Source organism: Suncus etruscus, chromosome 11 (assembly GCF_024139225.1).
Source record: "Suncus etruscus isolate mSunEtr1 chromosome 11, mSunEtr1.pri.cur, whole genome shotgun sequence".
Taxonomy (NCBI): Eukaryota; Metazoa; Chordata; class Mammalia; order Eulipotyphla; family Soricidae; genus Suncus; species Suncus etruscus.
The window spans coordinates 89,706,572-89,778,660 of record NC_064858.1 but is presented as its reverse complement, the minus strand read 5'-3'; the positions used below and the strand labels follow the sequence as shown (position 1 = coordinate 89,778,660).

The window sequence follows — 72,089 nt, the reverse complement described above, 5'->3', positions numbered from 1 at the left end:
ATTTAGAAATGTGGTTTTGATAATGTAGTAAACAAATAAAATTCCCAAGTTCTCTTTAACATACATTTTGACTATATATTACTTATTATATGTGAATCTCAACAAGGAATAATTATTTCAGAAGGAAGAAACACCCCATCTCTTCCTTATTCATTTTGTTTAATTTTACTTCATTGGAAAATGTTTGAGATAGGTACATTGTCATATAGCAGAACAATATCACTGACATGATACTTCAGGAGGAATGACACTTTTAGTGAAGCATGACAAAAAATGAGTGATTATAATTTTGTAAAAGAAAATATAATGATTTTATTTGTTGGTAATTTTAGTAAATACCAATTATTATGAGAAAATATATTTTTAAAGTTATATTACCTTTCAGTACCTTTTGCATAGTTATCTTCAATCATCTTGTTAAAATGTTTGGCATTTTATCTTTCAAGGGTTCACCACAAGGTTTTAAAATTTGAGACTATTTTAGTTATAATACAGAAGGTAAGGTGCTTGCTTTTCATAAGGCATACATGGTTTAATCTCCAATACTACATTTTGTCCTTTAAGTCCCAATAAATCCATAAATACAATATTTTAAAATCCATAATAATATTTGGTTTTATTTAATATGAGAGTTTCACAGATACAATTGAGTTCACCTAGATAAAAATTTTTACAGTAATTTTATTACAAAAATATTGGATTCCTTATTGAAAACATTTAAGATCAACAAATGTACTTTCAATGTAAAAATAAAACATTTATATTAATGTCTGTATTTTTGTTGAATGAATGTGACACATGACTATGTGTTGAATAAATATTTAATACATAAGATGATGAAAATTTAGGTGAGTCAACTATTTTTAAGTTTTTATAAGCATTCAATTGTTGTAATTATAATTCAAATATAAATGTGAAAGCATTAGTTTTAAATTGAGGAAATTTTGTTAGAAATGAATGCTGATGGTGCCATAATTATATTTCAGAATATAATAAATAAATTATAGTCGTTTCTTTTGTTTAATCTCAGAAATAATTAAATGGCATTAGATTAAATATAAAGAATTTGAATATAAGGGATGTAGATGATATGGAACCGAAACTATGGGTAAGATTCAAGTTTTAGTAAACTTTAGAAGCTGAGACTATCTGATAAAGGAATGATGTGTACTCAAAGACAGAATTTCAAAGTAAATTTGATGTACTTTTAATGAACTTTTAAAAATCAGATTATTCTGCTGTATTATTGTTGATTACAAGATTATTTGTTGAAAAAAGATCATATACACTAAAATAATAGCCAATTAGATTAAAATAGCTATAAATATTTTTAATTTGACTTTCATTTTTAATGGAGAGAGAGGTAGATTAATAAGGCAAAATAACATTGGAAAATTAACACACAACCAGAGTATCTAAACTCACTAAAAGTTATATATAATTTTCCTAATAAAGAATATTGCAGAAACAAATTGCCCTATTAATATCCTTGATATTTTGTAATTCTGGGAATTATATACCATGTCATATTTTAACTAATAATTTAGTTTCCTTGGTTGTCACAACAAAATAGTGCAAAATTGGTGTCTTAAATCAACATGAATTTATTTTCTGACAACTATAGCCTAAGTGTCTGTAATGATGAAGTCTGCTAGCAATGTTAGTTCCTTCCAGAGTCTCCGAAATAGAATTCTCAACTTTCCTGTTTCTGGTTGTTGTTGGTAACAATACTGGGTTGTTTGCTTCACAGAGTCCTTTTCTTCACAGAGTTTAGAGTCGCATCACACTAATTTCTGCACTATTATCTGGTTTCTTCCATTGGATGTATATTTGTATATTTGTTCTCTCTTCCTCTTTTAGGAACACTTAATTTGTTCCCATCTATAATTCAGCAAGGCTTCAACTTAAATAATCATAATAGTAATTATATATATTATGTATTTGCAAAGTTTTTGCACGGAAGGAAGTTTGATATTCCTTGTAGAAATAAATTAGCATGCTACTTAAGCTAATATCTATATGAGAACAGTTTTTATTTGCCAGTAATTAAAATTAATTGAATAATTTATATTAATATCTTTCATTTTTCTTAAAATCCATAGATAAGTGAGACAATTCTGCATCTTTCTTTCTCTCTCTGACTTATTTCACTCAGCATAATAGATTCCATGTACATCCATGTATAGGAAAATTTCATGACTTCATCTCTTCTGACGGCTGCATAATATTCCATTGTGTACATGTAGCACAGTTTCTTTAGCCATTCATCTGTTGAAGGGTATCTTGGCTGTTTCCAGAGTCTTGCTATGGTAAATAGTGCTGCAATGAATGTAGGTGTAAGGAAGGGATTTTTGTACTGTATTTTTGTGTTCCTAGGGTATATTCCTAGGAGTGGTATAGCTGGGTCGTATGGGAGCTCGATTTCCAGTTTTTGGAGGAATCTCCATACTGCTTTCCATAAAGGTTGAACTAGATGGCATTCCCACCAGCAGTGGATAAGAGTTCCTTTCTCTCCACATCCCCGCCAACACTGCTTGTTCTCATTCTTTGTGATGTGTGCCAATCTCTGGGGTGTGAGGTGGTACCTCATAGTTGTTTTGATTTGCATCTCCCTGATGATTAGTGATGTGGAGCATTTTTTCATGTGTCTTTTGGCCATTTGTATTTCTTCTTTGTCAAAGTGTCTGTCCATTTCTTCTCCCCATTTTTTGATGGGATTAGATGTTTTTTTCCTTGTAAATTTCTGTCAGTGCCTTGTATATTTTGGAGATTAGCCCCTTATCTGATGGGTATTGGGTGAATAGTTTCTCCCAGTCAGTGGGGGGCTCTTGTATCCTGGGTGCTATTTCTTTTGAGGTGCAGAAGCTTCTCAGTTAAATATATTCCCATCTGTTAATCTCTGCTTTCACTTGCTTGGAGAGTGCAGTTTTCTCCTTGAAGATGCCTGTAGTCTCAATGTCCTGGAATGTTTTACCTACGTGTTGTCTATATATCTTATGGTTTTGGTTCTGATATCGAGGTCTTTAATCCATTTGGATTTAACCTTCGTACATGATATTACCTGGGGGTCTAAGTTCAATTTTTTGCAAGTGGCTAGCCAGTTGTGACAATACCACTTGTTGAAGAGGCATTCTTTGCTCCATTTAGGATTTTTTGCTTCTTTATCAAAAATTAGATGATTGTATATCTGGGGAACATTCTCTGAATATTCAAGCCTATTCCACTGATCTGAGGGCCTGTATTTATTTCATTGCCATGCTGTTTTGATAACTATTGCTTTGTATTACAGCTTAAAGTTGCGACTCTAAACTCCTTATCTGAGAGACTGACTAGTTGGTTGGTCATGTTCAAGTCATCAGAGTTGCCATGTCATTCTCTATGTCTGGCGCTGGCCTGCGTTGTTTCCCCATTGTCACACTTGTATTGTGGGTTTTTTTCTACATGTTGTAGTTGTATTCTTTGGCTAAATGATGTGCACGACTGTGAAGTGAAGCGGAGAGGCTGCGCTCCTCTGGCTCCTCCCTTTCTGGGTGTGTAAACTCACTTCCAGGGAAGGCTCCAGGGAAGGCAAGCGATCCGCAGATGAGCCACACACAGGATGGAATCAGGCTGAAAATGGAGCACAGCACAGAAGACAGGCAGATAGGGGTGCTGGCATCTGAATTTCCAGAAATTCTTTAGAACTTTAATCCTAGTCTGAAATGGGTAATGCCCTCAAATGTTTGGGGCTTCCCATCCTCTTACTGACAAAGATGAAAGAGCTTGAAGCCTCCAAAACCTTCACTGTTGTCTCCAGGGTCACCCAGAATATTGACATCCACCTCTGAAGCAGGCAGGATCACCGGCAGGAACACTGATGAAATCCAGTCTCAGGTAGCTGAAAACAGCATGACCCAAGATGGCTTCTGCACCCTTCTGATTTCTGTCAGAAACCAGCAGGAATCAGTGTGTGTATGTCCTGACCCACCTCTGAAGCAGGCAGGATCGCTGGTAGGAATGCAGATGAAATCCAGTCTCAGGCAGCTCTGAAGCAGGCAGGATCACAGGCAGGAACGCTGATGAAATCGTCTTTTTCTTTAACTTTGTAATGTAATGGATATTTTAATTGGAAGAAGTGCAGTTTTGCTAATCAGATAATTAGATAACACAGACATATTCATATTTGCCTTACCTAATTAATTGAAAAACTATAGCAATTAGTAAGAGGTATTTTATAAGTTGAAAGCTACACAATTTAATACAGAATATTTAGGTAAAGAATATTCTAACCCAGTCAGCTTTATCATCCATTTAAAGAACAGAAATGTACTTCTCAGGATGCATTTATCATGTATGTATTATTTTAAGTGGTTTTGAATTATTCTGTACACTTAATAAACAAGAGCAGCAGTACCTTGCCTAGTCCTTCATCTTTTCTCACTCTGTCCCATGTGTCAATCTAAATAATGCTAATTTGAGTACCAGAGAATGTACAAAAATAAACTAATCTGCAGTTAATTTGGGTAGTTTTTGTCCATGGTGACTAAAATTTCTCTTCAGAAAACACATCAGTGCCTTCTAATTTGTGGTGTAATTCAAAATGCACACTGCAAAATATATTTATATCTCCAAACAATTTCCTTCTTTTAAGACCAGATAATTGTTCACAAATTCTGAGTTGATTACTGTGGGAAAAAAATCTGTCTCTAGTTACAATAGGAAAAGATATAGTAGATGTTTGCAGTTAAATAACATCTCATGCTCTTCCCTCCCAGTGTGAAGGAGTAGCATAATAAAGTAAGGCCTCCAGCTGTTTTAGTTCCTGGGGCCATCAATTAAGTCATGTATTTCTGAAATAAGTTTCTGTTCTTCAATTATATACATTTTAGAATATACATTTATCGCCCTTATATCACATCCCAATTATGGTGAGTATGGTGAGAGTATGAAATCTAAACCTGATCACCTTGATAACTAAAACCTAAAGTAATTTCACACCTTTCATACTGAAACTTTCATACTAAAACTTGTATAAATAATGTAACATTTTTCCAGGCCTTCAATTTTGGCAATAATATTCACCATGTTTTCATTTGAATGGCATTATTGTCACAATTCAGTAATGAATGGCAGGAGCAGAGGTGCAAGCAGTAAGGTGTCTGTCTTGCCCGTACTAGCCTAAGACAGACAGTGGTTTGATCCACCCAGTTCTCATATGGTTCTCCAAGCCAGGAGGGATTTCTGAGCACATAGGCAGGAGTAAGCCCTGAGCGCCATTGGGTGTGGCCGCAAAACTAAACAAAACAAAAATAAAAACAATTAATTTCAGTTATGCATTGGACATAGAAGGACCTCAATATCAGATCTATAATATAAAGTATGAAGGCAAAATCAAGTATTAAAATTGTACTTCATTCTATATTCAAAATATCATGAAATTATAATTTCATATTAATATATATAAAAACCCTGAACTTATGAAAGTATTGATTTTAATATAGAAATATTTCCAAAAATATTTTTGGACAGAAATAAAAATTCTAAGCATGATTTTGTATTGGCAGAGTTATATATAATAGAGATTTTATTTTTTTGGGGGGGGGAACACCTAACAGTGCTCAGGGATTACTTCTGGCTCTGCATTCAGAAATCTCTCCTGGCAGGCTCAGGGGACCATATGAGATGCCAGGAATCATTTTGAACTCTATAACAAAATATTTCTAAGTCTCTTTAGAGAGAGTGTGAGAGCGAGAGATAAGAACTTCTAGTTTTGTTTAATTTTGTTTCATAATTATTATTTGAGGGTTTTCCAGTAATACCAGGTAGAATTCAGAAATTATTCCTCAGATCATTGCTCAGGAATCAACTCCTACCAGTGTTCAGTAGACTATATGTAGTATTGTGACCTAACTAACATAAATTGCATGCAAAAAAAAAAGTGCATCAACCTTTACACCTCTCTTTGGCCCCTATTAAGGAATTCGTTGAAATAAATGAGATAGTAAAACTTAATTCAGTCTTGATCCAGACAAATAATGTTTTTAAATCAGGGAGTTAGTTTGATTGTGATTGTACTGTGTTAATACTATAGCCCTAAAATATAAATATTCAGATTCTTGGGCATGGTAAATTAATAATGATTGTCATTACAAATTAATAAATATAGTTAACAGTTTGAGGCTAGATCAATTGCATGATGTACTAATAATTATATTATCTAGTGGACATAATCATATATTATTCCCTTAATTCTTGTACAACTTTGCATTTTGAAATGCATCAATACATATAGAAAATAGAAACATAAGACCTTAAGAACCAGACGTTAAGTAAAGTTTCTATTTATATTAAAAACATGTTATCCTTTCAGGATGGAGAGTAGAATGATCTGTGCATTTGCCTCTTGTGCTGATGAGTTGGGTCTTGTAAATTACCTATTTCTCTCTCAGAACATCCCCTCTCGTCCCAAAAACCATACCCCTCACCACGGAAGCAGCAGACTTCAGGCTGAAAATAAAATATATTGTATATACCCCACTGAAATAAAGAAAGATGAAAAAAGAAAGAAAGAAAAAGAGAAAGAGAAAGAAAGAAAGAAGAGAGAAGAAAAGATAAAAAAAGAAAGAAGAGAAAGAAAAGAAAAGAAAAAAGAAGAAAGAAAGAAGAAAGAAAGAAAGAAAGAAAGAAAGAAAGAAGAAAGAAAGGAAGGATGGAGGAAGGAAGGAAGGAAGGAAGGAAGGAGAGAAGGAAGGTAGGAAGGAAGGAAGGAAGGAAGGAAGAAAGGAAGAAAGGAAGAAAGAAAGAAAGAAAGAAAGGAAGGAAGGAAGGAAGGAAGGAAGGAAGGAAGGAAGAAAGGAAGAAAGGAAGAAAGAAGAAGAAAGAAAGAAAGAAAGAAAGAAAGAAAGGAAAAAAGAAAGAAAGAAAGAAGAGAAAGAAAGAAAGAAAGAAAGAAAGAAAGAAAGAAAGAAAGAAAGAAAGAAGAAAGAAGAAAGAAAGAAAGAAAGAAAGAAAGAAAGAGAAAGAAAGAAAGAAAGAAAGAAAGAAAAGAAAAAGAAAGAAAGAAAGAAGAAGAAAGAAAGAAAAGAAAGAAAGAAAGAAAGAAAGAAAGAAAGAAAAAAGAAAGAAAGAAAAGAAAGAAAGAAGAAAGAAAGAAAGAAGAAAAAAGAAAGAAAGAAAGAAAGAAGAAAGAAAAAGAAAGATAAAGAACCACCAGGAGCGATTCCTCAGTGTAGTTATATAAATATATTTATTTATTTTGTCTTTCTTTGTATTAAAATTGTTTTCATGGGCCCGGAGAGATAGCACAGAGGTGTTTGCCTTGCAAGCAGCCGATCCAGGACCAAAGGTGGTTGGTTCGAATCCCGGTGTCCCATATGGTCCTCCTTGCCTTCCAGGAGCTATTTCTGAGCAGCAGCCAGGAGTAACCCTGAACACCGCCGGGTGTGACCAAATAAACCAAAAAAAAAATTGTTTTCAGTGTATAAGTCACCACAAATTACTATCTAGAATTCTATTCTTGTTTATATAATTTTACTTCTAAACAGACTTCATATTTATAGTTTTTACCTTATTATTCATTCAGTATAAAAAAACAGAGATGTACCATGCCCTCAAAATATTTCCTCTCATAAAAATACTACAAGAAAATAGACAAATTTAGTATGCAGTAAAATATTCTAGGATATAGGAAATATAATGCTCTGCATAATGCACATATAGATGTCTCATCCATAAATCACAGAAGAAATATTCTAAAATTGTGGTTTGAAATACAGTTTATTTTTGAAATACTATTTTTTCATTAAATTTTTTTTAGAAAACTAATAAGCAATATACTGTCTAGGTATTTGAGACTCAATTCAATAAACTAAAGCAAACTAACATGGGAAGAAAATTAATTTTTTCCTATAACCATTCTATAACCCAACAGAAGAACTCAACTGAACACATACAAATAATAATTAGTACATTCTGTATACTGAAATAATCTATAAATAGTATGTTTAATTAAACTCACAATTTGAGAGACCAACAGTAAGTATGCCAATAATTATATATATGTATGTATGTATGTATGTATGTATGTATGTATGTATGTATGTATGTATGTTGGGTTTTGGGTCTCACCAGGCAGCCCTCAGGAGTTACTCCTGGCTCTATGCTCAGAAATCGCTTCTGGCAGGCTTAGAGGACCATATGGGATGCCAGGATTTGAATCATTGACCATCTGCCTGAAAGGCAAATGCCTTACCTCCGTGCTAACTCTTCGGCCCGTAATTATAAAATATGAAGTTGAAGTTATTATATAGCAGTGAAATGTCATGCCTAGATTAAAAAAGAGACCAGCATCTTATTTTAGCTCATTGAAAAACTCTTCCTGATGAGATTATACTTCATTTACATGGTTTCTGTGAAAGCGTATATATGATTTTGTTAAATGGGGGTGAAAGGCACAGAAGGTAAACAACATAGAGCACTGTTACTCAATCTGCTACTCTGGAAATAATAAATCAAACACTTAACTGAGAAAGGTTTGTTAAGCAGAAAAAAAATTGCACATAACTTGTGCTAAATGGAGCAATGATTTACATTCCAACTCACAGAACTTAACCTGCCTTCTGATCTATGACATCATTTGCTGACTGGTATGCTATCCATCTTGTCTACTTGTCTAGCGTAGTTCAGATAAAGAAAATGAAATGTGAGAGGATCCTCAAAGATATTTGGTATGTTCTCTGAACAGATGACTAATTTCATTATGTTGAGCAACAGAGAGAATATGAAGGTTCATATTTCTCAGGACTTAATTAGATATATTAAAAAGCCCAGACAAAAGCACTCCACAAGCTCTACAACAATAAATTTGACAATCCAATTAAAAATGGGAAGATAGGTTGAATAGACACTTACCCAAAGAAGATACACATATGTATTAGTCATCTGAAAAGGTATTGATCTACTCTTATCATTAGAAAAATGCAAATCCAAACAATAAGAAGAAGTTTCTTACCAGTGGAAACAGAATATATAGAAGGTTCTGGAAAACAGTTTTGACAGAGTTGGGCTGTTATGTTGATAAAGGAAAACCCATTCACCATTGTTGTGAATTCTGGTTCAAATTCTATGAAAAACATTATAAATTTCTCTCAAATTAATGGTGTTTCTAAGTGTAGTGGTTATCAGATTCACGTCACAAAAACTTAAGAATAGAACTATCATGCGATCCAGTTATACTACTACTTGTCAACTTGCATTCAAACAAAGGCAATTTCATTTGAAAGTATATATGCGTGTCTATGTTTGTTATAGCACTTAGAACAATATCCAAGATATGGCAACAACCCAAATGCTCAGCTATGAATTAATAGATCAAGAAGTTGTAGTATATATATATACACAACAGGTGGGACAATATTCCACTTGATAAAATATAGATATAACTAAAGGGTATTATGCTAAGAGACATCATTGAGAAAGGTACAGAATTATTTCACTCATATTTTCAAATAAAACTTACACAGAAAGTTAGCAACAAATAGTCAAAACCAATTGAACTTGAGATTTAGTACACAGAACCTGGCTTGGTATGAGAGTGGGGTATTAAATGGAAATTGCCTTTTGGACCTTGTGAGGAAAGTGGATACATTAGTGTTTGGTGTGCATAATGTATGTATGAAACTATCATTAACAGTATTGTAAATCACAGAATCTCAATAAAGATTTAAGAAAAATAAGTTCCTGCACTAATTATTGCAACCAAAAGTACTAAAGCTATTGGGAGGAAAAACTTGTTAAGATGTATTGTTTCCTTAAATAATTGTTTTTTTCAAAACTTGTCATAAAAATAAATCTAAATGCAGAAGTGAAAGTCAATAATTTAGAAACTATGATTTAAGTATACTAAAGTTCTTCATACTAAAAATGTAATTTGTCTACACTTATATCTTACTTTAGCTCTTATCACATTAAAATGTTAGTGCAAATACTTTTCATAGTATATCTTATATCTCTATATATTATTTTATTTTTAAACAGCTTCTCAAAACAGAAATAACTGCTCATGTAATATTAGATGGTTTCAAAATTTAAATAATAATTACAGAACATGTGAGGAAGAAAAGAAATGAAGTAACATTTATTTAAGATTCACAATATGTAATGACTGTTTAAAGAAAATAGTAAAAGTCAAATTTTTACTAATGACTGAACATCTTTTAGTCTAACAAAATAATACCAGTATGAAACACACATTATACACATTTTATATACTCATAAAAAAGATTCATAACAAAACACAAATTGTATTTTTTTATTTTTATTAACAAAATATAATTATATTAATGATATAATTATTATTAAGAATATTTGGCAGACATAGCACAATTCCAATGTGTGTTCTGTACACATTAACCACATTTGATACATGGAATTCCATATGGTCCTTCAAACTCTGCCAAGAATGATTTCTGAATGAGAGCAAGGCAGAAGTGACTTCTAAGTACTTCTGGGTATGACATAAATACAAAATAAATAATATACATAAACAAAATTATATTTAATATGATCCCCTAAGATCTATTGTTTTCTAAGCCATTAGTCCTATATTATTTCATTTAATCATGGAGCATGGAGTGTCAAAGCTAAAGAGGACATTATAAAGTCAACTAATTTGAGAGAGAGACAGAGACACAGAGAAATAGAGAAGTAACCCACCCCTGAAGAGCAATTTATTATTAACTTGAAGAGAATTTAATAAAGCTTTTTCATTTTATTTTTTCTTAATTTTGGGCCACAGCTAGAGATGTTCAGTGATTACTCCTGTAACTGCACTTTGGAATTAATCCTGATGGTTCTCAGGGGACCAGTTGGAATAAAAGGGCATCGTATCAGAATACATAACATGTGGCCCTTTATTAACCTCTGTACTAACTCTCCAGCCCCATATGTCTTCTTTTCTACATAAATCCTCATCAACCAATTTTAGGTAACTAACAAACTACTTTGTTTCTATAAATGGATCTGCCTATTTGGGGTATTTTATATAAGTATTATCATAAATATACATTATTTATCCTTTATGAGCTAAATCAAATTAAATTATATATCTTTATATAACTATAATATGTGCTTTATTTACAATCATATTCTTTTAAAATAATCTTTCAAAGTAAACCCAAGTTACACCTGACTAAGTAACTTATAATGCTTAAAGATATTTTTTAATATTAATGTACTTTGCTTTACTTTTTGTCCATTAGTTAATGGGCATTTTACTGGTCAGGTCAAATAAAAAAAAATGTGTCATCTGAGGAAATAGCTCAGTGTTTCCAATGCAGTTGTGCCATTTGAATTTTCCACTAGAACTTTGTAAGTTTTCCAAGTTATTTATTCTTTCCAACACTTATTAATTGACATTTTAAATAAAATCAAGCAAAAGTTTTAGATTTTCATTTTTCTAATGCTCAGTGATGCTGGCATCTTTTTATTTATTTCTTTTAGACAAAATCTGTATTGAGTATTTTTAAACATTTTGTTTGTATTAACTATATATTTTTGAGTTGTAATGTTATTTTAATATACAGTTTCCATGTTTTTATTAGATATGATTTGCAAATATTCTCTCACATACTTTTCTCTTTCCTGATGATATTCATTAAATAAACATTTTAATATTGAAGATGCATATGTTACAATTTCATCGTTGCTTATACATATCCATAATACATGAGAAACTATTAATTAACCCATAGCCAAAAATATTACACCTGTTTTTACTAAGGGTATTATAGTTTTGTTTCTTTAGTCAATTTTTCGTTAACTTTCATATACTGTATGAGGCAGTATCCAACCGTCTATGTGTATTGGGGCATCAGGAGAGATTAGGAAGGCAATCCATGCTATAACTACTATTTGTAGAAAGAAACCTTCAAATGTGTATCTTAGAACCTTGTCATAAATCAACTTGATATATGTAGATAAAGTAAGAATGTGATTTAACATTTAATTTGATTCCTATCTCTACATCACTCTCTCTCTCCTCTCTCTCTCCCTCCCTACCCCCCACCTCTTTGTGCCTAAGCTACCCTATTTTGATTAGAAAGACTTTTAATAAGTTTTAGGTTATTACTAGGTAGTGTGTTTCCCATTTTTTTAATTTTCTTACAGATTTTAAGTTGTTTTCAATTGTTAATAATACAGTTAGCACTTTAATACTACATAATTATATATACAGTATAATTAAATCTTATGATTTATAAAAAGTATTTATTTTAATACCTTTACCAATTTTTTCTACTTTATTGTATTTTTTGGGGGGTTTTGGGTTTTGAGCCACACCTGTGACACTCAGGGGTTACTGCTGGCTATGAGCTCAGAAATCGCTCCAGGCTTGGGGGACCATATGGGACACGGGGTGGGGATGGGGGTGGGATCAAACGTGGTCTGTCCTAGGCTAGCGCTGGCAAGGCAGACTCCTTACTACTACTGGCCCCTCTACTACTACTACTCTGGCCCCTCCACTACTCTGTCCCCTCTTTCATTATCTTTATGTTATACAATTTATTATGTTAATACTAATTATAATTAAGTTTTTCTCTTTTTAATGGAGACCATAGCCTATGGTTCTCAGGGCTTACTCCCAGGTCTAAGTTTAAGGATCACTGCTGGCAGAGCTCGAGTGAACCAAAGTACTTGCCTGAGCTCATACTCCATTGTCACGAAGTAATGCTGTTACTCATTGTACTGTCTCTTTAGCCTTATCTCATTTTTTTTCTTCTGATTGGTCATTGATATACATTGAAGGACAATATCTTTTTGTTTTTGGTGTTATACTTATAGCACTTATGAACATATTTATCAGTATTAGTATCTATCAATTGTTTTGCATTTTAAAAGATCATGCTACTGGATTTCACTTTTTACATTAAAATAATATGATTTCCTTAATTTTATTTCCTGGCTAGAATCACTAGTATAATGCAGAGTAGACATGGCTTAATTAAACAGCTCTCTTTTTTCCTGACTTTACAAAAATTGTAATTTGAATTTTAACCATTTTACTATTCATAGAATTTTTTGTATATATCTACTTTTAAGTTTATAAAGCTTAATGGTATATCTACTTTTGGATCATTTTATTATTATAAATAGTGCTGATTGTTGCCAAGTAATTTTTTATATATCTTTAGAATATAATAGATCTACTTAGGGACTACTCCCAAGAAAATTTTGGTCTTGTACATCTTGGGGAAACAGTACTCAGGGATCACTAGAGCAATACCCTGCTGTGCTTAGGGGGAACAAAGATTTGCTCAAAAGTAAGTCTATGTGATGATAGGTAACAAATGGTGTCTACAAATTTGTTTTGCCACTTATCTACTTCAATATTCCTCGAATTTATAATCATATAATACATATAATCATTATATTTTATTATGCTTAAATAATGCAGTGAGTCGAACTGAAGAACACTGAAAGAAATTTCCATTTCTTATATACCTGAACCTGTAGATACACATTCATATAAAAATAGTGCTCTTCTTCTGTAGATATAGTGAATTAGGGATACAGAGAAGATCATTATGAATCATCTAAGTAACAAATAAGATAAAAATTTTATAAAACATAAAACAGTATAAAACTTAGGTAGATTTTAATTAAGATGTAAGCAGATATTGTACTAGTGATGTAGCTAGAAGTAAACTTATCCCTACTGCATCTAAAACTTGGAAGAGGCAAAGAAGGATTCTCTCCTAAATTACTTAGAGGGAAAATTTTTTTTTTTGGTTTTTCGGGCCACACCCGTTAGATGCTCAGGGGTTACTCCTGGCTACGCGCTCAGAAATTGCCCCTGGCTTGGGGAGACCATATGGGACGCCGGGGGATCGAACCGTGGTCCTTTCCTTGGCTAGCGCTTGCAAGGCAGACACCTTACCTCTAGCGCCACCTCGCCGGCCCCTAGAGGGAAAATTTGAGTTAACAATTTTCTTCAGGATTCAAAGAAAATTATTTGTTATTCTATTGTCATTCTATTGATTATGACTTATTATAGAAGTCCTAGGAAACTAGAGTTTATCCTTAAATACGTATTACTGAGATTGTCATATGATAGATCACATATATTTATAGAGTGGATAAATGTAAAAAGGTATATTCAAATATTTTTCTCTTTTACAGTTTTATTCATAGTATATATTTTTCAGTTTACTTTATTGTTATAATACTAAATATAAAACAGAATATATATTAATTTATGTTTTAGAACCTCACCTGGCTCTGCTCAGTGATCTCTGCTTGAAGTACTGTGGGGACTATATGCAGTGCCAGGGATTGAATGAAGGTCAGTTACATGCAAGGGAAATGTCTTATTCCCTATACTATTTCTATTAATCCTGTGGTATTTATATCATGAAAGGTATGTGATAACTGTTATGCTTAAGGGTAATCCAAAGACAAATTAATTTTCATTAATATTCTCTTCTGTTTTCTTTTATTTTCTTTATTTGCAATTTTTTCTTTATAAAAACATCTTGATTACAGATATGATTGTGATTAGGTTTCAGTCATGTAAAGAACATCCTCCTTCACCAGTGCAACACTCCCACCACCAATGTCCGAAATCTCCCTCCATCCCACCCCACCCTCACCTGTATTCTAGACAGGCTTTCCAGTTCCCTCATTCATTCACATGATTATGGTAGTTTTCGGTGTAGTTATTTTTATAACTGCACTCCCCACTCTTTGTGGTGAGCTTCTTGAAGTGAGCTGGAAGTTTTAGTCCTCCTTTCATTGTCTATGAGGATTGTTGCAAAGATGACTTTTATTTTTCTTAAAACCCATAGATGAGTGAGACTATTCTGCGTCTCTCTCTCTCTCTCCCTCTGACTTATTTCACTCAGCATGATAGACTCCATGTACATCCATGTATAGAAAAATTTAATGATTTCTACTCTCCTGACGGCTGCATAATATTCCATTGTGTATATGTATATGTTTCTTTAGCCATTCATCTCTTGAAGGGCATCTTGGTTGTCTCCCTAGTCTGGCTATTGTGAATAGTGCTGCAATAAATATAGATGTGAGGAAGAAGTTTTTGTATTGTATTCTTGTGTTCCTAGGGTGTGGAATTCCCTAGGAGTGGAAATAGCTGGGTCTATTGGGAGCTCAATTTCCAGTTTTTGGAGGAATCTCCATATCACTTTCCATAGATGTTGGACTAGAAAGCATTCCCATCAGCAGTGGATAAGAGTTCCTTTATGGGGCTGGAGAGATAACAAGGAGGTAAGGTGTTTGCCTTTCATGCAGGAGGTCATCGGTTCGAATCCCGGCGCCCCATATGGTCCCCCATGCCTGCCAGGAGCAATTTCTGAGCCTGGAGCCAGGAATAACCCCTGAGCACTGCCGGGTGTGACCCAAAAACCACAAAACAAACAAACAAACAAACAAAAAAAGAGTTCCTTTCTATACACATCCCCACCAGCATCGATTGTTCTCATTATTTGTGATGCATGCCAATCTCTGTGGTGTGAGATGGTATCACATCGTTGTTTTGATTTGCATCTCCCTGATGATCAGTGATGAGGAGCATTTTTTCATGTGCCTTTTGGCCATTTGTATTTCTTTTTTATCAAAGTGTCTGTTCATTTCTTCTCCCCATTTTTGATGAGATCAGTTGTTTTTTTCTTGTATAGTTCTGTCAGTGCCCTGTATATTGTGGATATTAGCCCTTTACCTGATGGGTATTGGGTGAACATTTTCTCCTATACGGTGGGTGGCTCTTGTATCCTGGGCACTATTTCTTTTGAGTTGCAGAAGCTTCTCAGCTTAATGTATTCTCATCTGTTTATCTCTGCTTCTACTTGTTTGGAAAGTGCAATTTCCTCCTTGAATATGCCTTTAGTCTCAATGTCAGGGAGTGTTTTACCTATGTGTTGTTCTATATACCTTAGTGTATCAGGTCTGATATCAAGGTCTTTAATCTACTTGGATTTTACCTTCGTACATGATGTTAACTGGGGGGGGGGGGTCTATGTTCGCTTTTTTGCAAGTGGCTAACCAGTTCTGCCAGCACCACTTGTTGAAGAGGTTTTCCCTGCTCCACTTAGGATTTCTTGCTCCTTTATCAAAAATTAGGTGATTGTATGTCTGGGGAACAGTGTCTGAGAACTCAAGCCTATTCCACTGATCTGAGGGTCTGTCTTAATTCCAATACCATGCTGTTTTGATAACTATTGCTTTGTAGTACAGTTTAAAGTTGGGGAAAGTAATGCCTTCCATTTTCCTTTTCCCTAGGAGTGCTTTAGCTATTCGAGGGTTTTTATTGTTCCAGATGAACTTCATAAGTGTTTGATTCACTTTTTTAAAGAATGTCATGGGTATCTTTAGAGGGATCGCATTAAATCTGTACAATGCTCTGGGAGAATTGCCATTTTAATGATGTTAATTTGCCAATCCATGAGCAGGGTATGTGTTTCCATTTCTGTGTGTCCCCTCTTATTTCTTGAAGCAGGGTTTTATAGTTTTCTTTGTATATGTCTTTCACATCTTTGGTCAAGTTGACTCCAAGATATTTGAGTTTGTGTGGCACTAATGTGAATGGGATTGCCATCATGACGTCCATCTCTTCCCTAGCATTATTGGTGTATATTGCTATTCTAAACTCCTTATCCGAAAGATTAATCAGATGGTTGGGATTTTTTAGGTCATCTGAGCTATCTTCTTTATTCTCTGTGCATGGTGTTTGCGGGTGAGGTTTCCCCATTGTCATGATTGTAGTGTGATTTTTTCCTGTGTGTTGTGCTGGGGTTCATTGGTTAGAAAGAATGCATGACCGCTTTTGGAGCCTCTGGAGAGCTATTTTTCTGGGCCCTTTTCGGCCCACTCCCAAGAGGTTTTGGAGACAGGACAGTGGAAAAACACGCACAGGCAACACTCACAGTTGGGAATCACTGGGCGGGCATCGATTTTCGCCTCTCTATTTTCTTTTTTGTTGTTGTTCACCAATCATTTAAATTTTTATTTAACTTTACTTCTAATTTTTACATAGTCTTTGTCTGTTAAACAAAAAGTAACTGTATTCCTTTTAAAGCTGTAAAAACCTATTGTCCCCTTGTGCAAATGAAATTCACCCAATCTCAACAGGGAGTCACCCCACATACCCATCCAACTTCACCCCTACCTAGGTCAGAAAGCTAGAGGTGGTCAGAAAGGCAGCCACCACTATTTTTGTGCCACTATCATTCAATGTGGAGTGTCTTGTTTCAACTGAATGCAACACTTAGGATTAAACAGTGAGCTGCTAAACATCCATGTCAATAGAGGAAGAAGGCATTCAAACCATAAGAGAGTCATCCTTAATCAAAGAATAGTCAGACCTATTCTTTTCAACCTCGGTTGTTCTCGAGAAAAAGAATTCGTTAAGATGCAATAATTGCAGTAGTGTGTTTTAACCTAGCACAACAATCTGCTGCTCCACAAGTTATGAATGCAAGCAAATTCTTCTAACTCTAATCTCAACTTGAGAGAGCTCTGAATCTTTGCTTTGGAAGTGAATAAGGAATATGTATTTGGCCAGTTGTGCACAGGGACCTGCCCACATTGTTGGCAAAGACTCTAGAGGACATATTCTTTTTAATTACCCAAGTGTTCCATAATTATTGTTATCTTCAACTCATTACCCCAATGATGTCAGTCTGTCTTTGCCACATTTTTTCTCCGAGGGCACAAGTATTTTTTTTTCGAGCTTATTTCTGAGAAAGACTTTTATGATTTACCCAACTAATGATGAAATCAGTGCTATATGCTAGAGGGGAAAAGTCAATTTTTTGTATCTGGCAAATAGCTGCTGGGCCTTTTAATTCATGATGTAGGTAGGATAATGGCTCTTCCTACACTGGGTCCTCTTCATCCATTGTAACATCACTGTTGGTCATTTTCTGCTTAGCCTCTGGTCCTGCAGGTAGAATGCTTGTGACAGTGTGAAGGAGAGCTTTAATTTGCTCCTCTGTGAGCCTTTCTTCACTCTCTTCTACCATCAGTTGGATTTCCACAGCAGTCATAGGTCTGTGATTGAGCAGCTAAAGTTTTTCAGCTTTGGTCAACTGTGGTTTTTTATTGCTGTAAGAAATTCTCTGACAATCTCAGGACTCCCTCTCTGTTTTCTTATTATTTTTCATAAACCTGTTTTTTTAATCCATCCATTATTTTCTTCTATATTTCACTAATTTGCAGCCAGATCATTATTATTTTCTGTAGATTTTATTTTCTTTTCCAGTGTTTCAAAATGAAAGTACGATGATTGAGTAGGGATCTTTCTTTGTGTTTAATATAGAAACTTCTAATTATATTTTCTCCTTTAAACAAGCATTAATTTTATAAGCATGTGTGGATAATATATATTAATTTATTTAAGAACTATATTATAGGTTAGAGAAATAGTACAGAAGCTTAAGCACTTGACTAGCAAGGATCCTTATCTACCAGAGTTAGATTCCTCCAACCACGTATGGTTTCCTGAACACAACCAGGAGTAATTCTTCAGCACAGAGCCAATATTTAGCCCTGAGCTCAAAGACTAAAGAATAAATACAAAAAAAAAAAAAGAATATGCATTCTGCATTTGCGATATAATGCTTTATAGATATATGTTATATTTCTTGGTTAATAATATTATATTTACTTATGCTTGTTATTATAAAATGCTTATAATAAAATACTTATGTATGTTATGCTTGAAATTCTCCATAATTCTGAACATATAATACATAACCCGGAACAATATCTTTTTCAATGTTGCTAGTATTCTATACTCCAAGGGCTGTATTTATATTTTTTGTTTTTAGCTATTAAGTATTTTGTATACTTTTTACATACATTAACATTTTAATTTAAATTAAGAAAAATGAATTATTTTTTGCCGGTGCCATAGCACTAGAGGTAAGTTGCCTGCCTTGCCAGCTCTAGCTTAGGATGGACCACAGTTTGATCCCCCGATGTCCCAAATGGTTCCCCAAGCCATGAGTGACTTCTGAGCACAAAGCCAGGAGTAACCCCTGAGCGTCAATGGGTGTGGCCCAAAAATAAAATAAAAAGAATATTTAATTATTTTTAATACTTTCAATTGATGTCCTGAAGTAGCACTGCTATAAACTCAGGGATGAATGCAACAATATTTAATGATATGGTGATTCATTGGTATTAGTAACTAATTTCTAAACTTTCTTAATCTTTTTAATATGAAATGGTATAATGTTACATAAAATATGATGAACAATTAAAATTGTGCCTATATTATTTCTCACATTTATATCATATAGTTTGTTTACTCTCAAGATACAGTTAAATTAAACTATGCATAACATTACTTATCAAAGTTTTACTAAAACTATGCTAGACTTTTTCTATGTTTATCTTACTTCTGGCTCAACACACAGGGATTACTCCTGGTGGATTCTGGGGACCAAATAAGATGCTGGGGATCAACCCTGCCCAGCTACATTCAAAGCAAGTATCCTACAACTGTCCTATCACTTTGGCAGCAAAACTACCGCATTTAATTTATGTATATGTGTGTGTGTATATAAAATTTGGTGATAATTATTAAATGCATCAGAAACTATAAAAATAAATTGTTAGAGATAGTAGAAAATAAAAAATAAATTAAATGTTTAATATAGTATTATATATTGTCAAGCCTCTGTAAAATTGCTGTATATACAAAATATTCTAAACTACAAGTTGTAGTCTTATGAAAAAACACCTGTAACTGTTTTCAATGGCATAAGTTCAAGAATTATGGATATAAGTATTTTTTTTAAACTATGAATTATATAATTCAGGCATCAAAATTTTATTTTGAAATCCGAAGTCCAAATGTGAAAACCAATAACTTTAATTGTTATGTATATATTCTTCTAAAAGGATGCTTACTGAGATTACTTAAAGAACTATCTGCATAAAAATATTGAATAGAAAATTTAGATGCTAGTAAATTTGTTTTTATGTATATTAAGTAAAATTACACATTTTCAAACATGCCTAAATGGACTCTGAGCACAACAAATACAAACCAGTCTGCATTTCCAACTCAAGCACTAAACTTTGTCATGCTTGTAAAATTGTAAATGTCATGAATACACCACACACACACACACACACACACACACACACACAATCTCTATGTTTACAAAGATCAGTTCTACAATAAACAAATCTTAATAAGGAAATAGTTATCTACTGTTGAATATTTTAAAGAATAAAAATATTTAAAGAACTCATACAAAGAGTATAAGTGAAAGTTCTCATGTAGATATCAGTTTCACTTCATTTCCTTTTAGGATATTCTTTTCCAATAATGCTGTCTTATCAGAAGTTTATGCTTTATCAAAATATATATTTGGTTTTTGAACCACATCTGTTTGACACTCAGGGGTTACTCCTGGCTATGCGCTCAGAAATCGCTCCTGGCTTGGGGGGATCATATGGGACACCTGGGGGATCGAACCGCAGTCCGTCCTATGCTAGCACTTGCAAGGCAGACACCTTACCTCTAGCGCCACCTTCCCGGCCCCTAAAATATTTTAATATAAAATAATATCCTTATTTTGTCTATATTATTTTTAAAAATAAAATTTTGGGGGTTTCTTGGGTTGTTTTCTATTTGGGTTGTTTTAGTAATAAAAATTTATTTAGATTATATCAACACTAAAGTGAGACTTCTAAAAATAAAAACAAAGACTTAAGGGTCCATCTATTGCACACACACTATAAACATGGATGTTTTTCATGCCATTTGGCAACCTTACAGAATCAATGAGCCAAGGTGAAAATGAAGTCTCTATCACACATTTAAAATTAAGATTAAAAACTCTGTTATATTCAAGGTTGAATTTTAGAAATTGTATCTTCTGAGCAATATTAAATTACATATGTAATTATCTTATATGAGAAATCTTGCTTGCCAGACATATTACTGGAAATGTGATTTTTTTTATTAAGAAGAAATGGGGATTTCATTTTCATCAGATTCACAATATTTCACAAGGATCTGGGTATAACCTTAAAGATGTGACAGCACAAATATACTAGAAGCATATAGAATATTTTATATCATTACACAGTAGAGACAAAATAGATTTCTGACATTTTATTTGCATATTATTATTCTCTACAAAATATTACCTTTATATGATAATTTCCTAAAATGGATAGAATAAAAGAAAATTTTAATGCTACAAAATTGCTATGAAAAGAGTAGTTACACAGCTAAAATAATATAGAAATATGTTAACAAAAGTCTAAAAGTATACTCATTTTAATAGGACATTGACAGATGCATTATATTTCTTTTTAAATGATCTCATCTAATTCAGTTTGTAAAAAAATTCTTTCCTAAATGTATGAGCCCTAGTGTTATATATGACAGTAGTATATAAATTTTGTGGATTTAATAACTAAAAATTGTTATGTATTCATTCTAGTTATGTTTAGCTAAATAAGAAAATAGTGTAAAAACACACATTTAATTTAATAGTTATTTAAGTGTACCATGTTAATCAGAAGCTTAGTAAGGAAATATTTCTGTTCAATAATGCCTTACAACTTGACACAATTTGGTTACAGACCAAAGGTTTGATAAATTGACTTGGTTTACTGCATGTTTCTTCTAATAACCATAAAATCTTATCATAAGAATAATCTTGTGACTTATTATTATTGACTATTAGCTGGAGTAAAAATATAGTAGATAAAAAAGATATGAGTGAGAAGAGATGAGTGCTATTTTTTCTGTTTATTGTTAATAGTTTTTTACAAGGAAGTGAATTTACATATAAATATCAAGTGGACCATCAGAAAGATAAAATAATATAGAAATTGTAATTCTCCTATAACTGCTTATTTTGCTTATTATGTAATATTGTATAGAATCTTTAATTATCCAGTTGAATTCTTTCACTCTAACCCTTTTAAAGAAAAGTGGAGTGAAGAGCTGTTTAATTAGGAATTATTTTCTATTCTATGCAATAAATCTCACATTGAGTAGTGATTATAGCTTAAAAGAACTCAGCATTGGGGCCTGAGCAACAGAGCAGCAGTAGGGTGTTTGCTTTGCACATGGCTGACCTAGGACAGATCTGAGTTATATCCACAGCGTCCCATATGGTCCATCAAGCCAGGAGCGATTTCTGAGCACATAGCCAGAAGTAACCCCTGAGAGTCACTGGGTGTAGTCCAAATACAAAACAAACAAAGAAAGAAGAACCCAAATAAAAATAATTATTTTAAAGGTATATAACTTTATAAACATTTTATCATAATTCTCATTTTACAAAGTTTAGAATAATATATTTACGTAGCAAATACTTTTGATCTTATTGCACATATGTATGGTATGATGATGTGGGAGTGAGCTAACATCTTGCTCTGTGCCATCATTTAGTGTCCATTTTTATCCCCTTTAATATCTTGATCATTTTGTAGGGTTTCAATGTATTTTACCATACTCAAAACCATACTGTGTCTCCATACTCAAGGACCAAAATACAAAGGTCTTTTGAAATTTTCAAGGGTCTTTTATGTGGCCAGCCTCTTGATTTACTTTTCATGGGCTAATACTGGATGACTGAAGAACAATCTGAAACCTTTGATATAGTGAGGGCATTTATTTTAGCAAATAGTCCCTCTATAGTAGCTATTGTACATTATTCAAATGAGCAAAATTTATTCAGAGATAGACTCCATATCTGGCAGGTATATCTCCCAATTCTCTTGAATGCTGTTTTTGTTTCTAAAAATATTTAACACTACCCTTCACTTTAAGGCCGTCAACTACCATTAATATTAAATGTTTGAGCTCTTTTTAAGTCTACAAAATTAACTGCAATTTTGTTCCAGAATAGCCTAAACATTTGGTGACACCTTTAATTCACCTCTATTTCAAACACTATAGGTTACTCCAGATATCCCTGAAGATTCAGTTGAACAATTATCCTTGATAAGCAGATTTTTAATCAAGGAAATAAGGCTTAGTTAATTATGCACATAGGCTATGGTTTAAATGACTCTTATTAACTCTGTGCTTCGGCTCCTAGCACACAACCCAAGTGAGACATGGAGTTCTCCCTTTAACTGATGCTTGCTGAGATTAGTTAGAGAGATAGGCTTAATCCAATTAGTAAACCCATCCTCATGTGAAAAGTGAAAAACTGCTGACAGTTGGAAAGATTCCCATTAGTGATTTTCTATTGCTGTGTTCTCTAATTATATCTCCCACTAGCACTAATGTGCCACAAAAGACCAGCAAACATTGATGTCTGTTTCAATATGGATAAGCTATATTTGACGGAAGTAGTATTATCTCATATAGACGTGGTAAAATATAAAATATAGGTTAATTCCGTGATATTTTTATTGAAATTTTTTTACCCTAACATAAAAAATATTTCTGTTTTAACGTACTAAATCTGGTTTAGAATTAAAAAAATAAAGCAATGAAAAACAGAAACCTAAAATAGTCTGAATATTCTTGAATGAATTTTCATGTGAGTACTAGCTACACTTTATTCAGTTCTCTATGACATTATTATAACATTTAAATAATTAAATAACCAGTGCCAACTCTTAATAGTGAACATTTTGTTCATGCTAGAATTAAAAGCAATGTTCATTCAATAGTTTGACTGAAACTATTGAATGAAACTATTTAAGTAGTTTTATTTAAAAGGGAACAGTCTGATATATCTTTCAAATTCTGGTATTTTTATGTATTTTACATATGTATTATATACTAATATTTCAAATATATTTTAGACAAAAAAAGAAAGAAAATAAGGTGGGACGATAGTATAATAGGTAGAGTGCTTGCTTTACATGCATTCAACTCAGGTTTGATCGCTCAGCACATTTATAGTGATCCTTGAACCATGATAGCAGTGATCTCTGAGCACAGAGTTAGAAGTATTCCCTGAGCAAAACTGGGTGTGGTTCCAAGAAAAGCAGAAAGGAAATAAGTGTTTACTCCCAGAGATTATATACATAGAGGTTAATATGTGTAAATATAAATGTTATATCATTATTTTAATTACTATTTACTGTTAGAAAACAATCTCCTTGAGTCTTAGAATCCTTATAATTTTAAGATGTTCTATAAAATATTAGGTACAATCAAAACTGGTTAGCTAAAATTTAGTTAAAAATTCATATAAGTAAACTAGTTCAGAAGATAATCTGGGATAATGAAACTTCTCCACTTATTCTGGTGGTACAAAGTTAAATATACACACGACTTTATGTGATGGCCATCATTATTTTTGCAAACATAAACACAGTTATAAACTTATGGTAATAATGGTTTTGTCGTTTCCATGGCTAAAATATGGTTTAATTCTTCTATGGATGTCTAGTCAAATGATGAGAAAAATTACTAAAAACTATTACCTAATCAAAATGCATTGATGTGTGATGAAACTAAATAGTAAATTCTGGTTGTATTCCATTATACTGAATAAAAATAAATATGTTTTTAGGGTCATGTCCCTCAAAATATGAGTCAGTATTAAAATTCAATTAATGCTTAATAATTAAAGCAGCTATTAAAATTCTAATGTTCCAAATGATAATCAGTACAACTGATTGTAATCTCTTGATTAAGAAGATTGATGCAAAGGATATTTATCTCCCTCAATTCAACTGAAGTTTAAAAATCATACATCTGGAGCTGAAGAGACAGCACAGTGGTAGGGCATTTGCCTTGATGCAGCTGACATAGGATGGACCTGGGCTTGATCTCCAGTGTCCCATATGGTCCCCCTAGCAAGGAGCAATTTCTGAAGGTAGAGTCAGGAGTAACCCCTGAGTGTCACCAGTTGTGGCCCCCAAACAAACCCATGTTAAAACAAATAATAAAAAACAATAATAAAAATAACAAAAAATAATAAAAAATTTAAACAATTTGAGTTTACTCAATCCAGTTTAGATTAAGGACATATTAGTGCTTTATATAATAATCTCCATTATGTGGAAAACCTTACATTTTGCTAGAAATGCCAATGCTCCATAGAATTATCATGAAAATACCAATTTTACAAAGAAGTGGTAAAGATTTAAGTGTTTAATTAATTAAAAGCTTGGGACTTGGGATGCTAATGTTAAACTACCTTAATTCTCACCTTCTTTCAACCTGTTTCAAAATTAAAGGACTGAAAGAAAATCTATTAATTGGCCAAGTGTTAGGTATGTTTCACTTTTTTTTCCCTTGTATTGACCTTCTAGTCTACCAAAGTATCTGATAGGTAAGCAGTAAAATACATGGCAATTAATTAAATTGTGTACCAATATATTTATATGTCTAATTTTAAAACATATTGTTAAATAAATTCAGGAGGTAAAAGAAAAAAAACCAATATCCTCAGATGCATGCAATAGCACTGTATATGCACATAATGTAGATGAAGTAAGTATGTAATATAAACATAAATTACTAAACAATCTATAGTATATACTGTAATTTATATATTTAAATACATTTGAGCATGTAGCTTATACTTTTCACATAAAAATGTGCCAAATATCTTCAAGAAAATAAATAGAAAGGCATTTTATTTATAATTCCTAGAATAATAGTGTGACTAGTGAAACAATAATACAACTCCATTGATGTTGTGGGATGCATAAAAATAATGTTTTGAAGAGTATAATTCTAAAATGTAGAATATTTATACCTATTCAACAATATCTTCCTTTCTTCCTTCCTCTCTTTCTCCCTCCCTCCCTCCCTTTTCCTTCCTCTCATATCCTTCCTTCCTTCTTATCACTTTGGCCCCTATTTCTAGCTTTTTAAGAAAAATGTGACCCACAATAAAAACTTAAAGCAGTGTGAAACCTATTTTTTTGGTTAAATAGTACTGATATTCTAGCATATATACAAGAATATATTACCACATATGTAATTTCAGATGTATGAAAAATACCTTCTAAAGAACTATTTGTATCTGATTTTATTTGGATTATTTATATATCCTGATTTTATTAAAAGTCTTATACTTACTTTTAATTATCCTCTTTCTGTTTTTCCTTTTCCATATTCATTTTTATGATTTTTCAATTTCATAAATTTTACTGCTGTATACTTAATAATTAAATCATGATATAAAAAACAATTATATTCGAATATGGCAATATTCGTCATTGGCACTTCTAATTTTGTATAATTCCTTTAAAAATTCTTCTCAAATTATTATGTTGACCTGTTTGAACCTATATTTTCAGTATAAATCAATATATAAACTCATTATGCTATGTTGTTTTGTAACATTTTAAAAAAAATCAGACTTAGAACTCTTATTTGGTGTAACTTAGCAAAATTTTAATTGTTGTGTAGTTTTGAGTTTTACTTTAAATTGTATTGATATTGATATACATTTTAAGTACTTGTGTAACTTTTCTGTAACACTCCCTTAAAAATTTTGTGTTCACTAGAGGTTGTTCATAAGAAGAGTATAAATTATAGAAGAGATAAACTCTATAAAACAACAAATATTGCAGCAGATAACGAAGACCAATAGAAATAATAAAACACGTGGGGGTCTTCAACATTAAAACCTCTACACCTTCAAGACTTCAAGTGTATAAGTGACTGAAAAATAATAGATGAAAATTATGATCACACTCGGGATTAAATTAATATCAAGGGCCTTGCTCTTCAAGCCTGATCTTTCAAGAATCCTATAGTAACAATCCATTATGTTGAGAGAAATAATCATAGCCATTTAAAAAAAATGAAAGTGAATTAGCTTTACTTAGTTCCTCTGCTTTTGGTGTGGGTGGCAGAGGGTAGGAGGTAGGGGCTAGATGGGAGTATGTTGTGTTGCATAATAAAACTAATTTAAAGCTGATCTCAAAACCAGTAAGATTGTCAAATAAATTATTAATTCAAAGATTGTTGAAAGGCTGTAATGATACACAGCTGGTAGGGCTCTTGACTTGCATGTTGCCAAGTAGGATTTCATTCTTGACATTCTATTCAGTTCCCTGAGCTGATCAGAAATGATCCCTAAATACCCAGCTATAAGAAAACCTTGAATACTACTGTACATGCCAAAACAAATAATCAAGCAAACACATTTAAATAATATAATATTGGTGAACCCTCTAAGGAAACAAGAAATGTCTCTGAGAGTAAGGGAGTTACGATACTTTGGTTTGATTTCTTCCTGAGTTTTCTCTAATAGACAATTTGTCATTTTCAAAGTCACTTGGCTAATTTAAATCTGGGGGTGTCTAGATGAGACACAAGCAATTTTCCTTTGAATTTCCATCCCTCGGGCCTTTTCTTAAATTACTCCCACAACATTTGATTATACCAGTTCTATCCTAGATACCACATATGGTCTCCCAAGTCATGTCAGGAGTGATAGCTAAACACAGAGACAGGTATAAGCTTTAGCACTGCACATGTGGCCAATAATACCCTAATATATATATATATATATATATATATATATATATATGTATATATTCATATAAAATCATTCAAATATGCCAAAGCAAATAGTATATAATGAACACATAGCCACAAATATTTGAGGAATAAAATTATATATTTGACTGAAATATAAGCACTTCCTAAATATATATTCCTTCCTTTATGCACACCCAAATAGCCACGATTTCATTGTTGATTACTATGTTGTAGTACTAGTTAAATAGTTACATAGTATATTAATAAACATTTTCCTTTATTTTAATATGCATGCTAAATTGTATGTATATGCAGAATAGTTTTGTGTGGTTTCATTATAAAAAGAAAAATTATAAAATAACAGCAACAAAACTTGATGGAACAATGAGTTACCCCTATGTAATATACAAATCCTACATGTTGGTGTAGACTAGAAAATGACCTGTGCTCTTAGAAATGAATTCGTCTTTAAAATATAATATAATAACAAAAAGTTGACTGTGATAAAACCTTGAATGAAATACAATTCTCTCCTTGTTTTGCTTTTCCTCCAAGATGATAACTTTTATTAATATAACTCTTTTTAACAATAAGCTTGAAGTCAAAAGGTCAATTAGCAATTTCAAATGAAGTATCATAAAACATAAACTCCAAAAAGTAATATCTAGCTATAAGTAAATTTTATGTGCATATTTTCAATAATGAGATATTTAAATTTTTGGAAGGACCAGGAAATGTACAATTATTTACTACAGTAAAACTTCACCCGAGTATGAAAGGATTCATATATAGGAGGCCCTAAGTACCAACAGGTATAATGTTTGGGGTCCCAACACCACAGGGAAAGATATATCACACTGAATAGATGACCTCCTTGACCAAGAATTGCAGAAGGTTCTTGTACCCACCAGATCTCCTGAACAGTATTAGAGATCAGGCCACGTTTTCAAATGTTATTTATTTAATGTAGTATATAAAATGGCAAGAACTCATGGAAAATTCATCAGTGTTTTCCAAAAATAAATTAAAATAATACATGTATATTATAGTATATTAATTGGTACATTGGGAGCACGTTGATGCTTCAACATTTATCATACAGAGGTACCATAATTTAAATATTTTTACTATAGTACAAATAGAAATTTTGATTTTTTTTACTTGCAGAAATTACTAAAATCATTCAAGACACAAGATATTATTCCGCTGCTTTTTTGCACAAAACAGCCAAGAAGACACCATCGAACACAATCTCCAGGTCTCAAATACTTTAAGGGCCCCACCCAAGACGGTGAAACCAGAGGATCCCAGCCACTCCACTTAGCTCAGTGACCTTGTGCATCTTCTAACCCAGGAATAGAAGGTTCTTGCAGAGGACACGGCATGATAGATAGGGTGTTTGCCTTGCATGCAAAAGGACGGTGATTTGAATCCCGGCATCCCATATGGTCCCCGGAAACTGCCAGGAGCGATTTCTGAACCTAGAGCCAGGAGAAACCCCTGAGCGCTGCAGGGTGTGACCCTCTCCCCCCACAAAAAAAAAACACAAAACAAACAAAAAAACAACTATACAAGTGTCGCAATGGGGAAATAATGCAGAATGACACCCCGCATAGAGAATGAAGATGACCTGAAAAGCCTCTCAGATAAGGAGTTTAGAGTATTAATATGGAGGATGCTCAAAGAACTCAAAGCAAGCTAAACAGAACATAATGATGGAACTTAAAACTGAAATAACAGGTCTGAAAAACTCAGTAGATGAAATGAAGACCTCAATGAAAAGCCTCTCCAGTGGAGTGACAACAGCTGGAGACAGTTTCATTGAGCCAGAATGTGAGATGCAGAACAACTCCAGACAGCAGAAGAGATTTGAAAATAACCTTAAGGCAAATGATCAGACAATGAATAAATACCCAAAAAGTGTGAACAGATGAGAATAGATGTCTTTGATAAACTAAACAGAACCAACATAAGAATCACTGGAGTTCCAGAGACCTAGAAAAATAATATATAAGAAGAATTGGAGAAAGTGTGAGAAGAGGAAGAAAAAGAAGAGGAAGAAGACAAAGAATGGGAAGAAGATAAAAAAGGAAGAAGATGAAGAAGAAAAAGAAGAGGAGGTAGAGGAGGAAGAGGAAGAAGGAAAGGAGGAAGAAGAAAAAAGAAGAGGAAGAAGAGGAGAAAGAGGAAGAAGGAAAATATAATAGGAAGATAAGAAAAGAGGCAGAAGGGAAAGAAGAAAAAGAAAAAAATGAAGAGGAGGCAAAAGAAAAAGAATAGGAAGAAATAAAAGAGGAGGAGGAATAAGAAAGAGAAAGAAGAGGAAAAGGGAAGTAGAAGAGAGGAAAAAATAAAAGAAAATGGACTGGAGATTTATTTTTAATTTCTTTATTGTAATAGTGTTTTTGTTTAAGCACCATGATTATAAATATGTGTGTAGTTGGGTTTCAGTTAAAAAATGAAAAAAAGATATTATTCTACAGAAAAAGATGAAGTATTTCAAATCAACAAAAATTTTGGCAGGCAGGATAGTCTAATATTAAGGGAAGCAAGAATGATACTAATGTTTGAGAATATTCAAAAGAAACTTTATTGGGTGCTAGTACAGCTAGTACTACACTACAGAGTGATAGTACAGTGGGTAGGGACTTGTTAAGTGTATGGCCCTACCTTGTTTCTATACCAGGAAACCATATAGTACTCCAATTCCCACCAGGAGTAACCCTTGGGTGCAGAACCAGAAATAAATCCTGAGTACATCAGGTGTGACCCTTCAAAAAAAAAAAAAAGCAAGTAAATAAAGAACATTTTTTTCTTCTTCTGGTGAAATTTTCAAAGGATAAGAATAAAGCAATGTGTCCTTATTAGTATTAGTATAATCTCATTATGCTAAACCCACTGCAAAGTGATATTTTATGTACATAATTTATTATGATTAATATTAATACAGCATCATAATAAATAATCTATTTCTTCCTAATGTAAGAACTGTCATTCAAATATATGTAGAAATAAAATAAAAGCAAATATAATAGCAATATTATGCTACAAAAATATTCTTAGCAGAGTCCTTTTTTTAATAAAAGCTGTGTTTAACCTTCCTGTTGATTGATTCTATAGATGATACATAACAATATTCTTCCCTTATAATTCAGTTCTCTCTAAGTAAACCATAATGGTGACAACTGCTTATAATCAAATAAAATTGTAATTTTATTTACATTAAATGTAAACTAATGAATTTTTTCTTTTTCTATTTCTCTGTAATAAAAAGAATAGCCCCCTTAACCTGTGCAACATTCTCACCACCAATGCCCCCTCTCTCCCTCCTCCCAAGTACTTCTTTATTTTAGTTAGTGAGCATAAAATATATTGGGTAAAGATGTCAAGTCACATAAAGTTGATGTGCACTTATCTAGTACACATCTACAGTGTACAGAGCAGACACAGTGCTTATCTAGCACACATCTACAGAGATTTTATCCCAGCAGTCCATAGATTTTTTTCCAAGAAATCCGGAAGTGATTTCTTAATACAGAGGAAACTGTGATAATTTCTGGCTGTGATCCCAAAACAAAACAAAATAATTCATTGATAAATTAGGTCATAAAGATGGTCTCCATTAACACTTTGAGATGATATATTAATTTATTCATGTGTGTATGTATATGTTCAGATAAAACATATATTAGCAACAAGTTATTCTGCACAAGAAACTATAAAGGTAATAAAAGTTACATTATAGTGGGTATGAAGCTTAATGGAGTTTGATCATGGCCTCCATTTGGTCCCCAAAGTTCTGTGAGGAGTGATCCCTGAGCTTAAAACCAGAGGAGGCCCTGAGTAAAACTGTGTGTGACTCCCAAACAAACAAAATATAAGAAGAGCTACATTCATACTTTGATTTTTATTACTACATTTTTATTTTCAATGCATCTTTTATGTAGTTGAAATTTGATCAGTTTGGGAAAACTGTACGTGCATTTTGCACTTGTCAAGGAAAAGAATCGGAAGAATGGAATGATAGTGTCAAGCAACCTCTAATAATATCCTCAAAAATTTCAATTCCTGATATTTATTCTTTATATAGTTGATTGTTACTGATTTTACCTATTGAAGTACTCTAATCAAAAATAGTGAAAATGATGATGTAATTTTTTTTCTGTTTGCTTTTTTTTGGGTCACGCCTGGAAGTGCTTAGGGGTTATTCCTGGCTCTATGCTCAGAAATCGCTCCTGGCAGACTCTGGGGACCATATGGGATGCCGGGATTCAAACCACCATCCTTCTGCATTCAAGGCAAAGACACTACCTCCATGCTATCTCTTGGCCCCATGATGTAATTTTTTGAAACTAATTTCTAAAAATAAAGTTGGCTGTCACCTGCCATTTTTTTCTAGGTTTTTCTTTTTTTTTTTTTTTGATCATTGTGATATGAAACAAGAAGGTGAGGGAAGATCATAACCATATAAATGAACTTCAATGTGAATACCACAAAACTGAGACTCCAGGATGAACAGGTAGATCACAATGCTATGATGGATTTTGTTCATTTAGGAAACAGTTATCAATTTTCAGAACACGTGGCCCAGCACTTCTGGAGCGGAGACCTCGGATGGCCGGCTAGCATCAGGAAGCAAAAAGAAATCTATACAAAGTTTTCAAAAAAAAACTCATTAGCTTGGAGCTGGAGAACTACCTTGCATAAAATACTAAAATGAAAGAATCAATAGCTGGTGAATGTGATAAGGCAGTTGCACCACATCTAGGACATCTAAATGAAATTAAGATGGAACCTGACAATGCTCATGAGTATTGTCAAGCCCAACAACCCCAAAATCAAGAGAATGAACTGAAAATAAACACTATATTTTCAAATGGTACCTCAGAGTTCACTGCAGGCATTCAACTTTCTCTGGCATCATCAGGAATGAATAAAATGCCCCCTTCAGTTTCATCTACAGCTACTCAGGTTTTTGTTCTGGTTGTAAAAAAATTCTTCAGAAGGGGCAAACTGCTTATTAGAGGAAAGGGTCTACTCAGCTTTTCTGCTCCACTCCATGTATCAGTGAATACATTTCATCTACCAATTCACGAGCTCTTCCCAGGAGAATTTGTTCAAACTGCTCAAAGGATATTTTAAATCTAAAGAACGTGATCACTAATCAGTCAGAAGATACCTCTAACAAAACTTTTTGCAGCCAAGCTTGTCTTTCATCATATGAAGAAAAGAGAAAACCTTTTGTTTCTATGTGCAATAGTAATATTTTAACCAAATGCAGCGTGTGTCAGAAGACTATTATTAAGCCAACCGAGACTCTTACATCTGGTCTTTGCAAATCATTGAGACCTTCAGATGAAATGCTTGAGATAACCAGTGACTTGGGAAAGACAGAGCTTTTCTGTTCCATTACTTGTTTCTCTGTTCACAGTAAATCTAAGATGGAATCTTCCACAGATGTGAAACAAGTAGTGATATCACTAATAGTGCAGTGGAACAACCAAGCCTTTCACCATCTTCCTCGGCACTCAGTCAACATACACTTGGCTCCAGTATTGAAGATTAAGTATCAAACCCGAATCCTGCTTGCAGGGTGAAACTTGTGAAAATAACTGATGAACTCTGTCTCCCAAACTTTACATCCAGAATTCAAAAAAGTAAATTACCAAGCATTAAAAACTCTTGCTGTTCAAGACTTCATCACTCTTAAGAAAGATGCGACATTCTGTTACTCATGCCAGTTATTCTGCCAAAAAAATTGTAGTTATCAAGTTGAGTCCTTCACAACCCAAGAAATTTCTAACTGGAAAAAACCCTCGAGAATTTCTGAAAGCATGAAAACAGTGAAATGCATTTGAAATCTTTACAATTTTGGAGGGAATACCAGTTTTATGATGAAACTCTTGATGATAGTCTATCTGTTAGTTCTAAACAGATAGAAGAAAATAAGAAGTACCTAAGACTTGTCATTGAAAATGTTTTATTTCGGGAGAAGCTGTGTTTATCCCTAAAAGGAAATGAAGAGTCTCTTTCACCTATAAATAAAGGCAATTTTTTAGAATTGTTAGAAATCAGAGCAAAAGATAAAGGAGAAGGAATATTCCAATTTATGACTTCACAAATTGACTTTTATAATAGTACACAAAATCAGAACATTCTTATTGAAATCATCAAGACAAATGTTGCAAGATATTGTAAATGAGATTAATGTCTCCTCAGCTTTTTCAATAATATGTGATGAAATGAGTGATAAAGGCACTAAAATTCAGGTTTCAGTTTGTGTAAGATACCCCCATAAAATATCAAAGGCTATCTTAATTAAAGAAAGATTCTTGGGTTTCGTAGATGTTGACAAGATAAATGGCACCAACTTGCATAGGACTATCAAAACTTACCTTCAGCAGATTGGAGTTGATATGAATAAAATACGTGGCCAGGCAGATAACAGTGCTACTAATTCGAGGAAGAAATTTAATGAAAGTGCAGAAGAATTCAAGAAGGAAGAACCATGAGCTTTATAAACATATTGTCACGCACACTGTTTGAACTCTGCAGTGATTAGATTTTGTAAAGAAATAAAAGAACTCAGGAGTGATCTGAATACTCTCACTATTTTGTTCAGCACCATTTGTAAGTCTGAGAATATGTCGGCTAATTTTCAAAACATTTGTAAGTTAAGTCAAAACAAAATATGCAAGAAACATTTATCACAGTCGTGTTGGATAATCCATGATTAGGTACTGTTATCTGTGACTGAGGGTCTTCCAGAAACTATTGAAACACTAAAAGTTGTATTAACTCAGACTTCAAACACAAGTTTAGCTGATGAATTGAATGATTTATTGATATTAGTTTCCAAATTTGAATTCATCTTCTGTTTGAAATTTCTTTATCAAGTACTAAGTGTAACAGGAATTCTTTCCGAAGAGCTTGAAAGTGAAGCCTCAGATATTTTTTCTTTGTCTCCAAAAATAGAAGCTGTTTTGGAATGTTTTTCTTCTGAAAGAAATGATGTCTATTTCAAAACACTTTGCGATGGAACAGAGGAAATATGTCGAAGAATAACCTGTAAAGGTTTTGAGGTTGAAAGCCCTTCTTTCCAGAAAAGAAGAAAGATTCAGTAAACAGTAGAACATGGTGGTTTAAGTAGCATATTTTCTCCTATCTCAACAGAAGAACAATATAAAATTAATGTGTATTATCAGGGATTAGATAGCATACTACAAAATTTAAAATTATGTTTTTCAGAGTTTGATTATTTAAAAATGAAGCAAGTTTCAGAACTGTTATTTAAATGGAATAAACCTCGTTTTCTATAATGTCTTGTCTTAAAACATACTTATGTCATACTGCAGGCCAAGAAAAGCTTAATGGCCCGAGTCTAATGGCTATTGAACAAGAATTGATAAATAAGCTGATGGAACCTGAAAGACTGAATGGAATTATGGAAAAATTTATTCATCATATGAAATAAATGTAATACTTTTCCCATTTGGACCTATTTAAAATATTTTTTTCTATTGGAATATTGCAAGTTTTACTTCAAATATCTGTTTTGAGGTCATATCCGACCAGTGCTTAGGATTTATTCCTGGGTCTGCAAACACAAGGATCATACAAGGTGAGCCTCAGGGAACCATATGGGTTTCTAGGGATTGAACCTTGGCTGGCTGTGTGTAAGGTGAGTACCCTGTGTAGTGTACTGTCACTATGCCTCCCCTCTTTTTTTCCTTCAAATTTTTGTCTTTTAAGAAAGAAATGTTAAGACTATACTTTCAGGGATCATTTCTATATTATGTTACTAGAGAAGTTTCTCTGATCGTGTAGAGCACCCGAACCCACGAGGAGGAGTCAGAGCGTCCTCTCCTGAGCGTGAAGCCCGCTCTAGGTGTCGCTTCTGCGGTTGCCTTTTGCCATTGATAATCGTTCTTCCTTTTCTTTGGAAGGGATAGAGGGAGAGGATGCAGTCTGAGTGGTATGTAATTTTAAAAAAAGAAAGAAAGAAAGAAAGAAAGAAAGAAAGAAAGAAGAAAGAAAGAAAGAAAGAAAGAAAAGAAAGAAAGAAAGAAAGAAAGAAAGAAAGAAAGAAAGAAAGAAAGAAAGAAAGAAAAGAAAGAAAGAAAGAAAGAAGAAAGAAAGAAAGAAAGAAAGAAAGAAAGAAAGAAAGAAAGAAAGAAAGAAAGAAAGAAAGAAAAGAAAGAAAGAAAGAAAGAAAGAAAGAAAGAAAGAAAGAAAGAAAGAAAGAAAGAAAGAAAGAAAGAAAGAAAGAAAGAAAGAAAGAAAGAAATGTTTTCCACAAAGCATATAGCATTCACTTGGTTCAAAATTCAGAAGATACAGAATGATACATGCTCAAAATTATCTGGCTCCCCCTCACTGAAGTGAAAACTATTTCTAAAATTCTTTCTGGACATATAAGTAGTACTATACAATGTATAGAATTTAATTTTTTTCTCACAACTAGTAATGTTTGACTTTGAGCAATCTTACTGACATTTGCCTTTCTTATAATCATGTTATGAGTAATGCTGCATTTCATTTGTACTATACAGTTACTATAAGAAAAATATAAAGGGTAATTACTAGGTCAGATGGTATGTTCATTTTTATTTTCACTGATAATAGCAAATTGTTTTCTATTAGGGTCGTACAAATTTATGACCCCATATGAGAGTGCCTCAGATCTCTATAAATAGTGTTATTATATTTTGATCTTTGTCAGTATATTGAGTAATTTCTACAGTAGAGTTTTGTATTCCATCTAAAAATAAGATTGTGGATATCTAAATCTTTTGTATTTCTTTTTCTGTGAACCAAACCTCACTTTTAAACATTAAAATAAACATTGTCATTGCTGCAAAAACATAAATAAATAAAATTTCAAAACATATAAATTTTTTTTTTGGTTTTTGGGTCACACCCGGCAGCACTCAGGGGTTACTCCTGGCTCTATGCTCAGGAATCATCCCTGGCAGGCACTGGGGACCATAAGGGATGCTAGGATTCAAACCACCATCCTTCAGCATGAAAGGCAAACGCCTTACCTCCATGCTATCTCTCTGGCCCTATCAAAACATATTTTAAGATTTTTTTCCTAATACACATATGCTGAACTATAAATATTTACTATAACCATAAAATTTATAACATTTTAAGAAACAATTGAAAATAATTGTGATGGTACACTCACAAATATTTAAATTTAAAATAATTTGTTCTATTATTAAAATAAAATTTATAGATAATTTCTATGCAATAAACTGCTATAATTATCAACTTATTAATTGGTATTAAGTTACTTGACCTTTATTATAAGAATCATGTTTCCACAACTTAAAACTAATGTCTTTTATTTCAAACATATACTAATATAGTTTTCATAACATATTCCCTTTTCTGTCGATAAGTTATATTTTTATAATAGCAATATCAATATTTCTAGAAGTAAATTTTATAAAACATTTAATACAGTTTAAATTATTTGAACAGTTAGATCATATAAATATTGATTTGCTATTGTAAACTTTAATTATAGTACATATAAGTGTATCTGATTTATATTTGAATACTGAGGGTATAAAATCTTATAAAAATAAAAATGTCATGATGAAAAATTGCAGTGTTGTAATTAGTTTCTGTAAACACTTTAAATATTTTAATTAAATTTCTATAATAGCGGTACAATAGATACCTGTATTTACATTTAATGTCAACAATTTATATACTAATAGTTATTTTAACATACCAATAATGTTTTATATTTATATAAATTGCTGAATCCTTTAGTACAAAGATTAATAAACTAATTTAGACTACCATACTCTTCATAGTAAAAATATATTCAGTGTCCCTGGAAATAAACTTTTATTTAAAAAAAAAGAATATAAACTTTACCACCATTTTCACTCCTTTATTTGTTATAGTGCTATTCACAATAATCAAACTCTAAAAACAAGTACCAAGAACCTAATACTGGTTAAAAGAAACTATAGTGTACATATATATACATGTATATACATGCATATACATGTACATATATATGTATATACATGTATATATGTATATATATGTATGTATAGAATGGTACAGTACTGCTCAGTTATAAGAAAAAGTGAAATTACACATTTTTATGCTATATGAATGGATCTAAATCTAGTTAAGAAAATTTGGTCAAAAAGAAGAGATGAAGCTAGAGTGATAGCACATGGGTAGCCTGTTTGCCATGCAAGCAGCTGACCTGGGTTTGATCCCTGCATCTCATATGGTCCCCAAGGCAGGAGCAATTTCTGAGACCAGAGCCAGGAGTAATTCCTGAGCATGACAGAATAGAGCCCAAAACCAAAACAAAGCATATGAGACACATAGATGATAACTTCTCTAATGATTTATATATAAATAAACTTAGTAAGGATATAACAGATGGCCAAATTTAGAGAACTGGAATTACCATGAAGAAATTATTGGAGGGTTAAGAAAGAGGATGCTCTGCTGTAGGCTATGGTGTCAGAATGCTGTAGGCATGAAGCCCTAGCACTAAAATAACATAAATCACAGTGCCTAAAATTACAAAACAAAATAAAAACTACAGTAAGTAAATTCCTTAAGATTGAGACTACAGGCATCTTCAAGGAGGAAACTGCTCTCTCCAAGCAGGTGAAAGCAGAGAAAATTACTTTAAAAGTTGGGGCCGGGCGGTGGCGCTGGAGGTAAGGTGCCTGCCTTACCTGCGCTAGCCTAGGAGACGGACCGCGGTTCGATCCCCCGGCGTCCCATATGGTCCCCCAAGCCAGGAGCGACTTCTGAGCGCATAGCCAGGAGTAACCCCTGAGCGTTACCGGGTGTGGCCCAAAAACCAAAAAAAAAAAAAAAAAAAAAAGAAAAAAAAAAAAAAAAGTTTATAAGAGATCTATGTTAAACAAAATTTCCACTATTTTTTTCCAAAGCATGAGGTTCAAGTTCATAATTTTCTAAAAAGAATTACAACTCAACTCTCACAACTAAGTGCTGTAACTGTTCCATGCAGTTTTTTTGTTTTGTTTTGTTTTGTTTTGTTTTTGGGACACACCCGTTTGATGCTCAGGGGTTGATACTCCTGGCTAAGCGCTCAGAAATCGCCCCCGTCTTGAGAGGATCATATGGGACGCCGGGGGAATCAAACCGCGGTCCTTCCTTGGCTAGCACTTGCAAGGCAGACACCTTACCTCTAGCGCCACCTCACTGCCCCCCCATACAGTTTTTTTAACCTCATTTTGTTTCTGCTAATTGAATAGCTTAAATTTAAAATAGACCCAAGTCTTGCTAGTTTTCTTGAATTATATAATGTAAATTCTCTTATTGTAAATTCTGCTTATTGGGGCAAGCAAGGTTGTATCTATCCTGGCAGTAAAAATATATCAAATTTTGTAAAAAAAATTTTTAATTTGAAATTGCTTTATAATGATTTATAACATGGTTCAAAGTGATAATTTTATGTATTTAAATGTAAACTTTATTTTTCTCTAATAAAACTATTGAGTTACTTGAAAATATTTAAACAGAAATTTACATTTTAAGTTTCCCTATTAGTTTTACTAGCTTCAGAAACCATCATAATTAGGATAGAATGACAGAATACATTATTTCTTTGAGTTTTTCAAACTTCAAACCACATATCTATTGAATCAAAATAACAAAAAAATCTGAAAAAAAGGAATTATTTTTAGTGACCTATTCAATTTGTATGGAATAAAAATAAAAACTAGTATGTGTTTAAAATATCAGTCAAGTTACATAAGAAGAATATTTTATAAAATTTTGCAATAAAACATCTGGATTTATTAATTGTATTATAAACATTACAATATATTGATCTTAATATCATGATAAAATCAGATCTGAGATGTATTCCTAATTTTGCATTGTATGGAATTACATTTTAAGTTTAAAGCATTGCTCAATTGCTTCTAGATTAGATACCTTAAATGTTTGCTTTCTGAAAATAGAGAAAAAATATTCTTTATCTTTACCCTTGAGAATACTAGACCTTTCAGAGAAGAGAACACATTAAAAAGACTGTGTATTATCTAAAACTTTCCCTTGTGGTCAGAAGTTGTGTCCTTAAACTAGATTGGTCCTACGAAACTGAATTTCATATTACTCTAGTATTTTATATTACTCTACAGTCATCCCAATAATTTCACTAAGATAAAAGTCAAGATATTAAAATTGATCAAAAGAGAAACTAGATCAGTAAAACTATCTTCGACTTGTTTTTAAAAATTTTGCTTGGTTGGGAAATTAAAACTACCTCCATAAAATATAAAATATTCGTTTATTAAATATATGATTATAAAATATTACATCCAATTATATTTTCCTTACTTATGTGAAATCTTTTGAATTAAGGTACAGAGATTTAAATTGGTAGTTAGAGAAAAATGTTAGATCAAGATAATAAAATAATTGTAGACTACATAATATTAATCTCAGGTATTCTGATTCAGATAATAAAGTAAAATATAAACATGAAAATGCATACATTTTAACTTGTTTGTCATCTATTTCAGTGACATATATTGGCTAAAAAAGATAAATGCATGGTCTCTCCGGGGTCACTCTCATAACTCCATCTCTCTAATTTTCTCCCATTTTCTAGATATTAGAAGCTGCTTATATAATTCAATTGTGCTTATTTGTTCTAAGTTAATTATGAGATGATAATGATAGCAATAGTAACCTATTGATTTAAATTAGAAAATAAATATACTACCTTCGTTTTTCAAACTACATCTTTGAAACAAAAAACAAATAATAGGGAGCCTTAATTAGTAAAAGCATTCGTCAACAAGGAGAATAACAAAACTTCTTGAAAAGTTGTTTTTCTGAATTTCAATACATTTTACCTTTATGTGTATCGAAATAAAAAATAAGTCCCTCTGTACAAACCAAATTACTTTGGTTTTAGTCTTCTACTTCTAAATATTTTATACATTTTGATGCATTTGTCTATCATTTTATTTTGCGAGGAACTCATTCAGATTTTTAACTTGCAAAATCGGGACTAGAGTATTCAATAGAAGTTAAGGTAGTTTTACTTACTTATTGATATATTTACTTATTATTTGAATACATGTTAATATGAACATAAATATATAAACAATATAAGTATACAGAAATATATAAATATTAGTATATTTATTAATTATTTATGCCTTTATTATTATTTTTTGTTCCTGAGCACAGAACTTGGAGAAAACTATGAGCTTTGCTGGGTATGGCATATGCTCCTTCCACATCCCCTAGGCCCCCAAATTAAATAGTGTGCATGTCGCTAAACGTGGATTGTTTCCAAAATTTAATTTGTTTAAAACATGTTTTTCTACCCTGTCTCCATTTCTCCTGGGACTCTGAATAGTATAACAACTATAACTATGTCACAAATATAGTTATAGTTTTACATATTCTGGAGACTATGATTTCCTATCATAATACTGTTGTTTAGCATAGATAACTCCTATTGTAGTTTTCAAGATGAATAGTTTCTCTGTGTCGCTCATTAAGCTTCTGCAGAACATAGTTATTTAACTTTATTTTACAGTTCTATAGTTTTATATATAAGCATCTGAATCACTGTATCGTAACTGACACCAAAAGTACAATTTTGGTCCCATAGAATTTATTCTTTAATCCCTTTTAACTGTCTCATCCATCTTCCCTCTGGCAATCAAAATTCTGTTAGCATTTTTCAGTTTTGTTTGTTTATTTGCTTTGTTTCTTTATTCTCCATATATAAGTTAATCACAATTACATCTTTATTTATTTCATTTTACTTATTTTATTTTTTGTTTTCGGGGACACACCCATTGGAGCTCAGGGGTGATTCCCAGCTCTGCATTCAGAAATCACTCTAGGAAGGCTCGGGGGACTATATGGGATGCCAGGGATCAAACCCGTGTCTGTCCCACATCAGCAGAGTGGAAAGCAAACACCCTACCACTGTGCTATCGCTCTGCTCCCCCATCTTTATTTTTTAATGTTTCAGTTTAGTGTTTTATTCTGTTTCTTTGCTCAAACTTTATGATTATTCTTTAGCTTCTAGAATATCTACAACTTATTAAAAAACCATTACAATCTTTGAACTTATTAAAGATGTTTTGACCATATTGAAAAGTAGTTTTAACCTGAGTATCAATGAATAAGTGGGTATATAAATCATAGTATATATGTAAATATTTATATCAAATAAAATTGAATATTGTTTTAAACAGTTGCTATTTCCACTTGTAAAATATTTTACGAAATAAATTTAATTTACTAAATTAATTAATTAATTAAATTTACTAAAGTAATAAAATTACTTACATATGTAATATAAAAATTATTGTCACATGAAGTTAAATATTTCAAGGCTAGTTCTTTGGTGGGGGGATGTGGAGAGGTTTTTCTAAATATAAAAATGCAGTTATAAAGGATAAAAAATTTAGGGATTTTTATGCTATATAAAGTTTATAGTTTAATATGAAATTCTAAATGTGTGAAAACAGTAGATTTTATTTATGTTTGATTACACTGCAAAGCTAGCAGTGTATAATATAATTTAAATTTATAAAAAATAGTGTGCAGACCAGAAAAATGCTTTAAAAATAATTAGACAAAGATACATAATTCCCAGGGCCTATGAACATAGTCCTTATATGCACATGTGATCTGCATATGAACACATTTCTCCTTTTGAGATGCGAACTGACCTAATTTCATGCTGGGTTGTGTGTGAAGGCTTTCTCTGCCTTTAAAGAAGCCCACCTCTCCTTAAGCAGATTACTTTCTCTTTCTTATCCTTTGCTCTCCTTCTCAGTATCTTTGAATAAAACTTGTTTTAATTAAAAAAACTAGAATAAGACAAAATAGTTGAGAAAATTATCATGTGTTTTCATTTAGAAAGAAACTAGAAATATTATTAAAAATAAGATATATTTTTCATAAAATATATATTTATCATAAATAAATAACAAAAGATTTTAAACATCTAATTAAAATATTTGAATTTTGAAAGCTTGTATATATATATATATATATATATATTTAATCATAGAAATTTTTGTTATGTGTATTTTGCATTGGAAAATGATTTTTTTTCTACCCTCAAATATTTCTATAAGGATCAAAGTGATTAGTGATTAGTGATTAGTATTTTGCATTGGAAAATGATTTTTTTTCTACCCTCAAATATTTCTATAAGGATCAAAGTGATTAGTGATTAGTGATTAGTATGTTTGACTTGAACATGGCCAACCCAGGTTCAATCCCTGTGATCTCATATAGATCATGAGCCTCCCAGGACTTATTCCTAAACATAGGGCCAGGAGTAACCCCTAAGCACTTCCAGTAATAGCCCAGAAAAAAAAAATGATTCCTTTATCTAGATGAAAGCTTTTAATAGACTGACAAACAGGTTGTTTATATAATAATGCAGTTTAAGTATAACAAAAGTAATCCTTAAAACATAGCAATGACAAAGAAGAGCTGATTTATATTTTGAATAACAAATAATCAAATTATTTCCTAAGTCTGACGACCCATAATAACAGTAAACTTATTTAAAACTCTTTGGAAATGATGAACTCTCTGGAACTCATTACTTTTTATTACTGCCTATTAAATAGTTCTTTTGCAAGGCTTATTAAGATTATAAACAAACATTGTACATATGGAATCGTATAGATTTTCTTTTCAACATTCAGTTCCACAGTACAAAGAGAAAACTCATAAAACTGATTAATACGAAGACATAGCATGGAGGTAAGGTGTTTGTCTTGCATGCAGAAGGACAGTGGTTTGAATCCCAGAATCCCCTATGGTCCCCAGAGCCTGCCAGAAGAGATTTCTGAGTGTAGAGCTAGGAGTGACCCTGAGCGCTGCCAAAACAACCAAACAAACAAACAAAAAACCCTGATGAATACTCTCCTTAATTTACTTTAGAAATAATATTACTGTATTTGTTCAGTTTGTTTTCCTCCTTAAAATTCATGCATGAGCATAAATAAATAAATAAATAAAATAAATTCCTGCATTAATATGTAGGATATTGGGAGTAATCCCTAAGCTTCAATGGGTGGGGGTCAACTGTTATGCTAACTCATGGATCCCTTTTTGATAAACAGTTTAAGAAAGTGAATATATTTTTCTATAAATAAAGAGTTCCTGTCATAATTGTGAAGTGATTAACATGTGTCTCTATTTAGAAAATATAACTCAATTACTTTTACTTAGATTCCCCTTAAAGAGCAAGTTTTAAGTAATAGTTACATCTCCACAACTAAAAATTCATGCTATCTTACAATTCTCCATGCTTAATAAGTAGATAATATATGGAACAAATAAAATTTATAATGCACATTTTGTTTCCTATGCTTTGCAACCAAACCTAGAAGTTAACACTAGATGCTAAATAAAGCAAGTGACGATGTATATGAAAGTGAAGATAAAATATTGAATAGAGGTCTGACTGAGACAATAGCAACTTAATGGGTCTTCCGGAAAAAAACTCTATCCCAGGCTCCATCCTAGGAGCAGTATAATGACCAAGACCACCAACTACAGAAGATGGATTAAAATGACACTGAAGAAGCAGAACTGCTAGAACCACAAAGAAAGACTTCATCATAAGCTCCATTCCTTGAACTGTACAGACAACAAGATCTCTAGATACAGAGGTCTGATTTTACCATCCATGACGAAGCAGAAGTCTTCCATACACCACAAAAGCACCAAGGGACCATGCAAGGAGTCTATAGTTAATCCCATGACAGTATATTTCAGGGGTGGAGAAATCCTGTATCACCTAGGCCAAGGGAATTCCCTCTATAATGTCCCCAATAGTTACTGTGCCTATGCAGGGGAAAGAGAAAAGAAAAATAAAAGCAAAAAATAATCATTTTTTCACATATATTTTTGATTGATTTTTTTACTTCTTTATTTTGGTGTTGATATTGAAGTTGATGTCTCCAATTTTATTTTATTTTATCTTTCTCTTTTTTTTTTGCATTCCAGCATGGTTTGATTTCAGGACTGAGACTATTGTGTGGTGCTTGTCTTTTTTTGCTGTACTGCTCACTGGATATTTTGTTTGATATTTCTTTCTGTATTGTTGTGGTGTTTCAATTACCTTTTTCCTGTCCTCTCTCAAACTGAGGTTAAAAGTCTCTAGAAGAAGGACTTCGCCCTTATTTGGGTTTTTTTTTTACCCCATTCTATTGCTTCTTTCCTTCAAACAAACTCGAACTATCTAGCTCCACCTCTCAAATAGAAGGGGAAGCAAGGGAGGGTACCAGGACCAAACAGATATATGATCACTAATAGTATGCTAGACACAGAGGGGACCACTTACTCTAGCAGCCTGGGGGTGGGGTAATGGTGGGAATATGGGTTGCAGGAAGGGAATGGGGGTTGGGGGAGGACAAATTTGGTGATGGGTATTCCCCTGATTCAATGTTAATATGTACCTAAAATACTACTGTGAAAGATATGTAAGCCAATATGGTCAAAATAAAAATTTAAAAAAAGAAACAAAAAAATCAAACAATAATGAGTAAGTATATACAACAAAATAAAAATAAGCAAAAGAAAAAATAAATAAGCAATATACAAAAACCCAAAATATTATTGAACAATGTCAATGTTTTATTCTTATTTATTATAAAATGCAAAACTTAAAAGATTTCTGCAAAGAAGTATATTCTTCATTTGATAAATTTATAGTTACTTGTTTGAGAAGTATCAAATAATATCTAATGAAGTAAATACGTTTTGAATTTTCTTTCCGCAAATGTTGAAAATGAAATCATACATATTATAGACAGAACATTATTTAATCATTTGCTTTCACTTGGTTTGAATTAAAAATATCAAAGCATTACTTGTGGCTACATATTTTTTCCTACTGATTTATTCAAAACCCTCTCCACCCAAATTCATTGCTTTTATTCAAGGTTATTTACTATGCTCCTCATTTAGTCATATTCCTTGATGGCATTTATTAAATTGCTTAAATTGTTAGATTTCACATTAAGTTGTCATTATTTTAGTCATACATGTTTTCTGCTTGCTATTTTTTTTTCTCACTGGGTAAAATGTACCAGGTGTTGGCACATCCCCCATTCTTCCTGTAACCTTACCTGCTAATAAAACCTGCCCATTTCTGAGAAGGGTCTTTGGTAGGTAACAAAAAGGTTTTGCCTGAGGGGAGATTGGAAGGGATTTGGAGAGAGGACTTGGGAGGAGGCAGCAAAAGAGAGGGAGCACGAGGAGAGATGACTGAGACACTAGGTACAATGCAGGGCTGAATAGGGTTCTAGCATAAAAGTTTTTGAAGGCCACACATGTTGGTCAGGGCTAAATAAAGATGATATCTCCTAAAACCTGCCTGTGGATTTCCTTGACACTACTCTGAAACCTCAGACCTGCTGGCTGAAGGGGGTTAGAGACACATGGTCCTGTGCTGGTGGAGAAAGGTCTCTCATCCCTCCATCACCATCCACCACCATCCAGCCCCATTCAAGGGCTTTAATTCTACACCAGGTCCTATTCCAGTCTTACATACTTAGCAGTTGTTCAGTTATCTCATTTTATAGATGTCTGGCAGGTGGAAATAATAATACAGTGAAACATATATTAGTAGTTTTTAAAGGCCTGTTTTGGAGAAACATTTGAGTTTGATGCTTAGTGCAGTAGAATTTTCTAAATCATTTTCAGTGTTTGTTATGAATACCTGGAGTTCAAAAAGCAACATTTGAGAGAACTTGTGAGGAGACTGATTAAAGATTAAGATGGATTCTTTGAAGCTTTGAAATAAAATAGTTTTAGTTTCTAATTCTTCTCTGAATTACCAGTTGCATGTCCTTAGGCAAGCAAGCTACTCTGTCTTCTTCCTTGACTTCTCATTTATTAAATACTGTAGTGATGGTGGGGAATTTAAGTTTCTGTAGAGTATTACTTAAATTTTACTTAAATGTTTTTATTTAAGCACAAATGAGAGAATTTAAGCTTAGAAAACAATTAGCTATTATTCTTTCCCAAAGTTATTGCATTACTTGTAATGTAAAATGTATTCTCATTTCTTTTTTATCAAGGCATGTATTTCTACCATCAAGTTCTAAATAAGTCTAAGGTGGATATAGCATATTATTAATGTGTATATTCAGCATTTTCTCAGTGCCAAAAATTTAGAAATTATTATTCTTGAAAAAAATTACTTCATAAAATAAGAAAGAAGCAACTTACTCTGCCTTTGTGTCTAATTTACCTAATCTTTCTTTCAAAATATTTTTCCTATGATATATTTTTAGCAAATTTTTCTTTTGTCTATCTCAATTACAGTATTTTCAGAGTTAAAATTGCACATAACTGTCAGCGTCAACACTTTCCTTTAAGTAAAAATCAAATAGTTTTATTTCTTCATTGATTTTCTCTTATACAATGTTTGTTCAATAACAAGTTACTTACCGTCTAAATGCTTAAATTTTTTCCATTATTTTCTTTTACAGAGATTGCATTAGCAGTACTTTTGGATCATAGGATCTATATCTACTGGAGCAGTACTGTGTCCATAGAGCTATACATAATAATGCTCAGGAACAATGTGACAATATGAATCAAACTCAATACTTAGCATTTCGTAGACATTTACTCTACCCCTTGAGTTTTCTTCTAGAGTAGACTCTAGTTGATAATTTTCAACACTCAGTATTTAAATATAAAAATTAAATTATCTTCTTTTTCTCTTTATGATTCTATGGATATTTATTTTGAATAAATGTATTGTTTGATATACTGATTTGATATACTGCTTTGACATACTGATTTGATATACTGTTCTAGAGAATGGCACATACAGATTGAAGAAGAATGTGTATTTGGTTTTTGGAGGGGAATGAAGTCTATTTAATTCTTTCAAGTGTTCTGTCCAAGTAAATCCTTAATTTTATCAAAATCTTAGAACAGTCACATGATGACTTCAAAACAATAATCTCCTCATTTGTCACTGAAATAAAGTAAGCCTTGGATGAGAGATAAATGCAACTGAAAGAAAAATTAAAAAACATTAAGTAATTCAGTTCATTAGAATTGAAGGAACATGGGCTGATAAATAGTACAGCAAATAGAGCATTTGACTTGACCTGGATTCAATCCCTGGCATCTCATATATTACCCCTGAGACCTGCCATGAGTCATCCCTGATATTAAATACAGAGATAAACTTGGTGCACTGCTGGCTATGACACCAATGAAAACAAAGAAAATAATGGAATACTATATAATACAACAGAAGTAGGGAGCCGAAAATCAAATCATTGTGTTTTGAGATCAAATAAGAAGAAATAAAGATATATAAAAAATTAAAAATACTGTAAAATATTTAGTAAATAATAGTTTGAGGAAGTAACTTCCAACTAACAATGCTAGAAAGGGGAGAATGGAAAGAAAGACTGGTGAAAGAAATAACAGATGAGAAATTTTGTCTGAGGACAGAAATTCAGGACAACAATGATGTGACAAAACATCACCAAAATGCATCGTGATAGATGGCAAGAATGAGAAAGAGAAAGAGAGAAAGTTTATATAAAGTGGTAAGAAACATAAAATTTACAACACATCTCTCAGATAAAACCCAACTAGCAAGGAAGGAATGGAATAATATATTAATAAAGTTGCAAACCCACCACCAATGTCCCACTGTACCTTCTTCCTTTAAAAACTTTCTTTAATAAAAGAAAGAATTGATTCTCTTTCACTCAATGAAAAAGAAAAATGAATAAGGTTGAGAGTAAGATTGGTACTTTAGAACCCAGTATCTGTTTAGTAAAAATAAAATAATGATCTTCTTTGTATGAGCTTATTTTTATTCATTCTTACATCCCTATGTTTTTTTTTATAAATTATTACTCATTATTTATATACCTTGGATATTAACCCAGTGATAGATGAGAATGTTTTTATGACTTCTTCAAATGTGAATGAGGTCCTATTTTTCACAAGGACACTAAGTTGACTAGATAGATATTCCTATATGTTTTATTTAATTAGCATACTTAAAGATTTGGTGCTGAATTTTATAAAACATACATGAAATAGTCTCACTAATCTATGAATTTTAAGAAAAAATAAAGACATTATTGGAATAAGACCCTGAGACAATAGGGTTAAAGGCTGGAAGGACTAGAAGAACAGGCTCACAATTTGTAGCTCACCACAAAGAGAGGTGAACGCTGTTATGGAAATAGCTACACTAACAACTAGCATAACAATGTCAAAGAATGAAAGAAGTAGAATGCTTGTCTGAATACAGATGGTGGATCGGGGGAGGGGGGGTCATTGGTGGTAGGAATGTTGCACTGGTAAAGGGCGGTATTCTGTTTATGACTGAAACCCAACTACAATCATGCTTATAATCATGGTGCTTAAATATTTTATATTAAAAATTCCATTCACATTAATACCACACACAAAAATATCAAAATATATCAATTAGTCTGTTAAATAGTAAGATCTATCATTTATTTTATAGTAATTTAATAGCCTTAATCCTTAAATGAATTATATTTTATTTTTATTGGATTTAATAGTTTGTGTATGCCTTGTTACTTCATTGATAGTAGGATTAATTAAAGTTTGTTGCTTCCTAAGAAAAAATTACAAATTACAAAGAGATAATAAAATTATACTTATACAGGTCATCTCAATTGGTTTTGCTTTTCTTCATTTAAAAGTCCGCCATAAGTAACTTTCCTGGAACTTCAAAAATGGGATCTCAATACAATTTTTTAATTTGAGAGCTAACATGCATAATGACATATATGACAATATAATATACTATTTTGTTTTTATTCATTTTAAATTTATAATTTTTAAGGGACAATTTCTTTAATAGCAAATGTCACACAAACTTTAATTTTAGGCACCACAAAAGAAAAAATCAAACTCTTCAGAGGTAAAGGAACTTAGTTTATAGTTCTGTCTTTTGGAATCATTTACCACTAAAAGAAAGCTAATAAAATCCCCTTTCTTAAAAATATTTTTCATAAATTTCTTCTTAGGTTTAGAATAATATATATGGTTTTCTAAGAAAGTTTTTAATGAGTTGTCATAGATTTTCCAGTCAGTGTAGAATACTATAATTTCCTGGTGTCAGAATTCAGTTTTACTTATTGCAGACAATTTTTTTCATGCTTTTGGAATACAAACTATGACATAAGACAAAATACAAGAGTCCTTTGTATTCATGCATAATTATATCATGTAAATGCACTTTTGGATTTTCATAAATTTAATCACAAACAGAGTATAAAATTGATATAAATCATATTGATCTCTGGTGCTCATATTATATTCATATTAATAATAAATGTGACAGGAGCATCATAAATATGCAAAAGAGCAACACATCAGCTTAAACATCACAAGTAATTTGTAGACTTACATTCAGGAAAAAACCACTAATGGAATATAGTGCATTTTCTTTTTTATGAATAATCCAATGTCATAAATAATGTAATAGTACCACTGCTAATTGTTGACTCAGGCAGGATCATTTAAGCTTGTTATTATGGGTAGTAGAAATGAATCATTTTCTAATAAAATACTTTTCTATCTTTAAACTGTCTTGAGTTCCCAGTTAGCTCTTTTTTTCTGAATGCTTATATTTACAGAAATCACAATAATAATTACATTGATAGTTTGAGGGAATGCTAATGTTTTATCAATTGAAGGAAAATAAGGACCTATGAATAACAAGTAAACTTAAGAATTCCCAAAGTGTATTTCAACTTGAAAACACATGAAGATACTAGAGTATTCTTTTAAAATACTTATTATAATGAAAATATCCTTATACTCTACAGAAATGGTAATGATGAAGACATTCAAATAAAAAGGAACAGGTACTTAACTATTGGATTCACATGATTAAGGGTACATAGATTTATATTCTTTGCTAAAAGTTCATAAAAATGTTTAGTTATAAAACCTACTAGATATTAATAATCTAAATCTTTAGAGTGAAGTATAGATTATAGTGGATAACATTATAGCAAATATATTAAATGATCATAGTATGTCAGCTCTATTTGAAACCACTAAAAATTCTATAAATTCGATTACACTTTACAATATATATTTTAGGCTAATTTTTTCAACTTATTTTTGGCTCAGATTACATTTTTATATATAAAATCTTTATGAAAACACTATGATTACAAGCGTGATTGTAACTGGGTTTCAGTCATAAATAGAACACCACCCCCTTCACCAGTGCAACCTTCCCACCACCAGTGCACTCCATTTCCCTCCTCCCCCACTCCCTGCCTGTATTCGAGACAGGCATTCTACTTCTCTCACTCATTAAGATTGCATGATAGTTATTATTGTAGTTATTTCCCTAATTGCACCACTTCTCTTTGTGGTGAACTTCATATGATGAGCTGGTCCTTCCAACCCTCATCTATTTTGTCTCTGGGGATTCCAATAATGTCCTTAATTTTTAAGCTAATTTATTATTTTTAAGCTTATTTATTGGTTTCATAATTATGTTAATATAAAGATAATAAGGTGCCAGAGAGATAGCATGGAGGTAGGGCATTTGTCTTGCATTAAGAAGGACCGTGGTTCGAATCTCGGCATCCCATATGGTCCTTTGAGCCAGTCAGGAGCGATTTTTGAGCATGAAGCCAAGAGTGACCCCTGAGCGCTGCCGAGTGTGACCCCCCCAAAAAAAACAAAAAAAAACAAAAACAGATAATAAGGTTTATTATTTTAAGTGGATAATTGGAATGCTTCTTTATAAAATAGTATGGTATAAAATATAAGTCCTTAGAGTCAATATGTTATATTACTTGGCTGATTTTGGTCTAATCCCTACACCAAATATAGTCCCCCCTGAAGAACCCTGGGAGTGATCACTGAACACAGAGTTAATAATAAGTCCCCCAAAACACCAAGAATGACTCTGAGACAAAATTTTAAAAATAAAGCAAAATAGTTTTTTTTTCTGTTGGGGGTCACAATATGTGGCTCTCAGAGCTAACTCCTTGCTCTGCACTCAAGTATAACTCATGACATTGATCTAGGGACCATATTAGTGTCAAGGATTGAAACCATATTTGCAATATGCAAGGCAAATGCACAACTCTCTGAACTATCTCTCCCTTTCCAATAAAGTAATATAAGCTTATACCTCTAATATATGTAATTAATATATCAAGTAATTATTAATTTAAATATATTAAATATTAATAATTTTAATAAATATATATTTAAGTAGAGTATGCATTGGTATTTGAAGAGGTTAGCTCCATATGGATTCTGATTAATTCTACTAAAATATATAAAATACAAACTCTAAATTAGGGACTCGTTGATTAAAACTAAGTAAATGATCAACATTTTCTTTAATAATACTATGGACTTTTTTATATATAGTGAAAATATGTCTATATATATATATCTATATATATAGACATATATTTTGTTATTGGGCCATACTGAAATGCTCAGGAGATATTCCTGACTCTGCATGCGGGATTTTCTCTCAAGGGCATTAAATAATACCATACAGTATACCAGGGATAAAAGCTGGGTCAGATGTGTGCTAGTCAAATGCCCTACCACTTACTATCACTCTGGCCCCCAGTTTTTAGGATACTTTATTTCTGAAGTTGAAATTTAGAATGTTTATTATGTTAATTGCTTTCCTGTTAGTTATCTCATTGTAGTGCAGGTTAAATAAAATATCAAAAGCAGTAGTAACACTAGTCTTTTGTCACCTATTTTAGTTTGTTTTTTTTTTTATAAAACATTCATTACATAAAATTATGTTGTGATTTTATTTTTATAGTTCTATTACCTATTCATTTCTAGAAGTATATAAATTACATAGAAAGACTATTGTTCGCTTTTATGTTATCAGAACTTAATATATTTATTGATATGGCCAAGTTTTCAAGAGTACATGATGTTTACTTGACATCTTTATACAAATTTTCCTTAGCTAAAGAAAACAACAGTATATAACAATTTTTAATAATGTCTTTATGCCATTCTTTATTTAACTGAGAAGTTCAAAAGTAAAGCAATATAAAATACTCAAAATAGCTTTTAATCTACTTTGGTTTTGCTATAATAACTTATAGAATTATGAACTGATAAAACCATGCTGAACTAAACAAAATCTTACTTAATTTCCTATACCTTATACTTATTTTTACATAATAGAAAACAGAATTGTCTTTTAAAGAAACATTAATATTTTAGTCTACTTATAGGACAGTGGTAGGGTGATTGGCTTGCCCAGGCTAACTCTGGTTGGATTCTAGAATTATATATTATACAGTATTATTCATTGTGTATATACAACTCATTAAATAAAATACAACCAAGCAAGTATACATTATATTTTGATGTGCAATATAAAACTTTAGTGACAAATAATAGCAAAAATAAAGCCATTATCACAAGACACATAAAATAGTTTCATTAAAAAGGCTAACTACAGACCACAATAAAAAAGGCTAACTACATTTTCAGAACTCATCCTAAAAGATGGAATTAACATCTTTTATTTAAATAATTTTTATGTAACATAAATGTGCTTCTGTCACCAGTCAAAAGGTACAAAATATATGAATCAATCAGAAAACTAAATTCAATCATCTGCTGCTTACAAAAGCTGCATTTGAATTGTCATGATAGGGGCTGGAGTGAAAATACAGGGTTATGTCTCTTGCTTTGCACTCTGCTGATGTGATCCGATCCCAGACATATAGATGGTTCCCTGAGCACTGCTAGTAGTAATTGCTGATTGCAGAGTCAGAATTTACATTTGAATAAAGTTATTGGAAAATAAGTACAAAGTACAGATCATTATTTCTCATGAACACAGATGGTACTACTTTGCATGAGCATATAGAAGATAGATGTAATTATTCTGTAGTATAGAAAGTACTATAACCAAAATAAGTGCTGATATATGATATGGAATTGATATAATTATGATTTACTCAGAAGTTATTAGATTAGGATGGGTACATCCATTGTTACAAATGTACCATTCTCTTAGGTGTTATTGTTGATATATATAGCCAAGCACGTAATAAGGTGTATGTAAAAATTTTCTTAACTGTTTTATTAATTTTGTAAATTTTTATTAAGTTAAAAGTCAAAATTTTAATTTAGAAATCAAAATCAGCTAACAAGGTTTATATAAAAGTATTTTTAGCTAACTCATAATTAAAAAAACTGTTTTTCAAGGTATCGTGTACTGGCTATTTCTATTCACCTATATGCTTGGTTCTTCAAAACTTTGTAGTTTTATTTAGAACTTATGCATGAATCAGATATATTAATGTATGTCAATAACTCATCATGTAGTTAGCTGAGATTTAAATAAAATAATTTATATACTGAAATTAAAATAGAATTACATAAATATGCTATAAAATCTGCTAAAAAAACTTAGAAAATAGAACTAAACAGAAAATATGTGAAAATATTAACCTTCACAAAGTCCATGGAAGAACAGTGTGTGTGGTGAGACCTAAAGAATTGTCTATCACAGAAATATAATCACTCTCAATACAATAAATACAACACTGATTTTAAGAGACACTGTCTTCATTCTACTACATATTTTGGCTGTCAAGAAATATAAGGGACATAATGAATGCTGAACTGGCACTTGGGTTATTGACATCAGATTCATAGTCAAATATTCACTCCAGGCTTGTACTCCAAGTCATACTATGTGATTGATTTAGTTTTAACTACATACTAGTGAGCTAGTTGCCAAGCTTTGAAGGAACCAAAGAAACATGTCCAGTTTCTAGCCAACAATTCTCTCTAAAAAATACCAGTAAATTTTTGGCTGTCCAACATGTGTATGCATGATTCTCTACATAATTAAATTTACTTTTATGGAATTTAATAAAAACGTTCTCAACTGCCCAAAACACGTTCATGTATTTACAATTTTTATGTTTCTGTTTCAATATTATTCTTATTAGGAAACTATGTATAAAATACATTTTAAAGGTAAATAATATATAGAAGACAATGGTTGAATTTAAGTAAATAATCAATTGCTATTATCTAATAAAAATTGGAGTATATGCTTTTATTATTTTCAAAGTTGTATATCAATTATTTTATGGTAAGAGCTTGTTTTCAAAGTATAGATTTTATTTGTTTAAACTTGTGTACTGTAGGGGCTAGAATGGTGGCTCAGTAGTAGGGCTTTTCTTTTGTCTTGCATGAGGCTGACCTAGGACAGACTGCAGTTCGATCTCATCGGCGTCCCATATGGTCCCCAAGACAGGATGATTTTTGAGGGCATAGCAAGGAGTTACCCCTGAGCATCACCCAGTGTGGCCAAAAATTCATAAAAACAAGCAAACAAAGAAAAAATCGTGAGTACTGTAAACTACACATTTTTAAAGTATAATTGGTCGCTTGGTCATACATTTCACACATAAAATTAATACCAATGCTATTGTCAAAAGATGATATTCAGCATTCCTAAAAGTTTTCCTCTTGAAGCAACCTCTTCTTACCTTCCTCCAAGACATATATATCTAGGAAACTATACATCTATTATTTGTTTATTTATATCTTTTGTGGAGCTTGAGCCATGCTAAATAATTCTCAGGACTTATACCATATTACGTTCTTAGCAATAATTTCTGGTGAGGAATAGGTGAGCATGGTATTGGAATAAAGACAGATCCTCAGATCAGTGGAATAGGCTTGAGTACTCAGAGAATGTTCCCCAGACATACAATCACCTAATTTTTGATAAAGGAGCAAGAAATTCTAAATGGAGCAAAGAAAGCTTCTTCAACAAGTGGTGTTGTCACAACTGGCTAGCCACTGGCAAAAAATTGAACTTAGGCCCCCCCAGTTAACATCATGTACGAAGGTAAACTCCAAATGGATTAAAGACCTCGATATCAGACCCGAAACCATAAGATATATAGAACAACATGTAGGTAAAACACTCCAGGACATTGAGATTAACGTCATCTTCAAGGAGGAAACTGCACGCTCCAAGCAAGTGAAAGCAGAGATTAACAGATGGGAATATATTAAACTGAGAAGCTTCTGCACCTCAAAGGAAATAGCGCCCAGGATACAAGAGCCACACACTGAGTGGGAGAAACTATGCACCCAATACCCATCAGATAAGGGGCTAATCTCCAAAATATACAAGGCACTGACAGAACTTTACAAGAAAAAAATGTAATCCAATCAAAAAATGGGGAGAAGAAGTGGACAGAAACTTTGACAAAGAAGAAATACAAATGGCCAAAAGACACATGAAAAAATGCTCCACATCACTAATCATCAGGGAGATGCAAATCAAAACAACTATGAGGTACCACCTCACACCCCAGAGATTGGCACACATCACAAAGAATGAGAACAAGCAGTGTTGGCGGGGATGTGGAGAGAAAGGAACTCTTATCCACTGCTGGTGGGAATGCCGCCTAGTTCAACCTTTATGGAAAGCAGTATGGAGATTCCTCCAAAAACTGGAAATCGAGCTCCCATACGATCCAGCTATACCACTCCTAGGAATATACCCTAGGAACACAAAAATACAATACAAAAATCTCTTCCTTACACCTATATTCATTGCAGCACTATTTACCATAGCAAGACTCTGGAAACAACCAAGATGCCCTTCAACAGATGAATGGCTAAAGAAACTGAGGTACATATACACAATGGAATATTATGCAGCTGTGATGAGAGATGAAGTCATGAAATTTTCCTATACATGGATGTACATGGAATCTGTTATGCTGACTGAAATAAGTCAGAGAGAGAAAGAGAAAAACACAGAATGGTCTCACTCATCTATGGGTTTTAAGAAAATTGAAAGACATTCTTGTAATAATAATTTTCAGACACAAAAGAGAGGAGGGTTGGAGCATCTCATGAAGCTCACCACAAACAGGGATGAGTTTAGAGAAATAACTACATTGTGAACTATCCTAACAATGAGATTATATGAGGGAAATAGAAAGCCTGCCTAGAGTACAGGGTGGAGAGGAGGGAGATTTGGGACATTGGTGATGGGAATGATGCACTGGTGATGGGTGGTATTTTTACATGAATGAAATCCAAACACAATCATGTATGTAATCAATGTGGTTAAATAAAATATATATATATAAAAGAAAGTATAGTGATTATAGATATAACCTGGACATTGATATTTTCCCTTCGTGTTCTGATTTATATACTATAAATATAACAGTATTTTCTATATTTCAATTTTCTAGAATTGTCAATAAATGATTTTTTATGTAGCTGATTCCAACACATTTATCACTTATCATGTTTTTTTAATTTTAATATTGTTTAATTTTATTTGTTTGGATGGTTTTGGGGCCACACTAAATGATCTCAAGGATTAAACAGTCTCTGCAATGTGGTGCTGGAAATTCAACATTGTTCTACTTGTGCAAGGCTGTATATTCTCATCGGTCCAAAAAATATAAATCTTGAGAGTTTTTAGACTAGCAGGGAAAAGAAATATTACTAAAAGTAATTTCACAAACATTGAAAAGCCAATTCTATTATATGGAAAAATATTTATGTGCTTTTTATCTTCTGAATGAGACCATGATCTCTTATATATCTTATATATCTCCTCATCTCTTTCTTTCTGAATTTCTTTCAATATATTCAATTTTATAAATTTTCACTAAGATTTTTTATGATATATTAAATTATGATTATAATTTTATATTTCTATATTTGTTAATAAATAATATATAGATTAAAATTATATATAAAAATATGAAAAATTAGTTAGGAAAGCTTTTATTGGATTTTACTGAAGAGGCATCCAGACAGTGCAGCAGGTTGGTGCTTTCCTTGCATGATGGCAAATCTTGTTTGATAAAGTTTGAGTTTAAAAGATTCATTTTATATTTTTATGTATTTTCAGATATTTATATTTTCTTATATATTAATTGTAAACCAATTGCACAATTTCAATGATCCTCAAATAAAAAAAGAACACTTTTTATTCTGGATAAATTGATTAAATATTGCCATGGTTATCCTACAAGAAAAAAAAAGTATCACATTTCTGGGTTTTCTTCATTAGATATGTACACTAAAATATTTATAATAAATACATTGAATTTTATGGCAGGTTGTTTTATATATATGTATATATATCTGATTTCAATTATATGGAAATTTGCCAAACAAATACCACTGTGTTTTATCTAAGTTCAGTCATTCTATGTAACAGAGAGCTATTCAATAATTTATCATATTTATATGATATGCTTATGTCATATTTATGATATATGCTTTATATGTTCATCTATATCTAGTTATTTCCTAAAATTATGCTAAAAATATTTAAATTTGCAGTGCCATGAGGTTTAACTAGAAGTTGCAGGACCAATTAAATATGATTTATTTGACACTATATGTCCATTAATATTATGAAAAATCATATCAGTGTTTTAACTTATTTGAGTCTAGTTCAAAGTCATTTATCCTTCTCTCTCACCAAGTTATTCTTTTGAAATTTGCTACATTTATACACTTGTCAGTTTCACTATCACTATGAATACTGTGTGTCATTTAATATTTGAAAATAATATTGAACTTTGAAAATGTAAAATAATCTAGTATTTAAAATCACAGACTCTTGTAGAGATTTCAGGTTTTACCCCTAGTTTCTGCTTCTTATAGTTTTGCTGCTAGGACGAGTTACACAGACTTGTGTTGCCAAAAAATTAACATGTGAAATAGGTATGCTACAATATAAGCATGTGCATATGTACAGTTATAAAATGTTTATAAGACATAATAGCAAAATAATATACTACAACACCTATATTTTAAATCATATTTTTGTTTTTGTTTTTCATCAATGATTATGTTAGTAGTCTCAGAACAGTAATTTTTCCCCCACATTGACTTTTTTGTTTTGTTTTGTTGTTTTTTGTTTTTTTTTTTTGGTTTTTGGGCCACACAGGCAGCACGCAAGGATTACCCTGACTCTGTGCTCAGAAATTGCTCCTGGGATACCAGGGATTGAAGTCAGGTCCGTCCTGATTTGCCCACATGCAAGGCAAATGCCCTACTTCTGTGTTATCACTTGGGCTCTCAAACCAGTATAAATGAACTTAAATTTAGACAGTTCTGTATCAAATGTCAAAGGTATACAGTAGTAATAATAAAAAATATCTTTGATATCAATGTATATAGAGAGTATAAAGCTTAGCATATCTTTCTTTCAAGAACACTACATTGAATTTTTGCATTAAGAATGATAAAAATGAAACATTTGCTCAGATATGAGAATCATTTCCAAATTCATTCATTTATACTTTGTAGTATATATTCATTTTATAATTTTCTTCCCATATCCATAGTAGTATTTAAATTTCTCAACTTACTTTTTTAGCAAAGAAATACCCAATCACTCAACTGAATGGCCCTTTATTATGTTACACAGAAATGGAAGTTAACAAATGTTTATTAAACTTCCTAGCACCAATTACAAACAAAAATAATCCTTTCCTCTTTTTCTTCTATATTAAATCATCTCACCTTCAATTTTCTTAATTAAAAAATTTAAATTTAGTGATAAATAAAAATCTTACTTTTTTCCTGAAACAGAAGTGTCTTCTAAATTAATTTCTATATATCAGTATTTAAAAGCTGACTCCTAAAGTTAAAAAAAAGCAGAATATTTTTAATATTAAAAAATCCACTGGGGCCGGGCGGTGGCGCTGGAGGTAAGGTGCCTGCCTTACCTGCGCTAGCCTAGGAGACGGACCGCGGTTCGATCCCCCGGCGTCCCATATGGTCCCCCAAGCCAGGAGCGACTTCTGAGCGCATAGCCAGGAGTAACCCCTGAGCGTTACCGGGTGTGGCCCAAAAACCAAAAAAAAAAAAAAAAATCCACCAATAATTCTTAACTACTATCTTATTATTTTTTATTCCATTATTGTAATACTACCTATCTTTTGCCATACAGTATACTGTGCTAAAATATCTTAATAGCCTGAGAGTGGAATTTATTACTTTAATAATTTTCTAAGTTATCTGGCCATTCTTTCTTATCTGTATTGGTTTCTTTGTGACTGAATGACTTCAACAAATGTCTGATTACAGCCACATGTGTTTCACGGTTGAGCAACCCTATTGGGATGACTCCTGTCTGTTTTTTCTCATCTTAGTCTCTTATAAACTATTCATGAATACTAGTATTACTTTAGTAATTTGATTTCTGTTCTCTCCAAGGATATTTGATAAGAGGTATAGTACCAATTCATGATTATAGCAACACACAAAGATGTGATACTGTTATCTGCAAAAATTCAAAGTCATGTGTATTTTTATATCAGGTAATTCACCCTAAAGATATATATGAAAAAGACAGAAAATGAAACTTCAGAAAGTTAGCCAAAGGGCTAACTATTGCACATGATAGGTACTACTGAAATTCTAAGACTTAGACATATTTATAATTCACCTTTGATTAAAAAGTTTATAAATATTTTGTAGGTGAAAAATTAATGTGTTGTAAACAACATGAATAACATTTTGCTTTGGTTTATGGACAAATGTAAAATACTATTATGATTTTAGTAGTTGTTTTTCCAAGTGTAAAAATATGCTTAAATACAGCCTAATTCAAGGAATACCGTTAAATGCAGCCAAGTCTTTGGAAAATTACAGATTATACTATCTATAGTTAGCAACGTGAAAAAATTTACAAATATTATTATAATATTTACATATATAAGTATTAGATATACAAACTAATAATAAAAATATAGATTTCTATAACTAAAACATAAAATAAATATATGGTAATTGGAAAATTAAAGCATTTCTATCATTCATATTTAATTCTCATGCAACATTTTATTTTTGCTTCAGAGACACATATGGTGAAATTATGCTGTGAGTCTTGGCTCTGCACACAGGAATTACTCCTTATGAGACTTGGGGAACGATATAAGATGTAGAGAATTGAACCCTGGTTAGCTGCATGCAAAGCAAAAGCCATACTTGCTGCACATTGACTCCAGCTCCTTTAGGGAATTTTTCAAGCATACAATGAAAACTTAGTAAATTTAAGCTTAGGTGACTGAATAATAACAGGGCAGTTACTCATATCTGGCCATTTATGTTGCATTAATTTTCTCGTTGAAATGTCTGGTACTTATTGTGTTAACAAATCCATAATATTTTTTATCATTAATATTATAGTCTCCTATGCTCCTGATATCCACAGGATGTTTGGAGGTCATTTAAAGTACTCCTCAGATAAATGGGATGAAAACTTCAATGCTAGATTCTGAGGTTAAAATGCCATTTGGAATATGTGATGCAAGAAATCAAAAGGATGACAGCCAGTGGTACTGGCTACAGGGTACAGGGTAAAACAAGGTGAGGGGTATAAGAACCAGTGGTATAAGACTTGAATAAAATCCCACACATACTATCTATATGCACAGTTTCTATACTATACTTCCTAGCTACATATGTCTGTATATGTTTATATCTGTATGTGTATATACACATAGAAATTTTATAAGCTTTCTAAATCAAAGGAGAATTTCAATCTCCAGAACTGTAGAATTTTGAATCCCATCAAAGTGGGGTTCAAAGCATATAAAAGTATATTTTTATTAATAATAAAATATATTATATATGTCATCCAAGTACATACACTATTTTCTGTTCAATTAAAAATATATACTTAAAGCAGTTTATACAAGTAATCCTAAATGAGTCTTGAACAGGTTCAAAGGTAACTATTAGTGAAATGTTAATAATTGTCCTATTAAACACATCAAGTTAAAAGGAATCAAATAAACTGGTATGAGGTAAATACTTTCTATCCATTTGGTAATTTGCCACTAACCATTTTTTAAACTAGGATTCCATCATTTTCTTTCTAAATATTTAAAGACAGCTTCAACTGTGTTGAAGACATCTTCAACTGTATTCAAGATGTGTTTTTTTCCATGTAGTATGTGGGGGAGCTGATTCTACTGGTGTATATAAATGCTTTTTTTTCTTTTATATATAGTCAGTTTCACTTCAAACACAAGATAGTTGTAGAAGTTACATTGGAGTAGTAAGATATCATCTATATTTTATTTATGTGTGTATCTACTTGCATATGAATATAAAATTATATGTATATAAAATTAATTAAGTTTTCCTGTTTGTGAACCAATGAACAATAGATTTTTTTTTCTGGCAGGAGGGAATGTTAAGAACACATTCATCAGTATTTTCTGAGCTACTCCTCGATCCATTCTTTGTTTCATACCCGGTATCTCCTCTTGTGTTCATGCTAAGAGAGACTTGTAAGGCTAAGATATAAATTTGGGAATTCTCCATGCAAGCATTCACTTTTGCTTATTAAGTTGTTTCTTTAAGCCAACCAATAAATTTTAATATCAATTAATTATTTAGAATTGAACTATTGCCGGAGTGATAGAATAGCAGTAGGGAGTTTGCCTTGCATAAGGCCAACCCAGGATGGACCTTGGTTTGATTCCTGATATCCCATATGGGCCCCCAAGCCAGCAAGAGCACTTTATGAGTGCAGAGCCAAGAATAACCCCTGAGTGCCACCTGGTATGGTATGGCCCCAAAACAAAAATAATGAATGAATAAATAAATAAATAAATAAATAAATAAATAAATAAATAAATAAATAAATAAAATTAAGCTATGACACACTATCTTTAAAGACATTTATCCATCCACATTTAAAGAGATGGAAGAAGATGATGAATCTAAATTTTATTTTTTTAATTTGAATTTTCTATCTAAATCCTGTGTTAGACTTCTCAAATATAATTTGTAATATAAAACATTGAAAGCAAAGATAACAGCAGCATTAGTGATTATTGTCATAACCCAGTTTACTGATTGACCAGACACAGCATTTTCCATTGCATCATTTTGGGAAATTCCGTAGGCTGATAATGCATGTACATGTTTATCTAGATGATTCATTTTGCTATGTATATAATATGGAGAAATTATGTAGCACTGTTAAATAATTGGTGACTCACTATTAAACAGCTAATTTCCCTTTTCACAATGACCACTTTGTCTATCTGTAAAGAGAATCAACAGAAATTGTGACGCTTCATCAATAAAAAATATTTACAGGGCCCGGAGAGATAGCACAGCAGCGTTTGCCTTGCAAGCAGCCGATCCAGGACCAAAGTTGGTTAGTTCGAATCCCGGTGTCCCATATGTTCCCCCGTACCTGCCAGGAGCTATTTCTGAGCAGACAGCCAGGAGTAACCCCTGAGCAATGCCGGGTGTGGCCCAAAAACCAAAAAAATATATATATATTTGCAAATTACCTCAGAGCCTTTAGAAATATCTTTGTTCGCATGCACTAGAATTAATTTTAAAAGCACCTAGATTTAGTATTGATACTTGGACTAACTGAAAATTTTAATTTGCAGAAGATCTAATAAGCTTCAATTTATTCCTCTTTAAGTTATTTGGAGAATGACCTATGTTATACTTGAAAGCCCATTTTTAAGTTTATTATTTTATTTTAATAAAGTACGGTTCTAAGATATTAATCTGTTTTGTGTAAATAAATATTATAGTTTAGCAAATAATTTCCTTTTTTTTTTTTGGTTATTGGGCCACACCCTGTGATGCTCAGGTATTACTCCTGGCTATTCGATCAGAAATTGCTCCTGGCTTGGGGGACTATATGAGTTGCCAGGGGGTCAAACCAGTCTGACCTAGGTTAGCACGTGCAAGGCAAATGCCCTACTGCTTGCTCCCTGGCTCCAGCCCCTAGCAAATAAACTCTTTAGTTTATATCACTAAAGAATGATGTAGAATATTTTTATTGTTAAATATGATCAAAAGAAAGAGTTGGAGAAAGAAACAAATTTTAGTACAACCATAAATTTACAAACCACTAAATTTTTAGAATTTTTAAAATAGTATATCAATTTAAATTCTTTTCAATTCTTGTAAAATTTTCCATACTGGGAAGTGCATGAAATGGAAGTTTTCCATGGGACTGCACATAAAACAATGTATAGAATTAAAATTAAAAATAATTTTCGGACTAGAGCGGTGGCGCAAGTGGTAGGGTATTTTTGCCTTGCACGTGGCTAATTTAGGACTGACTCCAGTTCATTCCCTGGTGCCCCATATTGTCCCCAAGACTGGAGCGTTTTCTGAGTGCATACCCAGGAGTAACCCTTGAGCATCACCGGGTGTGACCTAAAATATAAAAAAAAATGATTTTCCATTCACTTACAAAAATATTTCTTTCTTTTGCTTTTTCTATTTTTTTTTTGTTTTGGCCACACCCAGAGACTCTTAGGGGTTACTCCTGGCTATGAGCTCAGAAATCATTCCTGGCTTGGGGGACCATATGGGATGCCTGGGATTGAGCAAAGTTCCTCTTGAGATCAGCTGCATGAAAGGTAAATGCCCTACCGCTGCACTATTGCCCTGACCCCTACTTACAAAGAACTTTTTCTACTATACTTTGATGAATAAATTTCTTCATTAATATTATTTTATACTCACCATCATTAATATGTTATATATGTTTTATAGAATTTGAGATAATATTTTAATCAAATTATTTTTTCTTTTCACCAATAGTCAGTTTATCATGTATATTATATAAAAAACCAAAGCTACTTTTCTAATTTTAAGACCATATATTTTCTTTATTTATTCTCACTCTTTTCATTAACTAATTTTAAATTTTGACATCTATTCCACCCTAATTATTTTAGATCCCAACAACTTGCTTGCAAAGTATTCAAGAGAAAAGTAAATTGGTCTCCAATAGAGAAACTTGACAAATGTATCGGCAATACACTTTTACTCAAATCTCAGTTAAGGCAACAATAGGTAGCATGTAATGAATTTGTCTTCCCAGAAATCACTTGATATCTCTTTATTTGATTATTGTTGCTATAGTTTTAATTTTCCCTTGGTGATAATGTTTTTTGTATTGCTACCAGGCTTAATTTGGCTTTTAGCAGAGTCGTTGAATTTTTTATAATAAAGTCATTTGCAGATACCAGTAGATAAATTAGCACCACAAATGCAGCTAAATTGTATAATCACACCAATTGATTTTGTGTTAGTTTACAAGATATATAGATACCTGGTGGCATCTCTGTCAAAGGAGGGAAGTTAAAAACAAAGCCATTCAACTTCCACAAAATAAGCTGATAATCAAGGGATTGGATAAAAGCAGTAGAGCAAACAAATTCTTAGCTATTTATAAGTGGTCAAAAAAGTAATGCCATGGATTGTCCTAGGATTTAAATAATTTTGAGGGTTAGACACAGACACAGACAGAAACTTACACACAGTTACAAAAACACACAGAGACATGTGCAACATGCAATTCCACTGAATCCTATAAAATATTTTACCATATAATATTCTAAAAGGATCTTCTGTAATTTATCTCATGTTAGTGTTAAATTTCATGTGAAAATTTATATTTTAAACAATTTTTTTCTTCCACAAAAATGTAGGCTGCTGAATACAATACTATATATAAATTATATATACATATATAAGTTTATATATAAATTTATAGATTATAAATTTATTAATTCTAAATTATATACATTATATAAATATATATAATTTATATATAAAAATAATGTCATGGGATAAATGGCTATTTTTTTATATCTGGGTTTTAAATATCCAAGGCACATATAAGCCAGCATAAAAATGCCAGTCCCAATAATTCATCCATTCTTAATTTATTCCTGCATAAATATCAGTGAAACAGTCTAATTTTTTTATTTTAGTTTTTACTTTTTTTATTTTACCTTATACATTATTTTTTGTTGTTTGGGGGTTCAGACTTGGTTGGGCTCTGTGCTCAGGGATCACTCCTGGCAGAATTAAGGGAACATATAAATGCCAATATACAACCTGGATCATTTTATGCAAGAAAAAATTTTTACCTACTGCACCATCTCTCTAGCACCACCTTTTAAAGTATAAAAAACCTTAACAAGTTTGTTTATGCATATTAGATGTTTATACAATAGTTTGAAAGTATTTATGGGCAAGAGATAAAACATGGATTAACTTAGTACCTGCTTGTATGTGCTCTACTTGGATTGGTTTCCAGCACCCAGCATTGTATTGTAAAATGTGCCCTGGAGTAGCCCTGATATCATAGGGACTGAACAGCATTGCTTCCTTGGATTCTAGTACTGAATTGCTGCTCTAATTTTGCCTTCAACTCTACACTTGATCTTAGTCAAAAGGCCGAGAAGTGATGATTTTGCCTTCAACTCTAATATTTGAGATGCAAAATAAAAAGTTTTAAAAAGAGAGATCAAGTAGTCTTTATTACATAACATAACAGCAAATCTATTGCACAGGTAGTGGTTATAGTTTGAGAACCCCAAACAAGGTATACTAGAAGCAGCCACCAAATCTGGAAGAGACAAAGAATATATTTTCTTTGAGCCATTTTAAGAATTCTGCATGCAGAAATTGAAGCCTTCGGAAATGTATACTGGGAAAAATATTGCCAGAAAGTTAAACCAGTCAAATGCAGGAAGGTCTTTGAGACCAAAGATCCATCTCTTGAGCGTGGCAAACCATTAACATGCAAAATTCCAGGCCTTTAGGTAAAAGTCAGTCCTCATTAACATCTATTTGTGTAAAATTTGGGACAGAACTCTAGAAAAAATATCCATATATATTTTACATAAAGTCACACTGGGCTTTCTATCTTGAAAAAGGTAAGGTTAAGCACCTATCTCTTTCTTTCTTTCTTTCTTTCTTTCTTTCTTTCTTTCTTTCTTTCTTTCTTTCTTTTTCTTTCTTTCTTTCTTTCTTTCTTTCTTTCTTTCTTTCTTTCTTTCTTTCTTTCTTTCTTTCTTTCTTTCTTTCTTTCTTTCTTTCTTTCTCTCTCTCTCTCTCTCTCTCTCTCTTTCTCTCTTTCTTTCTTTCTTTCTTTCTTTCTTTCTTTCTTTCTTTCTTTCTTTCTTTCTTTCTTTCTTTCTTTCTTTCTTTCTTTCTTTCTTTCTTTCTTTCTTTCTTTCTTTCTTTCTTTCTTTCTTTCTTTCTTTCTTTCTTTCTTTCTTTCTTTCTTTCCCTCACCCTTTCCCCCCACCAAAACAAAACAATACAACAACAGACAAAATTTCATCTTTTTCTTCATTGTTCATTTCCTCTTAAATTCTTCTCATGGAGGAAAGGCATGGATCTGGGAAGTCTAGGTAAATTTAGGATTGAATCTCCTTTCCTCAGAGCATTTTCTCAGTCCAGCTTGAGTTCTCTGGCTCACTAAAAATGGGAATGGCAGAGTAATTTTCCATGCAGACTGACTGCTGAAATCATGCAAAGTTTGGCTATTGCCTAGAGGGCCTAGTAATACACAAGATCTATATAACAGAAATGCTCATGGAGTTAGACAAAAGAGAAACAACTAAGGAAAGATTCGGAAAGCATCCTAAAATAAGACAGATACCAGTTTAGAATAAGCCTAAATGTACTGGCCTACTGATAATCTGGATGACAGTTAATCAGTGACCAGACGATATTCATGCTTCAATGGTCTACATTCTTAGAAGAAAATAAAAGATGTACCTGCCATATAATCCTCTTTATTATAAAAATATAATGGCAAAATATTTCTATGTTTCTTTGAAATCCTTAATTAATCTGAGAATTTCCTTGCTTCATTTTTTATTACATTCTCTCTTGTATGTGTGTGTGTGTGTGTGTGTGTGTGTGTGTGTGTGTGTGTGTGAGACACATCAGCTGCACTCAGGGGTTCATTCTGGCTCTATGCCTAGAAATCACTCCTGGCAGGTTCAGGGGAGCATATGGTATGCTGGGATTTGAACCACTGTCCTTCTGCATGCAAGGCAAAATGCCCTACATCCATGCTATCTCTCTGACCCCATCATTCCATTCTCTTAAATATTTTTTTACTAAATGCAGCAACTTAACCTCTGATTCTTAACTTTCTGTCTTGACTCCCTGAGGACAGAACCTGAGAACCTGTATCCAGTTATAGGAATAATGAACTCTCATCAGTACTACTATGTTATCACTCTGGCCCCTAATAAATATCCTGATATATGTAGCTTATATAGTGCTAAGATTAAAAACTTGGTTCAGAGGCCAGAATGGTGGCGCAATGGTAGAGTGTTTACCTTACAAGTAGCTGACCTAGGACGATCCCCCAACATTCCATATGGTCCCCCAAGACAGGAGCAATTTTTGAGCTCAGAGCCAGAAATAATCCCTGAGCGTCACAGGTGTGTGGCCCCAAAACAAAACAAACTAAAACAAAAAAATATCTTGGTTCAGGGCCCTTGAATATTTGTTGGTAGTGGTGGTGAGGTAAGAAATTATATAAAATAATAATTAAAATTGTCTAAAATATCAAGATCATACTTATTTAGATTATTTTATTTAAATAAATACCAGTAATAACACTACCATTAAAATACATTATATAAACTATAAAAAATTAAATATGTATATCTCCTGAATTTTCTGTGAAATTATTTTATGAAAATTGACACTTTCCATAAAAATGCTTTATTTTATTTTGTATAGTTTAATGAGATAACATTAAAAACTCTAGTAAGTAGATGCAAAGCACTTTAAGATTTATTTAGTTCCAAAGAACAATAATGTGTACTAATCTGATCCTCTTTATGGAATAGTGAGTATGAAGTTTATTTTTCCTAAAATAGTTCCAACGTGGGGGCTGAGAGATAGCATGGAGATAGGGCATTTGCCTTGCATCTCATCCATCAACTCCAGTTCCTAACAATATAAAAGGAGTTTCCTATTAATATTCTAAATATCCTTGAAAATAAGTTTCTTAGGCAATGTTTCAAATATATTATGGGATTTTCTTTAGTTGGAAGGTTCCTATATAACCCAGTAGGTTATAAGCATTTTAAAATGGTCTAATAACATGTTGTTCTAAATTTCTACCTACCATTTTACATCACAAAATCTCATCTCCTACTAAGAAAGGCAACAATAGCCTCCTGAGGTCACCAATGGTCATTGCAATTTCTTTCTAAATTCAAATAATTGTTGGTCTTTGTAATACCTTGTAAGAATACATAAATATCAGAGCTTTCTCTTTAAAGTAGACATTCCTCAGCAGTAATTGTAGCTTGAAAAATTACTGTAACACAATAGATTGTTTTGGATTGTTCTGGATTGTTATGACTCAGTATGACACACATGGAAGCTCTTCTCAAAGTTTGAATCTGAAGTTCCTTCGATTATTGTCAATTAATTCTTCATTGACTGCATTTCAGGGTAGGGCAAAGTTCAGACATGTTCATTATTTATTTCAACCTGGCATCCCATATCATCCCCCAATTTCTGCAGAGTAATACCATAACAAAAGCAGAAGAAAGGCTTGGTCACTGTTGCATGGGGCTTCAAAATAAAACAAATATTATCCACCACTGTATAATAATATTGAACAGTTAAGTAATATTTCATGTCTACTATGTTATACCATAATGTTTTCTAAGAATTTATCTGAGTATAAATTTTCTTCACATTTTTGATCAAAGATAGTAACTTTCTAATATTACTAGATAATTTATTAAATTTATTTATGATATCATACTTGGATAAAATGAAAACTGCAATAAATTTTCCAATTTATATGTATTTGATAATAATGAGAAGAAATAAATTACAGTGGATGAGGCCGAAAAACCAAAAATAAAAAGTGTTAAAGAAACTTGCACCTTTTTTTGTTTTGTTAAAAATAAAAGGTAGAAAATTATTTTGCTATCAAATATTCTATACATCTATGCATAACCTCATTTTTAATAAGCTAATCTGAATAATATTTATGACCTAAATATATAAATTTTGACATTTTTAATTTAAAATATTAATATACAAATTGGTTACAAACAAATATACCATTATTAAAATCAGAAAAGTAAAGTTTTATGGCAATTTTGTAGTTCGTGAAGTAGAAAAATACCTGTGAATATCTAAGTGATATTTGGGGGTGTTTTAAGAATATTATGAATGTTCAAGTGTTTAGAACTTACAAGAGTTATGAATTATGGGAAAACAAACTGCAGAAATTAGTAATTGTGGATGAATTTTACCAGTATATAAATAAGTACTCATCATCACTTTTGTAGATATAATTCAGTAAACACGACCTTAGTGACCATCAATATTTCGATCTCTTGATGTACATATCCTTATGTATCTATCTCCTGACTTTGAATGTAAAACTATAAATGTGATTTTGAATAAAATATAGCAAAAGTAATATTTAAATTGGATTGATACTATAGTAACAAGGATGCTTGCAAAGGTCAGTCTTGGTTCAATCCCCAGCACCACATGTGATCCGTTGACTCTCACCATGATTGATCCCTGAGCACAGGGATAAACTGAGCCAGAATAACCCAAGAGCATTTCTGGTGTGAATCAAAAATAATATAATAAGTAGTATTTTTATTGTATGTATAAGGTCATGACACATAAGATGTCAATGCCTAGCTTGTAGGGAAACTATTATAAGATTCGAAGAAACAAGCTAACTTGTAGTGAACTAGCCTAAGAACAGGTTCTCATATCAAATATTTATGGGCAATATCCAGCTGCCATTCAGCAAGAAAATCTAATTATCAGCACAAAGTCCATAAGAAACCAAATGCCATCAATATTATGCTTTTTTGGAATTGAATCTTCGATACAAGGGAGTAGAATGGTGGAACACCAGTTGAATTGTATTGGCCAGCTAAAATCTCACCCATAAAAATCTAGGAGTGGAAGATAACTGCAACTATTAGCCTGTCTCACTATTTGCCTCACTCTTCTTTATTTTCTTCAGATTCTTTCTGCAATTCACAGCACAGATGAACTACATAATCAGATAGTGCTTACAAACCCAAAGTGGTGGCCTGGTATAGACAAAGTCCTTATAAAGGGGAAGAATACAAGCAGATACCCAGGTAAGCCAGGGAAGCTCAGGTTCAGGCAGTGATCTGAGATGCTAAGCATGCAGTGATGAACTCAGTTGTTTATTGAACTCAGGTACTAAGCACATGATGGTAGTTAAAGAAAAGGAAATATTTTTCAACAAGAATTGCAAAGACAGACACAGCTGAGAAACAACCCAGCAACAAACACAAGGATCTCACCCATGTGAACCTTGGCCTTGAATGGAGGCTAAAAAAAAGTCAGGGTGGCAGGTATTGCCAGAACAGTTACTTTGCCCACATGCATGTGGCAGTGGCTAGAGGCTATGTTGGATTCACAACAGTAGCTCTGACCAAATATCAGAAGACATGTACTAGACAGCATAAGGTTAAAGAAAAGCTTGAACGTTTGGGGAGAGTTCCTTTTACTTCAATTGTACAATAACCTTTCTTTTTTTAATCTTCTGAGCTTAGTATGCAAATCTTTTGTACAATTTTCAAGAAAACACCAGGGTAGAAAAACCTACCTTCACAGTAACACATTTTCTTAATTATTTTTAGAACACACTACACTGACTGATATCATCTTAATAATGGTCTTTCGCCCCCCCCCCCCCCAATTTTGTGCCACAAACTGCTTTCTTTTGACTCTGTGCTTCGGGATTATTTCTTGCAAGCTTTGAGAATAAAATAAGAAGAATCATATAAAATGCCGGAGATTGAACCTGAGTCATCTACATGCAAAGTGAACACCTTTCTGGATCTCTTATATCTCAGTTGCTTAAAAAAGTCTTTCAAGGAACAAAATCAAACTCTACTTTCTTATACTCTATTTTCATTAAGATTGAGTATAAATCGGGCCCGGAGAGATAGCACAGCGGCGTTTGCCTTGCAAGCAGCCGATCCAGGACCAAAGGTGGTTGGTTCGAATCCCGGTGTCCCATATGGTCCCCCGTGCCTGCCAGGAGCTATTTCTGAGCAGACAGCCAGGAGTAACCCCTGAGCACCGCTGGGTGTGACCCAAAAACTCAAAAAAAAAAAAAAAAAAAAAAAAAGATTGAGTATAAATCATGGTATTAATAGAATAACATTGGCTTGTTATATGGTAATTATACATTTATTATACAATATAAATATATAATCAATTATATATTGCATTATGTGACTACAATAAATTGAATCTATTAAATATATAACATACCACAAATATAAAATGACAGTAAAGAATATATCCTAAGATTTTGTTATATTTGAATCTATCAAAAATTTACCTTTTATATGTAAACTGTGTTCAGTAGGTAAGATTGACATATGCTGGATTGTGTATTAATTAGACAAACAAAATTAATATGTTTTCATTGTTAGTAACACACCTACATAATTATACTAATTAATTGCAAAGTATATATTTATGATGCAACACTTCCTCTATGTAACTGGATTTTTAAAATGTCAAGAATGTTATTATTATGTACCACTGTACTTATTATTGTGTTTTATTTATGAGAAATATATTTAACATTCAAGAAGAAATTCTATTTGTTTTCACCTGAGCATTTATTAAAACATTCAGAAATGTTTGATTTATGTTTAAGTGTATTCTGGTAAATATGCTGGCAAGAAACTCAATAATTTAGTGACAGTGT

At 32.2% G+C, this 72,089-nt stretch overlaps 1 non-coding gene and 2 pseudogenes across 1 annotated transcript; 2 read left to right on the top strand and 1 right to left on the bottom strand.

Moving 5' to 3' along the window:
• Positions 1-17,735: 17,735 nt before the first annotated feature.
• Positions 17,736-31,768, bottom strand: LOC126022171 (DNA-directed RNA polymerase III subunit RPC9-like; annotated as a pseudogene).
• Positions 31,769-32,096: 328 nt separating this feature from the next.
• On the top strand, positions 32,097-34,752 carry LOC126022170 (zinc finger MYM-type protein 1-like; annotated as a pseudogene).
• Positions 34,753-35,196: 444 nt separating this feature from the next.
• LOC126023346 (small nucleolar RNA U3) lies at positions 35,197-35,410 on the top strand. Its single transcript, XR_007500494.1, has one exon. It is a non-coding gene; the product is annotated as a small nucleolar RNA U3 (small nucleolar RNA).
• The last annotated feature ends 36,679 nt before the right edge of the window (positions 35,411-72,089 follow it).